This window comes from Carassius carassius, chromosome 20 (assembly GCF_963082965.1).
Source record: "Carassius carassius chromosome 20, fCarCar2.1, whole genome shotgun sequence".
Lineage (NCBI taxonomy): Eukaryota > Metazoa > Chordata > Actinopteri > Cypriniformes > Cyprinidae > Carassius > Carassius carassius.
In genome coordinates this window covers 1,653,685-1,725,773 of record NC_081774.1, presented here as the reverse complement: position 1 = coordinate 1,725,773, position 72,089 = coordinate 1,653,685, and the positions used below count along the sequence as shown (strand labels likewise).

General features: G+C 35.5%; 5 protein-coding genes and 1 long non-coding RNA gene across 7 annotated transcripts; 4 read left to right on the top strand and 2 right to left on the bottom strand.

Moving 5' to 3' along the window:
• The first annotated feature begins 8,729 nt into the window (after positions 1–8,729).
• Positions 8,730–12,856, top strand: LOC132095996 (C-C motif chemokine 20-like). Of its 2 annotated transcripts, none has more exons than XM_059501103.1 (5): positions 8,730–8,851; positions 9,413–9,494; positions 10,309–10,426; positions 10,728–10,839; positions 11,370–12,856. In XM_059501103.1, the coding sequence occupies exons 2-5, from the start codon at positions 9,431–9,433 to the stop codon at positions 11,382–11,384; spliced, it is 309 nt and encodes a 102-aa protein (XP_059357086.1). In that variant the 5' UTR covers positions 8,730–8,851; positions 9,413–9,430; the 3' UTR covers positions 11,385–12,856. The 2 variants fall into 2 exon arrangements, with proteins under 2 accessions (XP_059357086.1, XP_059357087.1); XM_059501104.1 differs by having other exon boundaries at positions 8,778–8,851; positions 9,416–9,494.
• Positions 12,857–38,248: 25,392 nt separating this feature from the next.
• On the top strand, positions 38,249–44,211 carry LOC132095708 (uncharacterized). Its single transcript, XM_059500818.1, has 7 exons — positions 38,249–38,629; positions 39,604–39,699; positions 39,868–40,007; positions 40,549–40,822; positions 41,008–41,189; positions 42,332–42,390; positions 43,818–44,211. The coding sequence occupies exons 1-7, from the start codon at positions 38,575–38,577 to the stop codon at positions 43,966–43,968; spliced, it is 957 nt and encodes a 318-aa protein (XP_059356801.1). The 5' UTR covers positions 38,249–38,574; the 3' UTR covers positions 43,969–44,211.
• A 1,246-nt stretch (positions 44,212–45,457) lies between these two features.
• On the top strand, positions 45,458–49,465 carry LOC132095992 (bone morphogenetic protein 2-like). Its single transcript, XM_059501100.1, has 5 exons — positions 45,458–46,286; positions 47,490–47,626; positions 47,714–47,836; positions 48,021–48,216; positions 48,883–49,465. The coding sequence occupies exons 1-5, from the start codon at positions 46,007–46,009 to the stop codon at positions 49,308–49,310; spliced, it is 1,164 nt and encodes a 387-aa protein (XP_059357083.1). The 5' UTR covers positions 45,458–46,006; the 3' UTR covers positions 49,311–49,465.
• On the bottom strand, positions 48,079–52,132 carry LOC132095995 (uncharacterized). The gene is made up of 3 exons (XR_009422530.1): positions 51,946–52,132; positions 48,815–49,338; positions 48,079–48,210 (listed from the first exon to the last, which is right to left on the bottom strand). It is a non-coding gene; the product is annotated as an uncharacterized LOC132095995 (long non-coding RNA).
• Positions 50,843–56,860, top strand: cib3 (calcium and integrin binding family member 3). Its single transcript, XM_059501101.1, has 6 exons — positions 50,843–51,088; positions 51,806–51,840; positions 52,002–52,113; positions 53,811–53,958; positions 55,609–55,804; positions 56,678–56,860. Exons 1-6 carry the CDS (start codon positions 50,942–50,944, stop codon positions 56,697–56,699), a joined length of 660 nt encoding a protein of 219 aa, XP_059357084.1. The 5' UTR covers positions 50,843–50,941; the 3' UTR covers positions 56,700–56,860.
• Positions 56,861–57,009: 149 nt separating this feature from the next.
• LOC132095994 (ras-related protein Rab-8A) lies at positions 57,010–65,647 on the bottom strand. Its single transcript, XM_059501102.1, has 8 exons — positions 65,463–65,647; positions 64,502–64,562; positions 63,665–63,725; positions 63,144–63,221; positions 61,508–61,597; positions 61,190–61,255; positions 61,023–61,073; positions 57,010–60,064 (listed from the first exon to the last, which is right to left on the bottom strand). Exons 1-8 carry the CDS (start codon positions 65,584–65,586, stop codon positions 59,972–59,974), a joined length of 624 nt encoding a protein of 207 aa, XP_059357085.1. The 5' UTR covers positions 65,587–65,647; the 3' UTR covers positions 57,010–59,971.
• Positions 65,648–72,089: the final 6,442 nt, after the last annotated feature.

Here is a 72,089-nt window from a genome sequence, read left to right as displayed (position 1 = left end):
AATATATAATGTTTTAACTAATATTATAAAGTAAATAAGTGCAAATAATGTTAATATCATCACTCTAAACTCTTTTACTAACAATATTATTTACCATTATAAAAACGATTAACATATTAAGTTGCGTATAAATTAGGCTATTATAATATAGTTATTATATAGTTTTAATGTAATGGGTATCACAATTACTTTATTATTTGTAAATAATTTTCCTGTCTTGTTGCTTCTATTGACAACATCAGTTAAATAACGATAATAATAATCTATTGTCTAATTTGAATTAAGCTTAATGATTACTTATTATGTTAGTAATATATTTCTAGCCTCTATTATTTCTGTTTTATTATATTACATAACTATTTTGTTGTGTAAATAATTTTCATTCCTTTATATATATATATTTTTTTTTTCTTCTACTAATTTTGTTAATTGAATATTTTATTTTATGTACGTATGTATGTTTAAATAATAAATAATTTATATATTACTGGAAACTATTATTTTCTGTATTATTTTATTCCGATTTTTTTGTAGTAATGAAATGTAACCACTAGATGGCTATATTTTGTCAAGTTTCTTATGACTTGATGTTCAGCCTGAACTTCACGTTGATCTTCTACATTTTATTTAAGTAGGTCTATCTGTTTAATTTTAATTTTAAAATTAAGTATTTTATATTTTATTCGATTATTATAGTAACTGATTATTTTAAAGCATTCGGTGTGTTTTCGTTTATATATGTAATAAACTGTTGGAGGTCCTGAGAAGAAGAGAAAACTGTTCTGATTTACAACAATTGTACTCAATCAACTTCTGTTCTATACAGAAATACATTTCCCTCATGTTGCACATGAACCCTGAACCCCATCAGCTTTGGATAAAGTCTATTAAATGACAAGCAACTGTGCTTAAAATATAATAAACGAGAAGAAAATGTTCTAGAGTGGGATCTTCTTTCACGATGGTTTACAGAGCCCTTCGGCAAAACCCATGTAACCACATGCAACAAGGCAGCAAACAGAGACCTCCTGACAGACATGAAGATGAAGACAAATATCAGTGATTATATAGCATAAAAAAACCATGAGGTCATAATCTCTTGAGTGAAAGATTTAGATTCTTCTCTTAATGACAAAACAGGTACATTAAAGGGCATCATATGTATAAACAGGTGTTATTCTCATTGTATCCCAACTGTTTAGTATGTAAAAGGAGGGATTTGTTTCTGTGTTTATTTGACCATTAAATCCCATTCTGTGAAATCGCACGAGTTATGATGTATAGATGAAAAATATCAATTTCTCACATGCAGGCTCATTCAGGCGTCAGTTTAAATGAGAGTTGAAGCAATCATCTGACACATTTCAACTTTTATTTGGAGCATGAAGGAGTTTAAGAACAATACCAGACTTGAGATATTGAGATATTATTGAGATATTCAGGATGTGCTGTTATTAAGATCATAAACAATACGATCACAGATCATTCCAAATTAGATTTGGCGTCTTGGATCACATAAAATGATGTTTAGCTGGCTAATAAACACATTGTCAATAGTGTAACACTTTTATCTTCATGGATAGCATGTGTGAAATGAGACGGGGGGAATCCAGACTCCATAAAAAAAAGAACAAAAACACTGCATTATTTCTTTCCTTTTTACATGATATTCCAAGCTTCTTCCAAGAATGTTGGTACCATGGTAGCCATTCCTTCCTCTCTTCTGCAACCTCACTTCAGGCCAGATATTAAACAGAAAGCCTCATTGTTTTATCACACTGATGACTGATTACATCTATCCTGTGAGATACTTGTTCCTGTCTTTCAGGATTCGGTTCTCAGTGCTTATGTAACAAGAAAGTACAATTTAAGTGAGAAATGCATTTATGTAATCGTTAGACTATAAGGCACACATCTGGTTCTCTGCCAGATATTTGACACATATATCAGCTCAGATGCATCCATTAATAGACACATTTAGATTAAATTTCCCACGTGCCGATGTTATGTAACTGATGCCAGTATAGATTAAGACTCATTTTGTACAAGACACTGATAACTTTACTACCTATGCATGGTATTTATTGATCATCAATGAACTTCGGAAGAATAGGTTTCAATTCATTTTTGCAATTTGAAGTGAACTGAAATGTATAAAACTGATGCTTTATTTTATTTTAATTGCTTTATTGCAGTGCTCTTTCATAGCAGGAGACTCTCTACTGTATTTCAGAAACACTCTTAAACATCAAGATCCTTTTTCAATGCAATCATTCCAACATCAATGGAATCTTTTTGTAACGTGGCGGTACAAAAGCAAAGGAGGTCGTAAGGGTGTTTTCCCACACTCTTAACACAAAATATGCATATGTATGACAATGTATGGTCGACTACGCCACCCCAGACCACTGGGGAAATAACAGCCCTAAGGGCACACAGGTTCGTCTTGAATGAGTGGGTGAGGAGACATGAATAATATAAAAAAAGTTTATTATGTTTGTCAATATTGACCAATAAATAGCTAAAAACTTCCAAGTGAAAACTCTACATTGGCCATATAATAAACAGGAAGGCACACCATCAATCTGCATCTACACACACACAATAAATCAATTCCCATTAAAGAAAACCAAATGGCCAACAGGAGCGGTAGCTGGGGGTCCGGGTCGGCTGCCAAATTGTAGAACGAACCCCCCCCCCACAATAGTCCACTACAAATACCCAAATGCACACGTGAAAGTTAGATGGCAGCAGGCACACAGCACTATAACGTGAACACACCACACAAATGGCAGCCTCGCCTTCACCCCCCAGAGACCCAGCTCCTATAACAGAAAAAAAAAAGAAGAAAACACAAACTGATAACTACAATCTGACAGAAACTCAAAGAAATAAATAAAACAAAAATAACAAACGTTTATAAAGTACAATACCCCCAAATAAGTAAAACAAAAAAAACAATGTCACAAAATAAATCAAATAATTCAAGAAATTAAACCACTTAGCACAAACAAAATAGCACAATGTAACAAAAACAGGTTAACAGTTTGAAATAAACCAAGTTCACTCCGGTTTACAGTGCTCAGAGATGAGGCACGGACTGAACGTAAACCAAGGAAAACCAAATAATCAAACAACCACACGGTAGACACGAGATGCTGATTCCAAGTTAGACCAAGGGAATTCCATATGCGGCGGCCCGGGGAGACGTTCAGCCTGCCCTCGAAACCATGCACTACACCCCGATAGCAACGTGAATCAACCGCTGGGTTGCTATCGTGATAAAGGTCGAGGCAAAACAGCGACGCAGTCGCGATCACGGTTCAGTGTTGATGCTCACTTCCCACTAATTAGCCCAAAAAGACTCAGTTATGCAGGAGAGCCCACGGGATGATCCTGCACGCAAACCGCTTCGTAGTTGCACACCATATTCAATATAGCGGCTCAGTCAGACCATATGAGTGACGTGCTATCAATGCCACGGTAAAGAGTGGGCAGCCAGCACAAAGCAGCGGGAAGGAACAAAAAAAGAGCAGCTTACAATCCAAGCCTGTGGCGACCACGGATGACGTCACGAGGGAAATACAAGGACGCATCCCAAGTGGCCATAACATGTCCTTTATATATCTCAAACCAAATAAGGAGGAGGGGTTACTAAACTAAGCACAGGTGGATGACATTCCCTACAGTGGATTCAACCACCCTGCTACATTTTCATTCCAAAGGTTCCGATGGAATCTTGAGATGTTTAAATATTCTTCAAATCAAAGAAGAAGAAGAGGTTATTTTAAATGTTCACTGACGGGTTCTTTGGGGAACCCGAAACGCTTTTTTCATGGCATCGCTGCAAAAACTGGAATCAGTATTTTTTATGAGGAGCATCTACTTTTCTCAGATGCTGTTCTTAAAAAACAAATGAACCAATAGAGATCTAGAAAATGAACGTGAAGCAACACACTTGGGCAAACTGGAGTCTTGAAAAAAAACATCTAAGCACAAGTCTCAATAATTTCTCTGTTATTTGTCAACAGCGTGAACAGCGTTAGTTGGGATGTAATTATTATGACTCATTTGGCAATTTGAAATTATTTGTAATGTAAAGAAAAAAATTCAAATGATGATTTATTTTGGGTTTAATTAAAAAGGTTATTTTGTGGAAAACATTAAAGAAACACATAATTATTTTAAGAACTGTTCAATGAAAGGTTCTTTGGGAAACAAAAATGGTTCTTCCATGGCATCACTGCAAAAATCGGAACCTTGAGGAACATCAACTACACTGTCAAAAAAAAAGTACTAATAATATCTATAGCAGTATCTACCATTGGGGTATTACTATGAAACCTTTAAGAATAAAAAGCTGCTGAGAAAAATCTTTTTTAGTGAATTTTTAACTGTACTAAATCAAGCTAAATTCTTCTGCAAAACGGTTTTCCAGCTGAAACTGAAGTTGTTTCATAATTAATTAATTAATTAATTAAACATAATGTATTTATTTTTTCCTTACTGTGAAGCTGCTTTGAAACAGCTTGTATTGTACAGTATAAATCACTAATGTGACTTGACTTGAATTTGAGGGTTCTGCTCCAATGACAAGCTGTTTGTTCCCCAAAGCTACATTTTTTGTACTTTTATCTGAGAGCACAGAAAGGGTTCGGAGAGTAGAGGTCTCATTTGTGATGTTTCTCTGATAAGCAATATGAATATCTTCGTTACATCTCTCTGTCTCCAAGAGACGCTGTATGAATTCAGTGTTTATGACAGATTGAAGATTATGACTGATTTTGAACAGTGATGATGGAAGCCCTTTGAATTCTCTAGATGCTCAAGGCAAATCTGATCCACTCATGATTAATGACATCTATAGTTTCTCCAAAAACCTCACCGAAAATGACCTCAGCACTGTAAAGTGGGAAAATTCCTATGGTGTGAGAAGAACAATGCACATATTTGTTTTTTCAGCACAGAAAAACATCATAACAAGTACACTTGGCAGCAGACCATCATTTTCTGGAGGTGTTTTCTTGTTAAAATATATTTTTGCAATTATTAGACATCAGTGCCATTAATCCATCAAGATGATGCTCTGACGATCTCTAACGGGAAAAGAAAGATCCAGACGCCAACACAGTTTTGTTCTTGTTTTTTTATGCCAGATAAACATCAGTGTTTAAACAAATGAGAATTTTCTTAATTATAATTTAGAGCTGGTTTTCTTTTAGACTTCGAGAAACATAAATAAAATAAGAACATGAGCCACTAACAAACAATTGTTTTTTTGTTTTTGTTTTGTTTTTTGGGATGGGGGGGGGGGGTAGTAAATAATACCAAATAAACTAAAATAAAACATGATTTACAGTACATATGCAAATGTACACCTATTAAGGCTGCATTTGTTTGACAAAAACACAGTAAAAAAAGTAATATCTTGAAGTATTATTGCAATTTAAAATAATATATATACAGTTCAGACCAAAAGTTTGGACACGCCTTCTCATTGAAAGAGTTTTCTTTATTTTCATGACTGAAGGCATCAAGGGCTATTTGACCAAGAAGGAGAGTGATGGGGTGCCTCCACAGTCACCGGACCTGAACCCAATCGAGATGGTTTAGGGGTGAGCTGGACCACAGACAGAAGGCAAAAGGGCCAACAAGTGCTAAGCATCTCTCGGGGAACTCCTTCAAGACTGTTGGAAGACCATTTCAGGTGACTACCTCTTGAAGCTCATCAAGAGAAAGCCAAGAGTGTGCAAAGCAGTAATCAAAGCCAAAGGTGGCTACTTTGAAGAACCTACAATATGACATATTTTCAGTTGTTTCACACTTTTTTGTTATGTATATAATTCCATATATAATTCCACATGTGTTCATTCATAGTTTTGATGCCTTCAGTGTGAATCTACAATTTTCATAGTCATGAAAATAAAGAAAACTCTTTGAATGAGAAGGTGTGTCCAAACTTTTGGTCTGTACTGTATATATATATATATATAAGAGTTGTTGGTCTTGTAATTAAAACCAAAAAAGCCCATGAACACCACTTAAAAACGAAAGAAAAAAACATTGCATCTCGTGAGAAACAAACAAAAGAATCCAGATTCAGCTTTTGCTATGGATCAGAAGAAAAATGAGACAGCATAAACAGTGACCCACGCTATCACATGGCCACTAACAGATCCCACATTCCCACATCAAGCTCTGGCATCTCAAGACACCTCTGAAATGGAAACAAGGGGCCAAAGGGGCAACACATTTAGAAAACATGATTTAATGTTCTGGTGACAGAAGAGTTTGAAATATGATTCAAAACACTGTTAGAACATGATATAACCTGAGATAGAGAACAGCTTGGGAAATAAACGCTCCAATTCATCTTTTCACTTTTTAATCCTATGGACTGGCTCCCTGATGTTTTGCTGCATTCAAGTTATTTTTGATACTATGCAGGTCACATGCCTTCATATATGAATCTTAAGATTAACAACATTCAGTGTAGGCCTATTTATGGTTCGTAGTGTGGGTGGTTTGTATTTTATATTTAATACCAGGCAAAAACTGAATCATCATCGTAAAACATGAATTAGAAACACTCATGTTCCAGTATTTAAACTGTGTGAACATGCTTTTATATGTAGCCTTTTAGGTACAGATTTGGAGAAAAGTAGCATTTCTTGCTCTCCAGTGAATTGGATGGGTGCCGTCAGAAAGATAATCCAAAAAGCTGCTAAAAACATCACAAGTCATCCACACCACTTCATTCCATCAATTAAAATACTGCGAAGAGAAAAGTTTGATGATGTGACCTGTGTAGATCAATTCACGAACAAATGAATCTCTTATGAATTGATTCTGTTGATGAATCCTTCAAAACACTCAGAAACTCAGGAGTTAAATCAATCTAAAGAATCTTTCTGACGAACCGTTTAACAAATGAACTTGCATCCGAGCAGTAAAAAGAATCAACATATAACTCAAATACATATAAAAGATTCAATTGCAGATTCAGTGTCAAAAGCAATACTTCAAAATCCACTAGGATTAGCTTCTCTTATTTGCACTGCTACAAAAAGCAATCATATTCTTACAGTCTTGTTTTTGTTCTCATTCTTTATGATAAGTTTTACGGCTTATCATAAGGCTTAAGGTTATGCAATGAAATCTGAAAAAAAAGTTGAAGGAATAAATGTGTTTCACTAAAGCTACTTATAATAAAATATATATTATTTCAGGTGATTCTATGTCTAAAGCTACTCTTGATTCATTTTGATTGCATTGTAATAGCAAATCAAGTAACTTATATAGAATTTACACATGCTTTGAATTCCCACGAAACTCTATTCCCTATTCAAACTGAAATCAACGCTTAGAAAAACAGAAGAAGCTTACATAACAGCAACCTGAAAATCAGAAAATGAAATGTCGCTGACTGAGATGCCACGCCAAAAGGTTCTTAAGGAAGGAAACATGATATGCTGTAACATCTGTGCTTTTAAGCTGAAGCGTGTTTGTTTCTTTGGAGGTCGAAATCTGATGCACATTCTCCTGTCACTCGTTTTTTTTTTTTTTTTTGTATAATTGCAAAATGCTAGAAGTCTCATTCAACTCGAGTCAAGTTTAAACAGCCCTGAGTTTGGCTTACGTTTCTTAAAATGCTGCAAGGCCCGAATTTGTGCCATAATTGTGTTTCAGAATTTTTTCTTTATATAATATCTGGCAAGAACTAAATGATCATCATCAAATTAGGCACTTTGTTGCATTATGCAAGCTAAACAAAAAATATCAGGCTTAAACAGGAAAAGTAAGACTTTTTTAAGCTGTGCTTATGTGATAAAACCCAAAACAGCTTCTCAGTATTTTTGCATTCACTTTCTTATGATTAATACTGTGTGCAATTTATACATATTTTAATGCATTATTACTGTAACAGATTTAATTGGATTAAATGATCTGATCCTTAAACAAAGCTATAATATGACTTCTGAAGACTCAGAATATCATACATGAACTACAGTTGTTCATTTCAGCTGTACTTTTCATTCTTTTTAGAAACAAAATATGGCCTTGACAATCACTACACTGTAAAAATAATAATTATTTGAGGTTGTAAATCAAACAAAGAATCATGGAACAGGTTTTACTACAAAGAAATTACTTCAAAATGTAATGCTTTATACAGTGTGTTACTTTTGTGTATTTGTGATAACTCTTATTAATTATTGAATGACATTTTTGCAGCATTTATTTTCCATGCATGACAGTTTACATTTTCCATTTTCAAAACAATAAAAAGTTTAATTTCTATTAAAACAACTGTTTTAACTGTTATTCAACAGTAAACTGAATAATGCAATGCAGCTTTCCGCCTCACAAGACGTTATTTGAGAGTTGTGGATAACTTTTGGATTATTGTGATGTTTTTATCAGCTGATTGGACTCTCATTCTGACGGCACCCATTCACTGCAGAGCATCCATTGATAAGCAAGTGATGCAATGCTACATTTCTCCAAATCTGTTCCAGTGAAGAAAAAAACTCATTTACATCTTGGATGGCCTGAGGGTGAGTAAATTCTAAGACAATTTTTACTTGAAAATGAACTACTCCTTTAAACTGATATGTTGGTTAGCCACATCAGGATAAAAGGGAATAAAAAATCCTGATAGACAAATCGGTTACTGTGGTTTTCATTTAACCAACAATGAAAGTTGATCTCATATTGTCATTTCCTCATGAGGGATGTGGCTTCACTTGGCTCTGGTATCAGGGCTGGGTCCGTTATAAATCAATGCAGCTGGGAAACCCGCACAGAATCCTGGTACTGGGAAGAAACTACACTTTTCTAGACAAAGAAGGTGAGCAGTCTTATATTAAAACAACATAGTTTTTACAGCATCTAATATTTATCGACAATCTAAACTACTCAATGATGCAAAACTTTTACAACCTTCACCTGTTGGGTTTCTTTGTATATTTGATGTATTGATTACTGCATTTTTACTGCATGCGTTTGAGTGACCGGAAAAAAAAATCTAACACCAGTCAATATTCATTAATGATTTACTTGAGATCAATTAAGGTTAATGTGTTCAGGAACAAAGCTTGCATGCAGTTTTGTCTTTATAGTTTTCTTCTCATAAATTGTGTAAGTTTGTCTTTCTGTTGCCAGTTTTGTTCAGAGATGATGAAATTATATTTTTACAGCATCTCTCATAATTTTAACAGCTTTTTGACAACACAAAGAGCTTTCTTAATATGTTACTGATGTCAAGGGTCAAGGCTGGAGAAATGAGGATAAGTGTTTTGGAGACCGTGTCTTTCCGTGTTGATAAGGTTATAAGAGCATCTATTGTGTGGGCACGTGTTAGTGAGTGTATCTGGTGAAGAAGTGCATGAATTCTGTCTCATTTTGGCAGTAGAGACACTGGGTAATCATGCGGTTCAGCGTCCTCTTCTTCATCGTCCTTCTGGGATTCCTCTACCTCACAGTGGCACAAGGTAAAAAAAACAAGTTATGATTGTATTTTTGCAACGGTGAAGTTTAGGAAAACATACCGGAACACATTGCACAATAGCTGATTTTTACATAACACCATTTACTTCGCACATGTGAGATTCAGAAAAACAACAAATGAATGTCAAGGGTGTACTTTGCCTATTCAAATTAATTCATAAGAGACAAATGAATTTAAAATGAATTCCAGTTAATTTATTTAATGGTGCAGCAATTCACTTTGCATTGTATTATTTTAAATGTTGAATAAAATCACTCTTGCAATGTAAAGTTTGGTAAACATTTTATTAAGCTTATTATTTCAATGTTATTTAATTATCTTGTGTGTATATTATTAAAGTATATTTTTACAGCATCTTTCATAATTTTGCATAATGCACATAAGATAGTGTGTCTTTTTGGAAACGGCAATTAACAAAAGGAAATGATTATATTACTCCCATTTATCCTCTTAAATATTGAAAAATAACGCAAATAATTAATTGAGAAAATATAAGAGAAATAATAAAAAGGATAGAAGTACTGAAGACAGTGTGTCATGTTCCTCTAATTAAGTTCTAGAAAGAAGTCACTAAACATTTTGTGTTTTCTCTGCAGTATATGTGTATACTTTGACTAGTTATTTAATTCAGTTTCACTTCAGTTCTCATATAATAAACACCTGTGTTGTCTTTCCACCCCTTCCTTCAATCCACAAAATCATCCATCTGTAATTGCCTGTAAAAAAAAAAGGTTACGTTATAATTAATTAATGCATGTTTTTTTATGCCGCTGATGTGTACTTATGTCTGTCTGTAGTCACGTATGAGGACTGCTGTCTGCAGTATGTCAAGAAAATGAAACAGTCCATTAAGAACAGAGTGATCGGCTACAGAAAACAAGAGATGGACGGAGGCTGCAACATCTCAGCTGTTGTGTAAGAAACATATATATGTCACTTAGTAAATATGAAGGCTATGAAAATAAATTAATCTGCATCGAAAGAAAATACAGTATTCACTTTTTAAAGCCTTGTTTGCTTTTATATACTCTATACTGTATACAGGTCTTAGTGAAAGTGATGTGAGTGCATGAATTGTTTAGACATGTGACGTGACACACAGTGAAGCAATAAAATGCATTGCACTGCAGTGAACTGCAGGAGAGAGATCTGTCTTTGTGATTGCCTATTTTAAATCTCATAATTAACATGGTGTAATGCAATTGTCTCCCCACAGCTTCACACTGAAACGTGGCCGTATGGTCTGCACTGACCCCAGAGAGAAATGGGTCCATGAACTCATGCGGAGGGTGGACATACAGACCAAAAGCTCATTAACGAAGAGGAAGGTGTGTATATTTTGAAATTTTACGGTTTCACTATCGACTATTTTAATTTTAAGCATTTTTTATCACCTATTGACTTGCATATTTCCATCAGTCAGGGTTATTGCAATTAATTAAAACCATAAATAATCTCAAAATGTAAAAATAAAAAAATAAACATGAATTGAAATAGATTTAAATAGGTAAACAATTGAATCTATCTTTATTTCAGATAGCCACAATTTATATTTTTAATAAGTTCAAGTTCTACTAAAATTAAACTAAAACAAAATAATGATTGATGAATAGTTTTATTTAAAAAATACTAAAACTACAATTAAAAGTACAGATGCAAATAAAATCTAATTTAAAATACTAGTGTATCAGATCATGCCGGCAGTGTGACAAATTAATTTTATTTTAATGTTTTCCTTAATATCGATTAATAATTGGCTAGACCATAAACATAGCATATGTGATAATTATAAAATAATGAGATGCTATTTTAAACGTGAATCTGTTATTAACCCACTTTTTATTGTTTTGACGTACAGAATTCACAGAGTTAAGCAAACCAGTGGCAGCCGAGAGAGGACCAGAGGGAAACCAGCTCAAGAGTCTCGGCCAATCACGTTCTTTCTTTGAGTTCTGGCTCTCTGAGCGCACATTTCAGCATGGATAGATAGACTGATGTTTTCAGTGCTTCCGGTGTTTCGTCCTGTGCTCTATCAGGTATCAGGTGGCATTTCCTGTTTCCAGACTTTTGTCGCTTCACTGACGGACTGCTGGTTTAATGCTCAGGATGGGAGATGGCCATTATCGTCCCCCTCCACGTGCTGCTGTTGTCATCACTTCCAAGCTCTGTGTAAAACCTTGTGAGCTGCCTGCTTAGAAAGCCCATAAGTATACTTCGGTTTAGTGCATGCGCACAGCTGAACACAGATCAGATAACGTGCACAAACGAATGCGCTTGACGCATGCGCACTACAACGATTTATCCTTGTCCAGTTTCTAAACTTTTCTCTCTAAAGTTATGAGCGATACAAATGTCTTAGTACTCGTTTAAGATATAATCTCATGTGTATTCTAGCCTCCTCACAAGAGCACTCACCTTCAACAGTCAATCTCCTCCGTTTCTGTGAAGCAAAGGGCCAGTTCAGTGTTGCCACCTTGTGGACAAACTGATTACTGCAAAAACTGTGCTGATGACGAAATTACCCAAAAAGCGTCTAAGTAAAAGGTGTCTCTGCATAGTTAAGAATCAGTGCTCAATTAGCTAGTGTTTCTCATGTGAACCGCATTTTAATTACAATACATTTAATTTGCTTTTACCGGTTATTTTCAGTATTTAATAAAATGCATATTTATATTTCTTCTGCTTTGTCCGCCATATTGCAATGCATGCAATGCTGCTTGAACATACAGACTACACAGGCAGTTCACTAGGCTTTGAACAGAGCTCATGTGAATAGTGTTACCTTGAGGGTCGTATTAAGCTACTGTATTATGAACTTTCACTTTGTACTCTTATATTTACCGCTTTTGCCCCACAGTATCAATAAAGAGTGATAAAAATATTCTATTAGTCGTAAATGTGGCTGGGAAGGTTTTGAAAGCAAAGCACATACTCCTATTTCCTTATGAGTTTATTATACTGCTGACCTACCGCCAAGTGATTTTTGAGTTGGTATGATATTATAATGCTTTGTAAATTATGATTCGTTATTTAGATTAATGCAGCGAGCTTAATGAGTGATAATTTTATAGTTATTGATAGAGTGTATACTCATAGATCTCTTTTCATAAATGCATATTATTTTCCATTTCATATGTTTGGTAGTTTTTATTTGTTGTTTAATTTAAGTGGAACTACTGTTTTGTACTTTAATGTTCACACTTGATCCAGTGAGAATGTATCTTAATAGAGGAAGTGATGCAAGTTATATTGTTCGGCTGTTTTGAAACCGGATCATAAGCTCTTTGGGTTCTTTACACTGCAGATATTTTCTTGTGTATCAGAAATAAAACGTTTGGAAAATAACTGGATTCGTTCTTTTTAAGAGATGCATGCATGTTGTGAGATATAACATTTATTTGCTTTGTTTATTAACTATCAGATGTTTCTGCTACAATTAGACGATTAGACAGAAATAAGACAATAATTGTCTATCTGAATGTATAAAGCTATAACAATGAATGTAGGTCAGCTGATTTTAGAAGAATTTGATTTGACTTTTTTGAGTTCATACAAAGATCTTTGATTGCAGATTTTAGTATCATGCAGTTACATGTTTTAAGACAAATGACAAACAAATCTGACAGTCATAATCCATTTCAAACTATAATTAATATAGTTTTTGCTGCGTTGTAACCTACTTCCACTTTCCTGAGGAACAGAAGAGCTGTTGCGCAATAAAACAGGTCAATAAAAAGCCGTAGAATTATAGCCTATGGCTCTTGTGAAACAGACTCTTAAATTTACCTTCTAAAGGGAAACTTTTATATGAAAGTACTGCAGTGGCGTGCACAGACCTCTGATAAAAATAAACTGTGTTTTATTTTCATGTACAATAGTATTTATAGCAGGAGCATTCAAAAAACGGAATGAACAAATAAAAATAAAGCACTATACACATATATACTTTGATTCCTATTAAAGCAACTGTATTAAAGTTTTCAGTCAAAAGTATTTTTCTCTTTGTGTTTGGTGTTTCATTTCGGATAGGGGCTCCAGACCCTGTGCACGCCACTGTGTGGGCTGGTACCAATGAGGGTATCAGATAGTACTTTGATAGTACTCAGAGTACCAGTCACAAATAAGCTTTACTATAAGATGCTCTAGAAAAAAAGAAAGAAGTCTTTTTGATGTAAACATCGAAAGTGCCACTGTATTGTACCCAAAGGATCTATGGCAAATCTCCAAAAACATAGTGCCATGTGATTGTTTTCTTAGTGAAGGATGTGCCAAACTCTCTAATGCAAGCATCACTATCTTGACATGGCTAATGGTGAACGCTTTAGACACACTGTCTGAATATATGCTTCTTCTGCGGGTTCCAGCATGCTGCTGTCCTCCTGGAGTTTTCATTTCACGTGTAACGTGTGAAGTCTCATTTCTGCACCTTTATGCCATTTTTCCTTTCTCTTCTTCGCTGGTAGTGCAGGAGGCAGAGGCATGTGTGCTCAGATAGCATCTCAGCTTCAGAAATTGGCTTCCTGCCTGATAAATTGTTTTTCAGTTGTTCCAGTTCATTCTGTCTTTGAGGCAAAAAAAAATATCCTGCAGCAAGGTTGGAGAAATGTGGAAGCCGTAAAAATGTAATGTACCCTGGTAATGATGTGACTGAGTGAGGAAAACAGCTCTTTTTATCTTTTCCTGCGTGAGAAGCACAAAGCCTGAGGACTGAAGCATTACACACAAGTCATTCTTTACTTTTTAGTTGTTTTAGTACTTTTCTAGTTCAGTTCACAAACAAATGACTCTCATGAGCCATTTCTTTTTAGTGAGCCATTCAGAAAAATGTCTCTGATAAATTGGTTTATTTTAGTGTATGAACAACATGGGCACTTTGCGACTAATGTAGTTAAACACACAAACAAATGACTCCTCTAATCTGTTTTTTTAGAGAGAGAAAATAATTCAGTGCAACCTGTGCAGTGCAGTTCATGACTTTTTTTTTGGTCAATCAGCAACACACGAAGGCTACCACGTGACTAGTATCTAAAATTATGAACAAACGCATAAATTAAAAATGAGTAAAAACATTCAGCACAACCTTTCTTTTTAGCAAATTAACAACACAGAATGCAACTAGTTAAAGAACAAATTAGACTCCTCTACACCTGGGTCCGTATTCATAAAGATTCTAAGAATCCTCTCAGAAAACTCTTAATTTAGCTTTAAAACTTTTACGTAGGAGTCTTAGCTTAAGAGCGATTCGGGACCGATCTGAGAGCAACTCTGAGTAAGGAAAAGACAAAAATTTCATCTAAGTTAGGAGGCGGGTTGACCCCGTTGCTATGTATGACACAATCTTTTGAAGACTGTGATTGGTTGGTTGTCCAAGAAGGAAAAAAAAGAGTGATTTTAAGTATAGGGTCTATTCTAATTCTCACTTTGAATTTACATGCGTAATTTTTTCTATTTGACCGCTCTCTCTCTCTCTCTCTCACACACACACACACACACACACACACACACACACACACACACACACATTATATGTGTGTATATAAATCCTTTTTATTTACCATGCTTTTAATTTCCTGTAAGGTATTTGATTGGCTTAGAATGATAAAAATTGTTCCACTCTTTCCAATTACAGTGATTGCTGTCCTATTTAAGTGGCGGTTTGAATGTTGGTTTTAATGTATCAAACATGGAATCAAAACCAAGAAGGGCGAGAAAGCCCAACTGGACAGAGGAACAGAGTTTACTGTTAGCCCAGTTAGTGGATGAACACAAGGCCATTCTTAAAGGAAGATTCGGGCCGGGTGTCACAGAAAGGGACAAGAAGCAGACATGGGAGCATATAGCACAAACTATTAACGGTTCATTCCCCCTGCTTCTGCGCACCTATAAGCCTGCTTTATTCATAAATGCAGTTTTTTGAGCCTGCAAGGTGGGAATGTCCAGTGGAAACGAAATGAACTGCGACACAATAAGATGTTCTGAAAGTGCTGTAATTGTTTGTGTGATCACTCTGCTTACAGAAGGTTGAGACAGACCCAAATCATCACTACTGCATTTTCCCAGTTGCCAAATGTAGTAATGTAATGTAGTGATTACTTTAATTTCTGGCGCTATGGCATTTCTGCGCAGTGTCGGAGATGTTAGCACGTCTCTAATAAGATCAGTCACAAACATGATCCCTGCACGATCTCATCTATAGCGTCTTATTAACTCACTGTCATCCATTGTCTGCAACACATTTCTTCTGCCTCTTCGTCTTTCTGACATTTTCTCCTCTGCTAAAGAAACTCTTAAGCCTCTTAAAAGTCCTCGTCTGTGCTCCTAACAAGTTTGACCTTAAGACCTCTTTTAAGGGTTAAGATGCTTTCTGAATTCCTTTTTTCTATACTAGGATTTTTTCTTTAATTTTAAGAGTAAACGCCCACATTTCTAAGAATTTTCTTAGAATTTAGTCACTAGGAGCTAATTTTTGCATTAAAATTCTTTATGAATAATATATTTGTTACTTACTGAATCATCGGCTGATTCACTTAAAAAACTGCAATTCATCTTAACTTTCACTGATGTCTGTTCTGAAAGTGAGAACTTTTCATCTCTAAACAATTTCATTATCTTCTGAACACAAAAAGTTCTGTCCTATTTAGGTGTAAACTGACCACTTTTTCAAAAGTCTGCTGGGCTTGTTACAAAAAAATATGCAATAACAATGTAATATGATATCTAAAATGTGTGCATCTGAATAATGAAAACCTGAACCTTTTCAAAAACTAACCACAGTAAAATTCATATAACCTTTTTTTTTGGCAGATTGATTAAACTTTAGTTAGTGTAGCAAAACCATGGTTAATCTGTGGTTACAATGGTTTACAATATATGTTGGTATCATTTGTAGTAAAACCATGGTTAATTTCCATGAGTATAGGACACAGTATTATTCTACTATCCTCCTTTAAGTATCCTGCATAACTCTGCAGGTGATCGGGCCCTCGGGGGAATGTTTTCATCAGAGATTAATGCATAAAAACTGACTCAGGTGCACAATAAGTGAGTCCTTTCAGAGCTAGTAATGCAAAATATTAGGAAAGCATGCAGCGTCCAAATATTTGGGTCAGGTATATTGAGGCCACAAATGTAAAAACAACATTCAATGCACATTTTGCCTAAGGAACCACAATACTTCTCCATTGTTACTTTAATCCCAAACAGTGTTGATTATCGTTGCTATTGGTGTTTTCAGAAACGCTTGCGTATAGCGGGATTAGATTTCCTTTTCAAAGAGGTTTTATTTAAGGTGACTCAGTCCTGAACATGTTGTAACTCAGATTTAACACAAGCACACTTTACCTCATCCTCTGAGGTTGGTGAAACATTTTTGGATGAAAGGGTCCCATAAACAGACACACAAACAATTTTCCCTGAATCCTCCTTAGCCCGAATTTTACTTTAGTTAACGATGCTTAACGAAAGTTATTTTCAAGTCTTACAAGAAACTTTTATTTACATGAATGCATTTGGAAGATGCTTTTATTCAAAGTATTTTATATTGCACACATAATTGCAATGCATAGTTAATACAGGTGATAGGAAATGCTAAACTTCAATGTAGTATAAGATGCTTTGAATAAATTGCATTAACAGTTCAAGCACCATTATTCAAGCTCATTATTTTTAACTTTGCAATTGTAAAATACTTTACTCTATACACAATAAATACATAAATGCATCAAATAATAGATTTATTCATTAAATACTATTTCAGTTAAATACTTGTCAGTTATTGTATTAAAAATAAAGTTGCTTTACAATGCCATAGAAGAACCTTTTTTTCTAAATGGTTCCATAAAGAACCTTTCTGTTTCACAAAAACTTATTTGTGGTGAAAGAAGGTTCTTCAGATAATATAAAGGTAAGAAAGAGACTTAATGACTGAATGCTTCTTTGTGGAATCAAAAGTGGTTCTTCTGTGGCATCGCTGTGAAGAACCGTTTAAGCGCCGTTAAAGATTGCATTTAGTGATATTACTGTGTTTTGAAATCAGTAAATATGACTGGATTTTCGTTTTCAATGAAAAGGAAACTCAGAGCATCATATGCAAACAGAAAGAAGTAAGATGCAAGCCATGACTATTTGAACATTAAATATATAGACTTTTAAACACAATATATTACCAATTTTCACATAATAAAAAAAGGCATTGCTTAATTTTTTATAGCTATAATATACATATTTGCTGCTTTGTATCTGGGGAACTCCAAGATCTGTGGTTGCAATCTCACTGCCAAAAATGTGCTGTGGTTAAAACTTGATAAAAGCAGCTGCTTTGGGGAACAGTTTACTAAGCTTATGAAAAGATGTATAATCATCTGATAATAATGAAAATCCTTTAATTTCATACCTGTTTGCAGGTCATAATGAACCGATTTTGAAGCAGAAATATAATAATTGACTCCATAATAATTACAAATGATTTTTAAAACCCATTTGACAGCATCTCTAGGGTTCATGAAGCAGGTTTCAGCATGTACCATATCGAATGCAATGATCTTATTTTGTTCTGAATACACTCTTAAGGCGCTTAAAAGGGTTCTTCACAGCAATGCCATAGAAGAACCATTTTGGGTTCCCCAAAGAGCCATTCAGTCAAAGGTTCTTTACAGAACCATGTCTTTCTAACCTTTTTTATTATCTGAGGAGCCTTCTTTTGCTTCAAAAAACCATTCTTATGGAACCTTTTAGACAAAAGGGTTAATGTCATCTTGAAGCAACTTTATTTTTAAGAGTGTATGTTGCAAAATTGTATTTATTTCTGTGATGCACAGCTGTATTTTCAGCATCATTCCTCCAGTCTTCAGTGTCACATGATCTTCAGAAATCATTCTAATGATTCAAGAAACATTTGTGATTATTATCAATGCTGAAAACAGTTGCACTGTTTACTTTCAGGATTCTTCGGGATGAATAGACAGTTCAAAAGAACAGCACTTATTTGAAAATAGAATCTTTTGTAACATTATAAATGCTTTTACTGTCACTTTCGATCACTTTAATGTGTCCTTGCTGAATAAAAGTATTATTTCCTTCCCAAACTTGCTGATAAAGAAATTGCACAGAGCTTTTGGCGTGTTTAAACACAGGCCAAGGAACGTGCTGTTTCGGTGGAAGATCTGCGCGTCTGGATCTGGATCTTTAGCTGCTCAATAAATTGTATAAATGTCAAGCTGCAGATCAGATCTGGATGTGTTTCTTTATAGTATCACTGCAGGGCTCCGCTGATTAAACAGTAGAGAGAGTGAGCGTGACTCATGTGTTTTCATACTTCTCTGTGCCTTGTATTTTCCATCAAATTACAGTGAATCAAAATGAAAAGAATTTGGCACAGAGTTGAGTTGTATTATGATTAATCTAAGCGGGTGTGAAAGTCTTGATAGGATGACATTAACTGCTTCATCACAGCTTTTCATGTTAATGACAGCAATCACACTGAATCTGTTTTGTCAACACGGGAACTATTAAAACCCATAAATTATGCCTGACGGGTCATTCAGGTGCCACTCATGTTTCCCTGAAATACCTGGGTGCGAAATGAGTTCAAGAATGAATTACTATTGCCAGTTCATGCTTATTATAGAAATCACATTCACTTTCTTGGTAAACATTTCACCTTCTGTATACATGTGACCTGTATACTTTTCTGCATAAAATACACATTTTGATGAACACTAAATTAATAAACATTTGACTCTGTTTTTATCTTATGTTTGATGTTTGTAAATAGGGAGCATCTTAAAACATCCACCTGTTATAGTTTTGTGTAGAAAAAAAACCCGAAGATATATTTTAAAAAAACAATCATTGGATTCTAATAAACACCTCAAGTGTCTTGGCATTGAATATGAGGCTTTTAATGTCATGTTAAACTAAAAAAGAAAAGAAAAAAGCACTTCTGTTACTTTTTTGAAGACAAAAAAGATTTTTCTTTTTGTCTCATGAAATACATTTATGGATAAACTCAGGCTATAATAGTATTTCATATTTTGATTATGGTATTTATATTTATTACTAAAATGTTCTGTCCAATGTCTAAAATAGAGATAAATGATTGCACATGTACACGTTATTTCAGCTCTCCTTCACTACATTAACATCAGTTCAGAGTCTCTGGCGCCCTCTGCTGCTCATCAGTGGAGAAACACTGTGTGCCGATTAGAGAAACGAAGCTTTTCGAAGCTCCGACTCAATTGAACCGATTCGTAAAATGATTCACTTGCTGGTCAAAACGCTGTAAATGGCTTTTTGACTTTAAACACGGTATAACTAGCCTATTAAGATTAGTTAATAAAAAAATTAACCAACATTATAAAACATATAACAGTTAAAACTATTAGATGCTCATTCATGAGTCCAACAAAACAATTTCGCCGTACAAGACGACATCATTAGACTAGGCAAGTAGGCCTACCTTTAGTAATAAAAAGAAACATTTTACTTTGTACAGTTTGATTTACCAATTTCTGCAGGTTGTTTAGACAGCTTTTATTATTAAACTGAAAGAGAGATTATTTTATTTTCATTGATGAGATGGAATATCTAGACCTCATGTATATTCATTAATATTTAGTTTCATAAAGATTTTTGACATGGCTACTATAAGTTGTTTACCGGTCTTTTCAAGAAACTTAAGCACACGATTGCAGTTATCTCTTGAGTTTCTGGCTTAATCCTGATTATTTATCATATTTATGACATAATGCCCTACTATTTTTGGAACTAGCAATTGCAATATGGTTAGTAACCCAGTAGATGCAGGCAATAATTATGATGCATCCTGATAACATGCATCAGGTGCTGGAAAGCGTTTCAGTTGATTTAATTAGTGATATGATTATTTGTTATTTGGAAGTATCAAGAAGCTTACCTCCTTCAGTTAATTTCTCTGCATGATTATATGTTCTGAAGCTTAGCTTAAGCTTCGTTCAGATCACTTGTCATGGGAAATGGACTAGTTTTATCATGCTTTTTTATTTTGTGTGTGTGTGTGCTTTTGGAGATATTCTTGACAGTTTTAATGACTGCGTGACTTGGTCAACAAAACTGTGAAATCTGAAAGAATGTGTGCACTTCATGTTTTTGTTTGAAGCCAAAACATTTTATTTTTATTTATTTATTTTTTTCAATTTTGAAAGTTGTTTAATAGTGTTTGAATGTTATGGTTCCCAGGGTTTATGGTGATTATGATGAGTTAAGATGGATAATTAGTCCATATGGTTAGCCAAAGCAACAAATGCTAAATCACAGATAGACAAATCAACACATTTTGGTTTGTCTCATAATGTCCAGTTATTTCCTTGAGGGATGTGACTTCACCTGGCTCAGGTGGGTCAGACCCCTTATAAATAAATGTGGAAACATGCACAGAATCCTGATACTGTGAATAAACTACTTTACTCTTTTTCTTTACAAAGAAGGTGAGTAGTCTAATATGTTATGTTATTTCTCTCTCTCTCTCTCTCTCTCTCTCTCTCTCTCCTTACCGTCAAATAAATTTAGTAACCTGTGCACTGTTTTGCTTGCTTGATTTTGACATATCCGACCGAACTACAGACTTTCCAGTGATGTCTGTGTAAGATATTCACTCAATCCACTCAGCGCGCTCTGCTGATCAGCTCGTGCACATCCGCTATACAAGCATGAATATTCAATGTTTAACATTATATTTATTACTCACATGTACTTCATAGACATCCTTAATCTCTCATAACTTCATTCTACTGTCTGTTGTTCTGTTGTCAGTGTTTCTTTTTCTGGACACAACTCTGTTTACACACTGTAATATCGGCTTTTGTTATCGGGGCATTTTTACGAGTACAGTAGTATCGGTGCATCCCTTAATTGACTCACTATTAGCTTTTTATTCAACCCAGTAAAGCTCCTTTGTGAACCCCAGTTTGGAAAACCTGGACATAATGTTTAATGCACTTCATTATATGTTATACTTCTACATTTTCTTTATCTTGGTATTTTTATATCAATATGGTACAAGATTTAAAACAATGTGATAAATGAGTTAGATCAAAATAATCTAAAAGTAATCCCCAAAAAAGTCACTTATTTTGTTAAACCAGCTTGGCAACACTGTTGAAACCTGTGAAGGTTTGCAGTGTATATGTGCAATTGCTCAAACACTCAAAGTGTGACACCATTAATATCTGATGTTTACAACATGTACTTTTGGACACAAGGAGTTTCTGTGTGATTTTGGGAAACAAGACGTATCATATATATATTTTCTATATACAGTAAGTGTGTGTGTGTGTGTGCCCAGTATATGACTAGCGTGCATGAAATCATTTTTGCTGTAATGAAGATTACATGGTTGAACCTTGTGTTAAAAAAGTGTCAAAATATCTTTAAGTTCAGCTGTTCAGGGCGATATTTTCTGAAATGTGACAACATGCAAAGTTGTCTTTAGTGAAAATAAGTTATTTGAATATCAAAATTACTAATACCTTGCCATCACATATATTAGCAAATGATTTTATTTAGTTTGTCATGGCTGTGGACAAAAGCATCTAATGCTAGTGTTCTTTAGGTAAAAAATACACATTTTAGACTTGAGCTTTTAGAGAAAATAGCATTATGGTGCAGACTGAACCTCCTTATCTCATTTCATGTGCTCCTTCTGAAGTTTAAATGTTATTAGGAATGTTATTTAGTGAGGGGGAAATCAATTAAATTATGTGGATTTAAATGTGGTGAAAAGAATTCATTGGTGTATGCGAGGGACAGGATTTGTTAGACTAATTTGCTAAATATCTGGTCCACAATGCATCTTATTCTGTTCTGGCCAAGAACTTGTGTGTTTATTGGGCGTGTTTATTGGAAATGAGCCGAAGAGAGTGAGGAGTGTTTAAATATTGCATGATTCCTGACATCGTTTAACCAATTAGAAACTAGATTAAGGGTTGAAATCACTGCTTTTAGGTGACAGTAGCAGTTGGAAGTCTCCTAAGGTAAGCAATTAAAATATCACATCTAGCCATAATTTGACACGTTCATGGACAGTCAGTCATTTGATTTGATGGAGAAAAACCTTACTTGTTTGATGATTTCTTTCTAAAATCCAGCAGAGAGGATCTGTGTGAGCAGTCATGGACGGGAGTCTGTTTGTGCTGCTTCAGTTGTCAGGCTGGTGTTGTCATCTGTAATCTGTATTTATAATGATGTGTTCAATTAATGATGGTTTAACATCTTAATGTTAACAGGGCTCTTCTGGAGCAGTTCTGCTCTTTCTCGTCAGTATATATATACTATATAAAAGCAAGTATGTCATGGCCAGAGGCTCAGAGTTACTGCAGAGAGAGATTCACTGATCTGGTTACAGTAGACAGCATGGATGATGTGAACAGGCTGGTAAATACAGTGAAGGCTGGATACAATGGATCGGTGTGGTGCAAAAATGAACCAAAGAGTCCAAACGAATGTGCTTTGGCTGGAGTTGATATTTGGATGAGTTATACATGCTCCTATACCAGTTTCTTTTCGTGTTACAATGGTGAGTGAAATAATATTGTTTAGCTAAAAAAACTAAAGTTGGGATTCTGATCTGACTGTATTTTTTTTTTCCACTTCTTGATAGAAAGCACTGGATACATCAGGGTAAAGTTGGGGAAGAACTGGACTGAAGCTCAGAGATATTGCAGAATGTATCACAAAGATGTGCCCACCATCCGCAGCCATGAGGAAGTGACTCATTTGAGTAAAATTATTGTATATCCGGAGGTCCTCTTGTTCGGTCTGTTCCTGGACTCTTGGGAATGGTCTGACAACTGTAACCGCTTCTTCAGATTCTGGGCTTTAGGTCAACCATCCAAGAGTTTAGGATCTGGTGACTGTGTTGGCATATCGAGAAACAACTCTGGGAAATGGGCTCAATACAGCTGTGATTTACAGCAGCCTTTTTTCTGCTACGGAGGTGAGTCTCCCCAGTTCACGGAAACAAACCATTCAAATAAAAGATTTGACTCTTGAAACAAATAACTGTGATATATGTTCATGTGTTTTACATGCTGAGGATGACTTTAGCTCTGTATTTCTCTAGAAAACAGATTGTCAGACTGAAGTTGTCCTGTAATGAAACATGTGCATTGAATGATCTTTCACTACAGACAGCCGTTCTGAATACGGTTTGTATCTGCCTTTAACACTGTGTGTAGTGTCATAGCCACGTTCTGGTGCAACAACCCAGTTTGCAAACTATTAACCAGTTTTAGGAAAACACGAATGTGTTTAAATACATTGCATTACAGCTAACCAACACTGCTCATATCATCAATATAGTTACTGTTGTTGTAATTTGAGATTAATGTTGATATGTAGCCTGTAAGAATACATGATTTTTCTTTGCTGTTCTTCCAGATAAGTGAAGAACTGACGAGCATGGTGCTGCAAAATGACAGCACAATAAACTGGAGAAAGGGGGAAGGTGAAGAGGTGTTTCATAAAGAGATCAACTCTACAGCCAATTCTAATAATAAATATAGAGGACCGTAATCTTCAGCGTAAATCTTTTAAAGTAAACTTTAAACTAGACTTAAAGAATATAAGGTTAGGTTTGAACTTTATTGTTTAGAGGAAATGGGAAATAGTAGTAGAATTAGTCATAATTTAAAATCATGAAGGATCATATTATGTAAATTCTAGTAATTACTGTACATTAATGAATCTAACTTAACTTTAACTACAAACAGTTGCATTCTTATAATATTGAACATTTCTTCTACTAAATTTATCATTTAATGCTTTAGTTTTATGTGTGTGTGTGTGTGTGTATATATATTTATATATGTGTGTGTATGAACTTGGATCACAGAACCAGTCATAAGTCTCTGGGGTATATTTATAACAGTAGCCAAAAATACATTGTATGGGTCAAAATTATAAATTTTTCTTTTATGACTAAAATCATTAGGATATTAAGTAAAGATCATGTTCCATGAAGATATTTAGTAAATTCTCTACAGTAAATATATAAAAACAAATTTTTTGATTAGTAATAAGCATTGCTAAGAATTCATTTGAACAACTTTAAAGATGATTTTCTTTTGGGGGGGGGGGGGGGGGGTAAAATCATTAAAAGTGTATGCTTGGGTTTAACAGGACCTTTGAGATATCTAATCCAGTGATTATCTGTATTTGATATGTATTGTATATATACAACCACATTCTAATAAATACATTTAGAAGGGAATTTGCATATTGTTCCCATTTTCATGATTGCTAGATATAATACAGTGATGTGTATGCAGTACATTTTATGGTTTTGATTATACCCAAAAGAGTTTGAGGGAAATCAAATTTGCATTGTAAAATCAGAACTAAAGGATCAGCAATGGTTGCATTATGAAAGTAGTACTTTTCACATTTAAACTAACTATATGCAATAATAGCAAATGTATGGAAGAAAGGGTTTATTCTAATTGTGCCCAATTTATTACTGGCATGGAGCATGAAATTATTTTAGATTTACTGAAGGTTAGATTATCCAGTGTCAAAATATCTTCAATATCAAGATGAGCCCTTTAGGACAAGATGTTCGGCCCAGTGACAACATGCAAAAATGTCTTCAATGAAAATGAGTTCTTTGAATATAAAAATGAATCACGCCTTGTCATTTAAAAATCAGCATATCAGCATATCATTTTATTATGTTATACCTACAAGTGGGCAAAAGCTTTAAATGCAACAATGTTCTTTTGGTAAACAAATCAACATTTATTTGGCTCTGTTTCATCGGGAGAGCAAACATTCGGTGAGCTCAAATAGTAAATGCAATAAACAGAAATCTATGTTCCTCTTTAAAGTCAACTTTTCAAAACAACTTAACCTGAATGATCCTAACTTAAACTAAAAAAGAGATGCATTCCTAAGCCAAATGTATGTGTACTCTATTCGTACAGTGCGCATTATTCAGAAAGTAAGAAAGTAAACTGCAATTTGAGCTAATGTGTGCAAAAGGTAAAGTATATGATCTTATTATTCTAATAATAGATTACATTCAAATTTAAGCTTAAATCGTACTGTGCATTTAAAAAAAGTGATGCCTAGACATGTCAAAATGTGAATTTTGGTGTAGTGTATGACTTAAATGTGATTTAACAACAGTATGACTTAAATATAATATTTTCTGCATACCTATTGCATTTGAGGGACCAGCCGACTCGCCACATTATATATATATGTGTATGTAGCAGGTAAAATAAGTGTTGGTGAACACTTCACCATTTTTCTTAGTAAATAAATTTCTAAAGGTGCCGTTGACATGAAATTTTCACCAGATATTGGTAACAAGCCAAGTAATCCATACATACAAAGAAAACAAAATAAATAAGTTCAAAAACTAAGTTATTTGTAATAAAATGGAAAAAGAAAATAGTTGCACACATTGTTCAGGTGTGATTCTTCCGCACAAATCTTGGAATCTTGAAGGTTCTGTGGGCCTTGTCTATGAACTCTGATCTGTAGTTCTTATTTTCTATTGGATTTAAGTCAGGTGATTGGCTGGGCAATTCTGGCAGCTTTATTTTCTTTTTCTGAAACTAGCTGAGTGTTACCTGGTTGAGTTTGGGATCATTGTCTTGCTGAAATGTCCACCTTAGTTTTGTCTTCATGATCATCCTGGCACGGGTGTTAGAACAGAACCAGCTAATATTCATTTCCACTGACAAGGGGCAGGATTACTTTGTAATTTCTTGGCTTTCCATGCCTTTTTGTACATTCCTTTCTTCACGTGTTCGATACTTTTTCCCTGTGTCTTTTCATTTTATTACACATAACTTAATTTCTGAACTTATTTGTTTTGTTTGAACTTGACCACCAATTAGACCCCTGAGCCGAGCATCAGTATAAAATCACATTTTTCAGCTAAAATTCAAATACATTTCTTCATTTTTTATGAACCCCCTGAAATGTTAATTTAATATCAAATTAAGTTAGCCATGCAGTCAATTCTGTTAACTACTTCTGAGGTAGTATTAGTGATAGTTACAGTACAGTATTAAGATGGCACAAGGCAAATTAGAAATACTGCTGTCTATGTTTTCAAATGTAGGCCTACTTTAAAAATCACTTTATCAAATGTTTGATAAAACATGTTTATAGCACAACATTTTTTTGTTAACACTATAACAATAACCTAATTATGGCATGTAGTCAGGATCAAATTAGAGCATTAAAGTGTTTCATCAAAAATGTACTAATCATGTTGACTTGTTGAATTGATCTTCATAGTTCAAAAGGGTATGTTTGATATAGATCTTAATTTTTTTTTTTAATTCATTAACTCCTGAGGAGCATACAAGTTGATCACCTGGAAGTTATTTACAGATTTAAATTAACATGCTACCAAAAAAATTTTCAAACTTATATATGAGAGGTAGACTTTTCACATGAGGGAACCTTAGGAGCTTAAAATATAAAATAAGCCAGGCTTTCAGACAACCTCGGAAGTTAGGAAAGATTTTTTTAAGTAATAAAAAAGCGATTAATGCATGGAAATTCTTCCCTATATCTTCTTTAAAGCCGGTCAATTCTATATCACAGCACCACTCTCAGGCTGAATAACACCAGGACAAAAGTGAGTCTGCATGTGTTCAGTGATTAGAATATAAAACTAACAAAATGTTTATCATGAACTACTGTTATGACGATTTCAAGCAAGTAATTCTAGATGTTAAATAATGTGCTGTTTTTACCCTTCTGCAAGACCTGCTCTTTTGTGAGAAGTTTTTCCATGACCTTGACGAGGTATTTCAACATCACTGATTTCAACATAATCTTTTTTTTTTTTAAACGTTAAGTAGGAATTGGGTAAAATGTAGAAGAATATTAATTGGAAAAGATGGCATCATCAGTTTTCATCTTCTGTAAATCACTTTCATAACACATTTTTCAAGACCCTTCACATTTCATTCCATATTATTCTTTTAGTTAAACATTTTCCATCACAAGGTGAATAAATGTAAATATTGTGTGGTATTGATATGGTGCTACTTGCATTTCAAAAAACACACTGCATTGCCATCTTACAGTATATCTCCAAAAATCCCATGATAGTTTCATGCTGTTGTTTTGTTATTGTCACGGTTGGTAAACCGTGATCTCTGGGTTTTGCACTTTGTGGGTGAAGTCTGTGTGTTACGCGTCAGCACTGATTAGTTTGTGGGCGTCTCCATTAATTGTCATCAGCAATAGCTGTCACTCATTACTCATCCCTATATATTGGCTTGTCTAGCGTCTTGTGTTCGTGAGAGCGTTGTTTCATGTTTGTAACCTATGCCTTGCTTTCTTGTGTGTTTCTGCGTTGGATGTCCGTGTCTCCCCGGAACCCCATCCACTCTACGCAACCCACCACCAAGCAACACCACTTACCTGTCACCCTCTCCTGCTGCCAACTCACCTCCACCTTCCGGATTCATCATTCCTCACCACCATCTTGGACTGTGCATTCCTCCCAGCGTTATTTGTGTCTCAGTTTTGTATTGTCTCATTGTCTTCATTAAATCTCATTAATCTCGCACTTGCTTCCTGCCACTCCTTCACCCAGTCGTTACAGAACGCTCTCACCAACCATGGAAGCAGCGAGCACCACTTCACTGTCTGAATTCATTCACCACAGCATCAACCACATGGATCAGCAGCAGGAGAGCATCGTGAACACAGGACGCGCGATCCAAGCGCTGGTGACACAGGTGTCTGAGCTCACCCAGCAGATACATCAACTCACCTCTCCCACTGCGCCCACCTGAGACCTCCCAGGAGCACATCCGGCCAGAGCCACGACTTCCGACGCCAGAGAGTTACTCCAGTGAGCCAAACTTTTGCAAGACTTTCCTTAACAAATGTTCCATGCATTTTGCATTGCAGCCCCGAACCTTCGCGACAAAGGAGTCCAAGGTTGCGTTTGCTCTTACCCTACTCTCTGGCAGGGCCACCTTATGGGGGACAGCGGTGTGGGAGAATCAACATCCATGTTGCCCCTCGTTCCACTCCCTCTAGGAAGAGATGAAACGGCTCTTCGATCGAGCCGCGGCTGGCAGGGAGGCCGCTCACCAGCTCTCAGACCTGAAACAAGGAAAATCATCAGTGGCGGACTATTCCATTCAGTTCTGCACACTGGCGGCCGCGTGCCAGTGGAATGAGGCGGCGCAGTGGGATCGATTCCTGCATGGGCTGGCCGACCGTGTTCAGAAGGAGATCTACGGTTAAAGTTAGTTCATGCATTAGTTGACATTAACTAACAATGCACACTGCATCTGTTCAGCATGACTTAATTTTAATGAATCATTAATTAATAATTTATTTCACATAAACAACTTAATTAGTTAATGCTGGTTATTGCTAAAAAAATAAAAAAGATTAAGTAATGCTGAACAGATATGGTGCATTAACTAACGTTAGCAAATACAAACTTATTGTAAAATTTTAACAAACTTACAGAAAAGTTCAAAAATAGGCTTATGTTTTAACACTGTAGCATGGCTACAGTTCTCATTTTAATTAAGTTTAACTTTATGTACTAATTAACCAAAACTGAAACTAAATTAAATTTAATAAAATCTATTTAGATACATTTTACAAAAGAAACATAGTAATAATAAAAAGACAAAATTCTAATTTTATAATATTTATATAAAACAGACATGTAAAAATACAATTAATTCAAAATATGAATACTGTCTCAGTGATACTAAATAACACTTGATTTGAGGTCATTGCATGTTAATATCTTTAATGTCTGTCTATTAGGTGAGCACTGCTGCTTGCCCACCCAATTTAAAACTTTATTTGAAAATGCTGCGCATGTTAGTTTATAACATTATCACGTTACTATGTCATTATTGTTACGTTATTGCATTATTTTAATGTTTATGCAAACAAAAAAAATCATAGTGCTGCTAATTTTATTTGTTATTTATTGTTTTTTATATATATGTAATTTGGTGAAGTGATTTTTGGTTAACTTTTTCAGTGCATTTTAATAATACTGTGATAATATGGGATAATTTTGCTCACTGCAATGCACACATTAAAGAAAACAGATGCAGCCAGATAATTTCCATAATGATCAGCGCAATCTACCAATAGCAGCACTAACTACCTCCTGCTTTAAGACATGTTTTTTGGGCATTTTAATACAGTTTTTCACCGGATTGCCAATTACCACACTAATGAAAGAATTGGATAAACACATCTACCAGGTGTGGAAGCACACGTGCTAATTTGAAAACGCAGCACTCAGGTTTGCTATAAAAGGCAGCAGGTGAGTTCACCTGTCTTCAACAAAAATGGAAGGAGTTAGAAGAAAAAGAAGAGTGAGAATGAGAGGGGGAGCTCAAAGAGGAGATGAAGGCGGTAGAGGAAGAGGAGAAGGAGGTAGAGGAAGAGGCATAGGTAGAGGAGAAGAAGGTAGAGGAAGAGGAGAAGGAGGTAGAGGAAGAGGCATAGGTAGAGGAGAAGAAGGTAGAGGAAGAGGAGAAGGAGGTAGAGGAAGAGGCATAGGTAGAGGAGAAGAAGGTAGAGGAAGAGGAGAAGGAGGTAGAGGAAGAGGCATAGGTAGAGGAGAAGTGTTGTGTTTCAGAGAGTCTTGCAAATGGATGCTGATGAAATTCAACATGAATTTATATATGTGGATGAGGCTGGATTTAACCTTGCAAAAACAAGAAGAAGAAATGTAATTGGGCACAGGGCAACCACCAATGTGCCAGGGCAGCGAGGGGGTAACATCACCCTTTGCGCTGCTATCACACAAAATGGGGTCCTCCACCACCATGCAAATCTGGGACCCTATAATGCAAATCTGATATTGCATTTCTTGACCGACTGCATGAGATTGTCACAGCATTACACCAAGTGGACCAGATGCGGTACATTGTCGTTTGGGACAATGTCTCATTTCATCGGGCTGCTCTGGTCCAGAACTGGTTCCATGATCACCCTGATTTTGAAGTTTTATACCTTCCCCCATACTCCCCCTTCCTGAATCCTATAGAATAATGTTTTTCAGCGTGGCGGTGGAAGGTATATGACCTGCGGCCTTATGACCGTTTGCCCCTCATTCAGGCCATGGAACAGGCATGTGATCTTACTGAAGCAGCTTCAGTGCAGGGGTGGATTCGTCACACAAGGCGATTCTTCCAACGGTGCCTTGCCAATGAAGACATAGCCTGTGATGTGGATAAAATCTTATGGCCTGATCCAGCCAGACGGAGAGACGGATAGTTACAGTATTCTTGTTGCTTTTACAGTAGTTTTCTTTCATTTCTGTTTACTTAACTTTACTTCTTCAGAGTCAAAGTGTATGTACTTTAATTCATGCAGTAATTTTTATTTGTCTATAGATTTTATTTGTTTACAGTAATTGATATCATTGTTGGTATCATCAATAAATACTTGAAATAATCAGTCTTCAGCATCAAGTGTTGTGCAGTGCTTGGTAAGGTTATAGTAGGCCTACAGTATTTGTCTACATTCTCCTTATATCTCAAAACAAATCATGAATAATGTTGTGAGTTTCTCACTATTTTTTGTCACCTAAATTATCTCTTACATACAGTAAAAATGTCTGGCCAAAAATTTATATTTATTTTTTTTTTACAAATGTGTTTTTTATTTATCACAGCAGTGTGAAACTGGCTGCAATAGTGTATGATCATTGATGACTGTGTTGGTTAAATGAAAACAAATAGCATTTTCACAAATATGTGTATATGTTTTGGCTGAAGTGTGTCATTTTGCAAACAATCTAGGAATTTTGCTAATTGATTGTGGTGTTTGGATAATTGTGATTATATTTTGACAAAAAGAACTCTGTTTTCAAAATTGCGTGTAAACAATTGAAAAAAACTGTAATAAAACCTTCATATTCGCACATACGTCGCTCATTTCCCAATCACTCCACCGGCCTCGCTCGTTCCCACATCCCTCGGCCCCGCCCCACTCGTCACAGACACATTTCTCAATACTTAGGTCACTTTTTCTAAACTCTTCACACAGTTCTCCTAACCAACTTTCAGCTTGGCAAAGCAGTTCATTTCACATTCAAAATGCACTACAGCTACCAAAACACTTTCTTCAGGTCTCAAATCAACTCATTCTTCCAGAACACTAGCAAAGGTTGACAGTCAACAAACACAGTTTGTCATCCACAAAAAAATGACCTAAAAACACTAACAACATGCAGCATTATACAATGATTTCTTGTGTAAAACAAGGACACGTCTCTGTTTATAATTCACTGCACTATATGTTACTGGAATGAATCGGACATGATGCAGAATTCGTCAATATTTTATGTTGTTTATTTATTTTTATGAGTAATTCCAAAATAGAAGAATTTGTATCCACACCATCCACTGATACAGATACAATAGTAATGCTAATCTACTCAGTCTTCTTCATTTGGCCACAGGTTCTCATCCACATCACATCTTATCACATCTACATCCCTGGCAATCTTCTGCTGATATGTCCAGGCATCCAGCATTCATTGTGTCCAAGAGGGAGATTTGATCATGTGGATGGTCATATTTATAATTGTTTTTATAGCATTTTATTTTAAGATTTAAAATATATTTCATTCAAATATTACTGTAGAAATGTAGCAAATTTCTGTCTTATTCAATTTTGTATTATGTTATTGTTTTGAACATAAGTTTAACAGTTTTGAAAACAGTATGTAAGCATGTGCAAATTGGCCTGTACGTACAAAGAGTTTTGGCAGTTGTTGTGTCTGAGTGAGAAAATAATTCATGAAATTTGAGAGATGTAGTCATTGAATGCATTTTGTGCTAAAGCAATGATAATTGATCCTCAGTTTGGCCCACATAGACTTCTGTTGTGCTCACTGTGTGAAGAGTTTTGCAAAAGTGACCTAAGTATTGAGAAATGTGTCCTAGCGTCTGTAAAAAACTGTAGTAGATTAGCATTACTATTGTATCTGTATCAGTGGATGGTGTGGATACAAATTCTTGTATATTGGAATTACTCAGTGCAAAAAAATAAAATAAAATAAACAATCATGTCTGATTCATTCCAGTAACATATATTGCAGTGATTTATAAACAGATATGTGTCCTTGTTTTACACAAGAAATCATTGTATAATGCTGCATGTTGTTAGTGTTTTTAGGTCATTGTTTTGTGGATGACAAACTGTGTTTGTTGACTGTCAACCTTTGCTAGTGTTCTGGAAGAATGAGTTGATTTGAGACCTGAAGAAAGTGTTTTGGTAGTTGTATTGCATTTTGAATGTGAAATGAACTGCTTTGCCAAGCTGAAAGTTGGTTAGGAGAACCAGGCACGTGCACACATAGACATGAAAGGGGGCTTGAGCACCTGCCCTTTTTATTCCTGGAGAGAAAGTGCCCTTTTTTCTGGGATGCTTTTTTTTATTTTTGAAAAATAATATATATTTCTGTTTGCACACAGCTTCCCTGTCAAACAAATATATTTATTGAAATATAGTATCTAAATATCAGGTCAGGAGTTCTGAAGCGCTCCCTCTCCCTCTCCCCGATTGTATTGCTTCCGCTAAAGAAAATAGTCCGCTCCGTCTCTACGGTTAGAATCCTGTGAGTCCATAGCAACGCTCTGTTTTTCATGGCAACGGTCTGTTATACTCCGCACAGCGGTCTGTTGGTTATAACAGACCGTATTCTACATTGGAATTCAACCAAGCCATGTAATAAAATAAGTTAATAAAATAAGCATATATCACCACCAGGTGATATGCTTTAGTTATTTTGTTTATCCTATTTACCTGCATTTCCCTTTCAATTAGATGCAAATGTGCGCATTTTAACTAGTTGACGCCTAATTTCCATACAGAACGTCCCCAGTTATTGACTTACATCAAGAGTCTTTCCCCCTGAAATTTAGAAATCTAAATTGGTGAATTTAGAAGAAATCTACAGATGCAAACAGATGGAGGATACACTCTAAAAAATGTAGTAAATCTGACTGCATCTGGTACATTAATAAATAAAACTGAGTAGATATAAGTTAACATTAAACTTTAAAAATAACAATATTCATAAATTAACTATTTAAGTAATTTAACTTTTTTTATTTTCTCGAAACCTTTATAAAATAGTATTCCATACCACCACAAATACATACATGACATTGGCTTTTATTGAATTTTTACGCAATTATTTTGGTAAGTTTAATTTTAAAGTGTTATGTATTCTGATAACACCAAAATAATTAAAACGATGTAGTGCCTGTAGTGCAAAAATAAACAAATTATTAGTAAAACACGCCCCTCTGTTATTTAGGTTATTCTAAATATGAAGAGTTCAGATGAAAAATCCTCTAAGTGCCATCTGAAATTTCCTTCAATAATGATCATTTTTATCAAGCTTGTATGTTTATGTTCACTTATTTCACATTACTGGCCATAAAAATTACCTATTAATTGTCATTTAAGTTAAATTACTGAACTTAAATACGAGCTTGAAAAATGAAAATGAAACAATTGCGTGAGTTTGAGGAAGATAAAATTAATTAACTTTTTAAATTATTTTTTTTAAAGGAAGTCAGAGTTGCGTTATATACTTTTTTGTTTAAAAAATTTTTTTTTTTTTTTAAAAACCTAATTATGAGAAGTGCCCTTTATTTCACTTGAGCCACTGCCCCTCAAAATGTCTGTGCACGTCCCTGAGGAGAACTGTGTGAAGAGTTTTGCAAAAGTGACCTAAGTATTGAGAAATGTGTCCTAGCGTCTGTAAAAAACTGTAATGTATAAAAATTACATTTTTGATTAGTGATATGCATGACTAAGAACTGTTTAAATGGGTCACACAGTATAAATCATTATAATCCGTAATTATGTTCCCACTAGATGCAACAAATGGCTCGTTTGTAATGGGTTTATTATTTTTTTCTTGTAGCGCTGTAACTACCGCTGTAGTGTTCTGACCAGGACACGGCATCACAGTATGGCAACAGGCATAACATTTCCGTAACAAAACTCCATCAGTGACAGAATGGAGAAAAAACCTTGGGAGAAACCAGGCCCAGTTGGGGGGCCAGTTCTCCTCTGACCAGACGAAACCAACAGTTCAAATACAGGCTGCAGCAAAGTCAGATTGTGTAGAAGAATCATCTGTTTCCTGTGGTCTTGTCCTGGTGCTCCTCTGAGACAAGGTCTTTACAGGGGATCTGTATCTGGGGCTCTAGTTGTCCTGGTCTCCGCTGTCTTTCAGGGTTGTAGAGGTCCTTTCTAGGTGCTGATCCAGCATCTGGTCTGGATACGTACTGGATCCGGGTGACTGCAGTGACCCTCTGATCTGGACACAGACTGGATCTGGTGGCTACTTTGACCTCGGAACAAGAGAGAAACAGCCAAATATTAGCGTAGATGCCATTCTTCTAATGATGTAGCAAGTACATCGGGTGTTATGGGAAGTGTTCCCGGTTCCGGTTTACCTTATTAATGCAGGATTTGGATTTGGATATTAGAATCATATTAGTGTGTTACAGTTTTTCTCAGTCACTTTGGTGCATTTCTCGTATCAGAAATGAAATTCTCAAAACTACTTGTACAACCTCCACATCATCTAGTCATTTATACACATCATAAAACCAGTTTCTCATTCTTTTGAACAAGTTGCGATTGCTTTTGTACATTCATGCAATTGATTATGCACATTTATCAGCGGATTCCTACATTATCAGTTGCTAATGTCATGTTGCTCAAAATGTATTATATAGTTTTCTGTGCAACAGTCTTACCCCTCAAAACATCTAGGCATTAGTTCATCGTATAGGTCATTAAATGCAAAATGGTTAATCTAGTTGTCATAAGATGCCAAGCACATTTCTTTTTTTTCTTTTTCTACACATTATTACAGTTTTTCTCAGTCACTTTGGTACATTTCTCAGATCAGAATTGAAATTCTCAAAACTATTTGTTCAATTCTCACATCATTGTCACTTGTGCACATCAAAAAAGCAGTTTCTCATTTCTTTGAACAAGTTGCAAATGCTTTGGTACATCCATGCAAATGATTATGTACAATTCTCTGTTGTGTCCTACATTATCAGTTGCTTATGTCATGTTGATCAAAATGTATTATATTGGGTCTCTGTTGAATAGTCTCACCCCCCACAACATTTAGGCACAAGCTCATAGCATAAGTCTTTACATGCAAAATGGTTGAACAAGTTATCATAATATGTCAAGCATATTTCTATACTTTCTATATTTCCATTAGACTTTTTTCTAAATCTGTCCTGAATTGGTAAATTGCTCCCAGGTGAATCTTGACTTTCTCTAACGAAGGTGCTTCTCGTGAAGCATCAACTAGCAGGTATATATATATAGCTGAATATAACAGAATGTTACAATGTTTGACAATGGAAGGACAAGGAATTGGACGGGGTCAACAGCCAGAGAGAAGACGAAGAAGAGGAGTGAGGCTGCGTGGTGGAGGAGTTGGAAGGCAAAACCGAGGAAGAGGCAGAAGATGCAGAAGAGGCCGAGGACATATGCGCGTTCCTGATGAGATTAGAGTTACACTCGTAGACCACGTTCTCAATCATGGGCTTACCATGGCCGAGGCTGGTCGAAGGGTGCAGCCAAATGTTGGAAGAACAACTGTGTTCTCGATTATTCAGACTTTTCGTCGACAGAATAGGTATGTAATCTAACAATAGGCATTGTACACTGTACATTCATTACTATTTTTTTTTCCCACATAGGACTGCAAGACAAATTCACAGGGGTGGCAGAGGGCCCCTTTTCACACGTGAACAGGAGGAGGCCATTTGCACCATGGTAATAGAAAACAATGCAATAAGACTAAGGGAGACACAAAGTGCCATTATAGAGGACAACAACATCTTTTAAAACATCCAAACAGTCAGCATCTCAACCATTGATAAGGTGCTGAAAAGTCACCAAATGATAATGAAGCAGCTCTACACTGTTCCGTTTGAAAGAAATGGTGAAAGAGTAAAGGAGCTGCGTTACCAATATGTACAGGTAAAACATGTATGAGCATGTAGCAACTGTACCTCAGAGTAAACCGTACAACATTGTATAGTGATATACAGTACAGTAAGTGTGAACTTGACACATTGCATCTTTTCTACAGCCATAGCAAATATGTGCTGTATACATTTGATGTAACTGTATCTTGGCCAAAATGAAAATGCATGTAATTCATAAAACTCATTTGGTGTCTTCTGGATATAGCGTATAATGGAACTGGAAGCAAGTGAACTACCGCACAGCTTCCTCTACATGGATGAAGCTGGCTTCAACCTAGCAAAACATAGAAGGCATGGTCGAAATATCATCGGCTACAGAGCTACAGTTGATGTGCCAGGCCAACGGGGCGGAAACATAACCATGGGTTGTGCAATCTCTGAGAATGGTGTGCTAATGCATATATTCCCATTTTTGGGCCATAGAATACAGAGCGTCTTGTCACCTTTTTAGACACTCTCTACAGGGATCTCATCCCTGAACAAGAGAGGGGTCAGATTGGAGATGACCTGCCAAAGTATGTGATCGTTTGGGACAATGTCAGTTTCCATCATTCCAACATCATCAGGCAATGGTTTGCTGCCCATGACAGGATGCTGATGGAGTTCCTCCCACCCTACTATCCATTCCTTAACCCCATTGAGGAATTTTTCTCAGCATGGAGATGGAAAGTATATGATCGTCAGCCACATACACAAATGACCCTTCTGGCTGCCATGGATGCAGCATGTGACGACATCACAGCAGATGCCTGCAGAGGCTGGATAAGACACTCAAAAAGATTCTTTCCATGCTGCATTGCAAGAGAAGATGTTTTTTTTGTGAAGTGAATGAGAATTTGTGGCCCAACAGACAGGATCGTCAAGAGGTGTAGGAAGATTGTAATTCCTTAATGTAATTTCTACAGCACCGCATGTTTTTCCCATGTTCACATTTCTTTAGGTTTTTTTTTTTTGTGTGTGCTATTCAGTGTTGTCTTTTCATTTCTGTATCTCGATGACATGTTCTGTCAATAAAATGCAGTACAATTAGTAAGAGTGTAAATTTGAATCTTTTCCATTCTCTTGCAATTACACTCACACATACACTAAGATGTAACTTACAATTGACAATAATTGTCATCAAAACTTTAGCCATAGTTTCCATCAGAACATCCCTCCAGAGTAAACCGTTATATTGAGAACATGACTAAACAATTTGACTGTCTTATCCGTAAACTATGACACAAGGACTTGTCATTCTGATGGCACTGACATGTTCATTGACACAGATATTTATTTTTAAGAGACGAACTAAAGATTTTGAGAAAGAGATTGGCTTTTGCAGGTAATCCATGGTGTTTTGCTATTTGTACGAGTTGTTTTGAGAAATGCACTTACAGTTTTGCAATTGTCTGTACCAAAGCGACTGTAAACTGTAAAGGACAATGGGATCAGAATATGATTTTAAAGTGAACAAAACATGCTTTTGTTTTTTAGTAAATCATAAACCACAGCAGTGATGACAGCTGTAAAGATAGATAGATAGATAGATAGATAGATAGATAGATAGATAGATAGATTCAGACGAGATTTAGTGAGAGAGACTCACACGCACCATTTGTCCTGATGTAGAATAAACACAAAGGCCCCGCTGCTCTCGACAGGGGGCATGGACCCTTTTACTTGCTTTGAGCCCGTCTTGTTTTAAGTGGAGGTGCTAAACACCTTCCCCCTGAGATAAAAGATGATTAATACCTTTGAATGAGGGCCGCTTAGTGGCTCAGAGTCTCTTAAGTACTTAATTAGTGAAAGGATGGGTCTGACAGCACACGTGAGCTGGAGGTGTGGAGGAGATGCTCTTTGATCTGCTGGCCTCCTAACAGCAGGCATAAGAGTCATGGAAATTTGATAAGTTCTCTCCCACTGACCTCACACGCTCAGCAGCAGTTAACCCGATGCAGGTATAAATATCCCAGAAGAGCAGGGCTGAAGACACAGACCTGACGTGGTGTGTGTGTTTGTGTGAGGAACATTACTATGGATTTACTGCCACTGCTGGTGTTTCTTCTGCTCTGCGCCATCCATCAGACCCGTGAGTGGTTTTATCTTTTTATTACATGTATTATCATACAAGATCGTCCTAATTCAATGGAGCATGTGACTACAATATAATCTGTTTGTGAATGTAATATATGTGAATGTAGTCTGTCTTGTCATTTTTACAATATAATGCTTTTGAAATACAAATACAGTTAAAATGACACTTTTGGTGCATGTCTGGACCAGGTTTTTGGACATTTGTAGAACCATTTTAAATATAAATATATACATAATTCACCATCATGGTATGTTTCCTGTACCATGGTATAACAACACGGTACCATCCATCACAAAAGTAATTTATGACAGATGAGGTACCAAGTTCTTTATGTACTGCATTTTCATTTTCAATTTTATTTTTGTATAGTTTTATAAGTATTTTGAATTCGTATTATTTTTTTGTATATTTTTATATACAATATGTGTTAGTAGTTGTGCTGTATTCTCATAATTTTTTAATGTTTGGAATATGTCTGTAGTTTTTATTCATTTTAATTTCAGTGTACAGCTTAAATGAAATTAAAATGATATTTTGAAATGGTATTCATATTTTTTATTTTACCTTAAGATGTAGTAATTTTGTCATTTTCATTATGTTTTGTGCATATGGATTTTTTTTTCATTTTATTAATTTCAGTTTTAGTTATTGCTTATACTGTGCCTTAAATGCATATTATTTTATTATTGCATGTAGTTTGTAGTTATATGTTGCCCTGATAACTAGCTGAAGTAAAATAAGTATAAAACAATAATCAGTTTGTATATATAATTTCATTTAACTATTTTATTTTTAAAAATTACATTTTTATGGTTTTATTTGAGGTAATTATAACTTTGGTCACATGCAGTCTTGTTATTGACTAGAATATTTGTATTCTTTGCAATCAATTGCTGTCTCTCAGTGTATAACAGGTACCAGGAGAATATTTAACTAATATAACTCATTTGTGTATTTGTGTCATTTAGTCACAGCAGTTTTAGGTAAAAACACAGAATCCAGAAACCTGTTCACAGCGAGAGCCTGCTGCAGACGCCAGAGGCACATCATCTACATTGGCAAAGGTTTCATTTAGTTATTTGATTCAAATAAAAATAGAAACACTTTAAATGCTGAATGAAATGCAATATAAATAGTCTTTGCGATTATGTTGTAAAATCCTGATGTTTGAGTAGTTGATTCTATGACTGGTTCTGTCTCTTAATTTCTTACCTTTTTTTATTTTGTAACAGATATCTCTGGCAGTCCTGTGAATGTTGATGTGGGCGTGTGCAGAGCGCATTGTGACCAATCAGTGCGTTCTGCGTCTCTGGAGGCGGGGCTAAGAGCCTCCAAATATTCATCAATGCTCGAATTCCTGAGACACAAAAAGGTAAAGCAATTCTACAACTGACCACAAGACGGCGACATTTCTTAAAATGAATACAAGCATGCAAAATATGAAAAGCATTATAGTTTTAAATACAAATACATAACATTTTTATAAATATACACATTCACATACATTCTTTTCATTTTTTTGAGTGTAGAGAGAAAGTGACTACGTTTTAAGAGTGAAGCGATTTAACATTAATAAATTATTATTTAATTAAATAAATCATATTAATAATGATGTTATACATTAGTTGTCAATATATAAAATACACATAAAATATTTATATAAATCATATATTTATAATTATTTTTTTAATTATTTTATTCTATATTTTTACTGAATATATTTTAAATAAAAACTAATTATTAAGAAAAAATACATACTTTAAATATTTAGATATTCACATATAAATTACACATGATATATTTATACAAAAAAAAAACTTTTTATGTCAAATCAGTATTTTTATTTTACTTTAGGTATATACAAAAAAAGGGTTTTTCATACATCTTAATTTTTTTGTCCATAACCATTACAGATGAAGCGCTTGGATCCGTCCTCAGGAGCTGCAGACTCCATCAGCGGTTCTCCATCCTGTGGACCGAGCTCCACCTGCGAGCCGGCCGGGGTGCGTGTGGACCGCGTGATGCTGTATGAAGGTCTGCGTGAGGTCGAGATCATTGAGGACTGTCAATGCGAAGCCAAAATGAGCCGGTGTGTCCGAGCACCATCACTGAAAACATACTACTCTGAGACTCCGTACGAGACCGTCATAGACGCAGGCAAATGTCTCGGATCCAAAGGGGCCCCAGGTAAAAGAAAACAAAAGAAAAGTCCCTCTATAATCAGTGTGCATTAGAGTATACCCCTAACAGTCGAAGGAAAGAAGAGTAGTGGCTTAAGTACCAAATAACACTAATATATATAAAAACAAATGCACTAATAAATGCATCAAAAATATTCTAATGATGACACTAATCATCTGTTTTACTTACAGAGGGATTTTCATGTATGCCGACTAAGTTTGATTCCACCCTCATTGAAACTCCAAACAAAGTGGAGTTGATCCAAACAGTGGCCCAGTGCAAACTAATGGAGGGATGTTACCGAATCCCGTATGTAGAGCATCACTACGAGATCATGTACAATGATGACGGAGTCAAAGTAGAAAGTCTGAGGGTGAGCAAACAATTGCATAAATTGACTTTCAACTGTGGGTATAACAAAATTCATTTGTTGTTTAGTGTTTTTTTGGCACACACAATTTCTCATGCAATTATTTTTCTAATGGTAGGTAATTTATTATAAACTTTATTCTTAACAATGCATTTCATCTCTGTCTGATTTGGTTGTTTCAGACATCAAACGTAAATCTCTCTCACTGGTTACATTTAAAAAGTAGCATAATGTCATAATGGTTGTTGATGTAATAAATGAAAGTAGCCTTTTAGACATTCGATATAAATGAAATGTATGATATAATTATAGTGGTCAGCGGGTTAGTTAAAAGCTTAGATTGGAGGTTCAGAAAGGGAAATAAGGCCAAACCAATACTGAAATGAAATTCAATCATCTGATGCTGAAGCAAAGGATCTCATGCCAGGAAATTCTGCTGGTCAGAAAGGAAATGAGTCATGTTTTCTCCATTTGTTGGCCTTAAAGATCAGCATCCTGATCCATTTCCCCCCTCCAGACATTTCCAATTCACATTTCCATGACCGGACAGCACTAACTCACATGTGAATATGCATGGAGATGTTGCACACTAAACAACTACTTAGTGCTTGAAAAACTCTTAGCACAGTTAACTGCATGCATACAGTGCATCTCCTAAAATTGTCCAGATTGCAGCATTAATTCTGAGATAAAATAGCATGAAAAAGTGACGAAATGTTCCAAATATTTAAAATGCATGAATTCTTTATATTTTATGTTCTATATTCATGTGATATTTTCCATTATATATTAGATTCTAGGCTCATTAAGTGTAGTGCGGCTTTAAAGTATTTGACATGGACGTCTTAGTAGTGATAAAAATGCCACTGAAAATCAGTTCCAAATTCATATTAAGTATAAATTAATTCTTAAAACAGATCCTAAGGCATTTAATTGTGTAAAAGTTTTAACACCGGTCTTGTGCTTATTGAACACATCCGTGTCAGATGTTCTCTGTCTGACGCCGCAATCCCAAAAGGTGCGAGGAGGCCACAAATGGTCCCCACAGGTGCCAAATCAAAGCACTTAGCATCTTAAAAGCCGTCCCGCATTAACAGCAGGTGGTGAACTGATGGCTCTCTCTTGTGTTGCTAATGTTCTTACAGGAAATAGATGTTGGCAGATGTTTGGGAAGCTGCACCTCAGGGAGCCGCTGTCTTCTCAGGTACACGCCACACATCTGACTTTACCTACACAGCTGAGCAAACACATGATCACACACACACACACACACACACACACACACACTCTTTATAGTGTGTACTGAAACACAACTCTGTTTGTTTTGGCACTTCGGTCAGACTTTAATCCAAGGCAGAAATACAACAGCTTTGTTTTAGTTAATATGTTATTTGATTTCTAAGGTAGCATCAACATCTTGACACGTTTTTTTTTTTTTTCATTTAATTTTTTTTTTTCTTTCTCTCTCTTTTGAAATTCATTTGATGGAAAAAAAAAAAATCACAAAATCATTGCAATTAAAAAACTAAAATTTATGTGAATATATTGTAAAATGTAATTTATTCCTATGAGCCAAAGCTGAATTTTCAGTATCATTACTTGCTGCTCTTTAAATATTGGTGCTCAATTATTAATAATAGTTCTCATTACTATCAATGTGTTGTTGCTTAATATTTTCTGGAAACTGTGAATCAAAAATAGAATGAAATTGAGTTTTTTTTCAGCATTAGAAATGTCTTTACTGTCACTTTCCATCAATTTAATTTGTTCTTGCTGAACAAAAGCTGAACAGAGATTTTTTTGTTGTTTTTTTTACATCTTAGTTATTGGTATCAAATAACGGTTTCCACAAGGAGCAGCACAACTGTTTTCAACATTAATATAATTCATACATGTTTCTTGAGCAGTAATTCGGCATATTATAATGATTTCTGAAGATCATGTGACACTGAAGACTGGAGGAATGATGCTGAAAATACAGCTGTGCATCACAGGAATAAATTACATTTTTAAATATATTCACAGAGAAAACACATTTTAAATCATAATAATTTTTTTAGTATTATTACTGGTTTTTTTAATGAAATAAAAGCAGGCTATAGGTGAGCATCTTGATTATTTCTATAAACTTTGACCGGTAATGTATATAAATGTATGAACGTAGATAGGATTTATATTTGTCAAGATTTGAAGTGGATCAAACACCGTTCTTGTCTTAGGACAACTTTTATGAATTGTTTTGATCCACTTCAAATGTTGACTACTGTATTTAGCTTGTAGATTTTTATGTTGTAGTTGTTTCTCTCCTAAATAAAAGTTTAACTCAAACTCACTGTATTGAGGTTTTATATTTACACGAACAAGTGTAAGCAGCTTTTGTACATGTTAATGAATGAATGTAAAAATAGGCAGACAAAAGATGGCTTAGCGAGAAATAAGGCTCCAGCTCATTGTAATGTGTGATATTCATAAATACTTGGATGTACATTCAGTTCAGTCTGATACATTTTGACCACAAATGAAAATTTTAACAGATCTAAAGAGTTGAAAAGTTATTTAGTACACCTTTCCCATTGATGATTTAAGTGCATTTTATTGGATGTTAACTAACACACTCGTGTGTTTCTGCAGGAGCGCATCTGATCTCGGTGAATGTCTGCTGTGGGCTGAAGGACAGGGCAACGCTTGTGTTCCTCAAGACTACGAAAGCCACACTTTCCTCAGTCAACAAGGCCAGATCCGCACTGTTCTGGCCATTACTTCCTGTCTGTGCCAGTCTTAAATATGGCGTCCTCTACTGGAAGACTGAAGCATCTACAGTGGGAACTGTTTGAAGTTCTCCTCATAGATCATTTGCATGGCTGTAATGTCAGGTTTGGGGATGCACATTAATGGACAGAAGTGTAAAGGCATGATGTAAAGATGCTGTTATGTAATATATGTAAATTATGTAAAAAAAAAAGTATTTTGGAAATAAAATTTATGTCAGAAAGTGGAAAAACAGACTTTCAATCCACCAGTTTTGCATTACATGACAATCTGCAGAGAGCAACTGAAGAAAGGTACATATGCAAATGTCTCAGTTTTAAATCACACTACAAATCAACCAATAATTAAAGCGTTAGCAAGAAATGCTAATGACAAAGAGGTGTCACACATGCAAAATAGCCTACGAAATACTGGAATCCCAAATAAGTTATTATAGAGAGACATTTTAAAGTTATTCCAAACTGCATTAAAAAAAGCAACCCAATTCTGCAAAAGTGGGCTAAACAATTTCTGGCCTTATTTGGAAATTATAACTATGAAACATCAAATTCACAATTTATACACAAAATTATAAACAACGGGGACAGCCCATAAACAAAACGTGTTTTATATATATATATATATATATATATATATATATATATATATATATATATATATATATATACACACACACACACATACATACATTAGACAAACGTGTGCATTAACATTTGCAATGGATTTAAAGAGATAATATAACAATAGTCTAAAACATTTTTCCATAAATTAAATGTACAATTCACATTATATAAAATGATAAACCAATATATAAGAAGCATCCTGCAAAACTTGTAATCCCAAATAAACCATTTTTAGAATAAATATATAAACAGATAGATAGATAGATAGATAGATAGATAGATAGATAGATAGATAGATAGATAGATAGATAGATAGATAGATAGATAAACTATAATGTTTAGTCCCTACATGGTCCAAATGCAGTTCAAACGCTTTGTTGCAATTGTTTGTGATTTGTGACATATAAGTGAGTAAACTGCAACATCCAAAACACAGACAGTATTTGCACCTAATGGTCTTTGAAGGTATACAATTTAATAGTGGATCAAATTTGGGCCACCTACTTTGATTTTAAAGTTTGGAATATGTCCTCTAAATCAGTCAACAACTCTGAAACTTAAATTGCAAAGATGCCATCCAACATCAGTCTCCTTCTGCATTAATACTATGACAAAAACCCATGCCATCTATTAAACTTATGCAATCTAAGAAATCTCCGGATCACTGTAATGAGCTCCTAATGAAAACAATCAATTACAGATGAGAAATTACAGCGGTCTAAACCACCCAACGAAGTCACTTGCACTTACATTAACTATCTATTGATGCACACTCAAGCCTATTTTTTTTTCAAATTCATGTTCTCTTTAACATAAGAGCCGCGCGAAATTGTAAATCTAGCATGACGCAATAAACGGAGGTGATTTCAATTCGCTTGGACTCAAATCTCTGTTTGAGCAGGTGTGTTTGTCATTAACATGAAAACACAGGGCACATGCTGGAACCTTCTCACAGTGTTTGTCGAAATAATTATTTTTCCCGTATCACATTATCCTCCTTTGTCTTAATTAATGGATCCATTTTGAGGGAAGTTAACCGCCCGCGGTGAGCAAACTTCGCGCCAAATCTACTTCGCGCCGCCTAAACAGACTAAATGTAATACAATTAAAAAAATTAACTATAATTTAACTTTTATTTCTTGAATCGATATATTTAGAGTGTATTTACAGCGTAGCACGGTAGATAAACACTAATTTCCTCTCAGGGTCTCTCAACAAGACCACCAGTCCAGTTCGCACCTTGTTAACACCGCCATTAGATTTGCTTTACATTCGCTGATTGCTGATTTACATTTGCGACTAAATAGCAGCTCTTTAGGGCTGTTGACCGAAGACTTTTCCAACATCATATAAAGCCCTGCCAATCTGGGGTTTCTTCATTCAGTCCAGCTCCAGCAAACAAAGAACATCTCTTGAGGACCAGTCAACATGTTGACCGCAGTGATCTGGATCTCCGTGATGGGACTCTCCATCTGCAGACCGTCTGAGAATCAGCTGAACACCGAGTCTGAAGAAGTGCGCTCGGAGGCCATCAAGAGGCTTTTGGAGGTGTTTGGGATGGAGGATCCTCCTGCTGCTCTGGTTCGGGGACACAAACAGCCTCCTCAGTACATGCTGGACCTGTATAACACCATCGCAGATGTGAACGGAGTCACCAAAGACCCGACGCTCCTGGAAGGAAACACCGTCCGCAGTTTCTTCAATAAACGTAAGATTCTGACTCATTTATTGACTCGAGGTGGCACAGTGGACATAAAACAAATAGTCTATGTTTTTGCCTATATGGAATGGAACAATGTTTGCGGGCATATGTGCTCTTTTCGTAATAAATGTAATTATTAAAACATCAAAGATGGATTTTAGCCATTAATTTTTACTTTGTTTTAAATATCTGATATGGTCTAGTCAATAATAAAGATACCAAGATTATATTTTCACAGAGTGTTCTTTACCTTGTGAAAAATGATTTTATGTAGAAACAAGTAAATCACCCAAAAATGACTTTAGCTGGGTTTTCACAGTGATTGTCACAATTTTTCTTTTCTCCGTTATTTTTTAAAGAAATTATTAGTTAAAGCTTCAGTACTTTTTATTTACTTTTTTTGTTTGTCCTTTTTATGATTTCAGTGTTAGCACTAGTTATTTTTGTATATACTTTTAAACATGAAAACGAGAAATTATGGTTTGGAAACTATAGCTAAAACAAGGTAAGATTGGTTTTTATATTATATTTCAAGTAAGATTTATTAACCTGTTTTATAGCTTTAGTTTTTTTCAGTTAGGCTGACTATAAACCTGCTTCATAAAGTGCATCCTGTGCCGCTTTTTAATCTGTTTTGAAACGTTCACATTGCTTTTGATATGTTTCCTTTATTAACATCATAAGTTTAAAAATAATTTTAAGTAAAATAATATTTTTTAATGTTTGCAGTTTCATCAAGATTTAATAGGTGTAATCAGAACCTATTTAGACTATCCTTTAGACTATCCCTTTTTTAAATCCTGAGAAAGTAGATACTCAACACTTTGATATTTTATTTTAATGAAATTAAAATATATGAATAAAAAATAAGAATGGAACTAAACCAATATGGAATTGCATATAGTTTATACTTAAAATTGTATGCTTAGTTGTATGTCTTAGTGTTCAGGATACCAGCTATTTAAACAGAAGTTATCATGATCAACATTTAGATTTTGTTATAAAATAAGGAATTGTTAGAACATAAGAGTTAAGTTTAGTGACGCGTGGACTTAAATATTCAAGACTGTATGACTCAATGTGAGGTTTTGTGAATGGCTCAAATTTTAATCAGCTGCTAATCTGAATATTGAGGTGGGGGATGGTGAGAAATATGCATAAAGTATGTGTGATTGTGTGTCAATTCTTACATCTGATTTCTGTCTTTAGTGCACAGTGAACAAATCGAGTTTCTCTTCAACATGTCCATGGTCGCTAAGAGTGAGAAGATCCTCACGGCCGAGCTTCATCTGTTCAAGCTCAGACCTCAAGCATCGCTCACGTTCAACAGACATCACTTCTGTCAGGTACAGTATTTACAGTCTGAAAAGAAAACGGTACGCTTCTAAAGGAAGGTTGTTCAGGTTAATCATTGCAGAGGTGTTCCTATGCAGGTCAGTGTCTATCAGGTTCTCGATAGCAGCAAGAAGAACGTCTCACAAGGGAAGAAACTGCTTTCGTCCAGACTGGTGCCCATCCACTCCAGCGGCTGGGAGGTGTTTACCATCACTCAAGCTGTAAGTATGAATAAAAATCACATTTTCTGAGAGGTTTTCTATGACTATGATGAGTCTTCCTACCTTTAAGTTATATTCTAGTTAAAATGCTGCCTTAGAAAGGAGCTGACTAGGATTTAGAACAGACCCAGAGAGTTGCTTGTGCAAATTCTCCTCGATAATAAATATGTTTAATATCTCAAAGGTGCGCTCCTGGATGTCGGATGAAGGCAGTAATCTGGGGCTCCTAGTCTCAGTCAGGACTTTAGCAGGTCTTCAGATGGACCCGAAAACTGTGCGTTTCGCATCAGGCCATAACCACCATCATAGCAAACAGCCCATGCTGGTCCTCTTCACCGACGATGGCAGACGGGCCGCTTCTCTGGAGCTCACGCCTAAAGGTAAGGCATTTATATGTCTAAAATTAAAACTAAAACGATAAAAACATTTTTGATGCTTGAAATATTTTAAAATATAAAAAGTGGAAAGGTTTAAAAAAATAAATAATAAATAATGTTATAGTAAATCGTAAAATACAGTGTTATAGTAAATAAAAATACACTAATCAAATAAACAAAGTGCTTGAATTAAACACATCTATAACTTATCTATATAAAAACAATTTAGCAATGCAATAGAAACACACACAAAAATGCAAAAAATATTTAAAGTAAAATCTAAAATAAAAAAAAACGAAATAAAACTAACAAAAAAAATTTAAAATAATAAAGTCTAAAAAAAACTAAAAAACATTTAACTAAAATTTAAATATGGAAAGAAAATATAAAAAGGAATTTAAAATGTTAATAAAAAATATATTAGTATTTCATTGATACTTAAGTAACACTAAAATATATATATATATATATATATATATATATATATTTATATTATTTTTTTTATAATATTTTGCACATTTTTAAATGTATGATTGTTATTATTAAATTAAATATAGATTTTTTTTCACAGTAAAATTTTTAAAATATATAGCTGACTTACATTTTAAGTAGAGCATCACTTGAACAAGGATAGTCCATGGCATCTAAAAGTTTCCTCTGTGTCTTCAGGTTCAGATGATTCTCCTGCTGGACCCAGGCTCCCGTTTCCCAGCCTCCCTCTCTCAGCTGCGGCTCGTCGCAGCGCTCGCTCCTTAGACTATGATGAGAGCGGGGAGAAGATGCCGTGTCAGCGTCTGCCGCTCTATGTGGACTTCGAGGAGATTGGCTGGTCCGGCTGGATCGTGTCTCCGCGCGGATACAACGCTTACCACTGCAAAGGCTCCTGTCCGTTTCCTCTGGGTCAGAACATGAGGCCCACCAACCACGCCACGGTCCAGTCCATCATCAACGCCCTCAAACTGACCAAAGGCATCGAGACGCCCTGCTGCGTGCCGGACAAGCTCTTCAGCATTAACCTGCTGTACTTTGACGACGATGAGAACGTGGTTCTGAAGCAGTATGATGACATGGTGGCTGGCAGCTGCGGCTGTCACTGACCAACCTCATTCACCAATCTGGACTGGACTGTAAAATATGTAAATAGAGATCAAATTTTAATATATGGGGGAGCTTGAGTTGGTTGCTTGTAAATTTGTATATTGCATGTTGTGAACTATTATATTATAAACTAAATAAATTCTTACACAAAAATAATGGATAGAGTTGGTTTTTTTTTTCTGTGTTTGTTGCCAGATAATTTATACATATATAAGAAAACAGATTCCCCCCCTTATTTCTCTATCTTACACAAAAATGATGAAGAGTTATGTTTTTTCCTGTGGTTGTTGTCAGGTAATTTGTATGGCAAAAAAACAACTTTTCTATTTCCCCCGTTTTACCAACTCTTTTTTTTCTATCTCTTTTTTCTTTTCAGCTTTCTATTTTTAAGCCCCCTCCACTTTTTTGTATCTTACACAAAAATTATGTACAGATCTTTTTTTCTGTGTTTTTTGAAAGATAATTTATATATATTGCAAGAAACAAACCTTTTCCCCTTTTTTGTTTTCTTTTTCCCCATTCTTTTCTTCCACTGTTTATTTCCTTCACTTTTGACCTTTTTCTTCCCCGTTCTCTTTTCCCCCTTTATCTTTTACATTTTTCTTTTCTTCTTTCCCTTTTTCTTTCCTTTTTATAAATTTGGTTTAAATTTCCGCTTTTTCCTTTTCCATTTTATTATTTTTTTTATCCTCCTTTCCTTCTCTATTGCTTTCCCCCTCTCTTTTTTCCCTTTTTCTCTTACCATTTTCTTTTCCTTTTTCATTCAACTTTACACCTTTTTCTTTTTTCTTCTTCTTTGTACCACTTTCTTTTCACATTTCCTTTTCTTTTCTCATTTCCATGTTTTTACATGAGGGTTAACAGAGGGTTTTTGAAGTATTTCAGTGACCTGCATCTGTTCATTTATCTCACATTAATCAACCAATTAGTTATCTACAGATCCAAACATCACCAGAAGATGGTGACAGAAAAAAAAGGAAAATAGTCCAAAACAAAAGAAATACAAACATAAAATATAACCGTAAACTTAAGGCTGATCTGAAGCCGTCCAGACGAGTTTTCCCATATGATCATATGAAAAAAGTGGCAAGAAAAGCAACAGCTGACAGGTAGAGATATGAGCCGTTATCCGGAGAGAAAGTAAAAGAACAGCAGGTGAACAGCTGCAAGATCAACTGATACCATTCAGCCTCTGTGCCAACCAACTCAACTCACAATAGTGCGCTGATGCACCAGTGCTTGCATATTTAATGCCATAATTGAGATGCATTTGCAATTATAAACACAATACACCAAGCTGCTTTTCAGGATATCTCTAGTCTTTAAAGCACTTTAAAATGACTGATGAGAATTTAAAATGAGAATTTAGGGGGGGGGGTACATAAGAACTAAAATCTAAAAGTGAAAATTATTTTCTTTTTCTTAAAAATATATGACTATTATTTCACCCTATCAGCATACTTCCAGTACTCCCAGTGAAAGGGGTCAGTAATCTGACGCTCAGATGTCTCCCCTGACCGACAGGACACATTCACATCCAAGAGAGACCGCCATTGATGGCAGCTAAATGATGAAATGCTGCCATTATCAGAGAACTAAAGGTCTCGGAGCGGCTGACACCTGATCTGCCATGTCTCTTTGTGGCCCTTTGTGCCAGTATTTCATATCTGAAATATCTGCTTCATTCAGCTGCAGTCCACAGCCAGTTTGCAATGGAGCTGCAAGAATGGGGAACAAACAGACCATCTTTACATCCCAGCAACTGGACGCATATCAGGTCAGTCATCATTTTTGATATCCCGCTACACTGTTTGGTGCTCACTGAGGCTGCATTTATTTAATACTAATAATAATAAAAACTGATATATTTTGAAATATTTTTACTAAATAACTTATTTATAGTGTAAAATATTGTGAAATGTAATTTATTTATCAACGGTGAATTTTCAGCATCATTACTCCAGTCTTCATGATCTTCAGAAATCAATCTAATATGCTCAAGATGCATTTCTGAATATTTTCAGAATAAGTTGAAAACTGCTTCGTATTTTTTTTAGAGACTGACACATTCTTTTTTTTAAGCATTCTTTGATGAATAGGAAGTTTAAAAGAAAAGTATTTATTTGAAGCAGAAATCTTATGTAACTTTATAAATGTCTTCACAGTCACTTTTGATCAATATAATTTATTCTCGCAGAATAAAAGTATTAATTTGTTTTAAAACATCTTACTAACACCAAATTTTTCTAACAAAAGTGTCACACCTGCATGAGTACATTTACATTTATGCAAAAATGACACTGATGCACTTCTGGAAAGTTTAAATAATAAAGAGAATACTGAGAATTGATATTCAAATATTCATGTTAGCTATGAATATGCATGAATGCTTTGCATCTCATTATTTTCTTAACACAATTATAAATCATTTGCATGAAGGTACTTTGAGCAAAAAATAAATAATTGCATGTTTTTGCTTCTCGTATTTTTGTAGGACTGCACTTATTTCACCAGAAAAGAAATTCTGAGGTGAGGTGCTTATTAAAATAAGCTACTTGCTGGTTTTATGTGGCTGAAATGTCCCAGTTATCACTCATATAAACAGTAGGAAGATGTCTAATATCACAAACTTACGTGATAGAAGAATAGTTGAGAAGAGCTGTCAATGAATGTTTGTCGTCTTTGCTCAGACTGTTTCATCGATACCGTGATTTAGCTCCGCAGCTCGTGCCACTGGACTACAAAAACCAACCGGAAGTGCGTTTGCCCTACGAGCTGATTGGCAGCATGCCGGAGCTGAAGGTACGGCGCATCTCACTCCTGTTCCTCATCAATAATGAACCTCTTACTAATTGATCGCAGTCTTGGTGAGGTTAAGCGTTATCAGATCCTCTTAACTTGAGAACCAGCAGCTTAGTTTAATTTAATGAAGTGTTTGTATTAGTAAAGAAAAAAAAAATGCAAGACACTTGATCTTACGAAATGATATTCTAAATGAGTGGTTTATTAATAATATGACGATGGAGGTAACCATATGCCAAAATGAGTTCAGAACTAGAGATGCCAGATTTGCCAAGTCCGCTTTTTTTTTTTTACCGCGAAATCGGCCTATTTTAACCCTTGTGCAACCTTTTTGACATTTATGTCCTTTTCGGGTGTTTTTATTTTACTTTTTATAATTTTGCCTACGTTATTGAGAACTGCATACATTTTTTCAGAGGTGTGTATTTTTATTGGAATTTTACTATTTTACCCACATTTCCTTTAATAAATCTATTTTACACAAAATAGTTCCTGTCAGGACCTTTTGGACAAAAATGTCCCCACTGAAACCAATTCAAACTGCTATGCCATTTAACTGTATAATTATTCTATTTTTGTTAATAGGCTTTCTTTTTGTTGGCAAGGTTTCAAAAAATTTTAGCAGATGGTGGCATTTTTTCAGGTTTGATCTATAAAAGAAAAACTCGCTTTATTCCTGTTTTCTGCTTCTGCTTCTTATAGAGCCAATTGGATAAACAATGCAGCTATTGTGTGGGTGTGTTGGTATGGATGTAAGAGTGTGGTTTGTACCCGTCATAAAAACAATTGTGTGTGTGTGTGTGCTTTTAATATTTGAGAGAGAAAACTCTACTGCAAAACACAAATCCAACCACTGAGTGCACCAGCGGAGGTTTGCTGGCATGTAAGGGGGGGGAGGGGGATTTGATACTGTGCCCATACAAAATCTTACTGATAGCAAATTTTTTTGAGATGTCAACCTCAAATTTGGAACATAACTTGTTTAGATTTATGGCTTTGATTTTCTAGCAGGTTTAGAGCTCAACATGTTTCATAAAATATATATTTTATATTAAATATTGTTCATAACTCATTTTCATTCACAGCATTGTTCAACTTTTTAAACTTTTCTTTACTTCAACAATAATCTGCCATGGGTCTTCTTTCAAATGAGACTAAACTTAAGTCTGTGCCCCCAAGCTTCAAATTTTTTGACATGGACCTATGCGTAACATTTTTCAATTGATGCACAAAGGTTAAAGTCAGTTCACCCCAAAATGTACATTCTACACATAATGTATTCTACAGGGGGGGGCGCTGTTTGAGGGGAATATTTATCTAAAATCAGTGTAAGAAACAAAACTTTCAAATGTCTTCAGTCGTTTTCAACAAGAAGCAGTTATTGCATGTGCAGCTTGTGGGTAAACATGATAACGATTTATTTGCAATACTATCAAGAAGAGTATTAAAATGGTTTACAAGATGGCAATTATCGTATGAATTTGTACGACGCCAATCGAAAACGTACGTTTAAAAAAATAAAATAAAATCACAAACCACGCCCCAAAAATAACCGTCACTGAGGCGTTTGCGCGGGTCATACGGAAATGTACAAAGAACGAAGATTTAACGAAATCTAACCAGTTAGAACCAATAGTTCGTGGTCTAGATTATTTTGGAGGATTTTATTTAAGATGAAAATGTTGTGTTTTATGCAGGACAACCCGTTCAGACAGAGGATCGCTGAGGTTTTTTCAGAGGATGGCGAAGGAAACATGACCCTGGATGACTTTCTGGACATGTTTTCAGTGCTGAGTGAAATGGCTCCACGGGACCTGAAGGCATTTTACGCTTTTAAAATCTACGGTCAGTTTTAAACAAACATTGTACGTGCTTCTACGTAAAAACGATCAACCATTTGTGAGGTTAGCTAAACTGGTCAGTAGTTAATCGATTTGGAATTAATTATTAACCCTTTGTTCAACACTGAATAATAACCCATATTTAAGTAACGTTATTCAAAATGTGTATTGGTCAGTCTCGGGTAACTTACTTTATGTACTAAGCGAAAGATGGATGCATGTCATGTTACCAAAACTCACGAATCTATTAAAAATATAAACTAATGTCAACTACTTCATTAACAAAGTATATCTTTTTTTTTAAAGATTCTCCTTTTTAATAAAAAAAATCCAAACATCCAGTTCATTTTTCTTTCTTTGATCATGTTAATTTATTAAGAAATTGGTTAAAATATCAAAACAGAAGAATGTTTTGGATGTAAGAGCATAATACATAATCACATAAACTGATGTTATATTTAAAAAGGACCATTGTTAAGCAGTATTATTTATATATTATCTAGTATAGTTTGTATTAATTAGTTTGTCTTTTTTGTAGTTTTATTTATTTTTTCACTATTATGCCTATTTTTAAATTAGTTTTAGTTTTTATTTCCACTACATTTAGTGCATTTCCAATTTTTGTTTCGTTTTTTTATCTTATGTATTAATTTTAAATTAGTTTCAACTGGAAAATTATTTTCAATAGTTTTAGTTAACAATAATAACCCTGATAACTACATGAGGTTATGAATCCGTTTATTCTGGAAGCGTATACGAAACCATTTGAAACTATGACGTGACCTCAGTCTTTGTTCCTATTCATGTAGAGATGAACCTGCAGAAGCTTAACTGACACATGAATATCCATAATTCACACGTTCATTAAAGAGGAAACCGCCTATGAAAAGCATGCAGCTGTCTAATTAAACAACAGAATAAAAGATCTCAGAGAATCTGATCTGATCAGAAAAAAAAACTCATGCAACATTAACACGGGGTAAATGATAACGCTCTCAAACAATAGAGAACAATGATTTCAACAAGAGACTATGCTGAAATTATGCATCACTGTTGAGAGAATTAAAAAACAATGTGTAGTGAACTATCATGGTTGCCCCATTTAAAATAAATAAAATATACTAAAATATACTGTGGCTCAGTGGTGGAGCATTGCAATAGCAGCACAAAAGGTTGTGGGTTCGATTCTTAGGGAACACGTTAGGTAAAAAAGGTCAGCCTGAATGCACTGTAAAGCATCTGCTAAATGCATAAATTTAATTTAAATGTAAGAAAAAAAAATAAAGATAAAAAAAAAAAATTAATATACAAATAATAAAAAAATATATATATTTTTTAAATTGTTTCATTTATGATTAAAATATTAAAAAAAATAAATAGGTCAATAAATTAATGTAAAATATTTTTTATTATTTTAATTAATTTGTCTACGCATTGTGAAATGGCTTAGGATCGGTGAATGTGCCAATTTTTAGTGATAAATACATTATTTACCTCAAATGCCTTTCTACATGACTACTGCTTTTTAAAAGCTACATTAAAAAGCTTTATTAATTTATTTTATTGGCAGCTTAAACTAAACACAAATTAAATCATTTTAACAGCACCAACAGAAGTGTTTTCTGACACAGCTTACCCTCGTTCTTCCCTCTAGACTTTAACAACGACGACTTCATCTGTAAATCAGATCTGGAGAAAACCTTAAATAAACTGACGCGTAACGAGCTGACCGAGGATGAGGTGAGGATGGTGTGTGAGAAGGTGATCGATGAAGCTGATCTGGACAATGACGGCCGTCTGTCTCTTGAGGATTTCCAGAACATGATCGTGAGAGCACCTGACTTCCTCAGGTAACAGCCACACACTGGGAATGATGCTTAACATTTCCTAGGGCTTGGAATGAAAACAGTAAGAGAACCATGCTTTGGATTTAATTGAATAAATAATCGCTTAATCAGATGTTAGGTTTGGAACATGGTTATTACAGTAATCTAAAACAATCAATTTCAAAACTGAAATTGAATAAAAAAGTATTTTATTTTAGCTAGTTGACAAGGCAACATTTCTCAATATACAATATAACTAAATCCAAAATTAAAATAAAATACTATGTAAGATTACAAACTATATATATTGGTCACCATAAAATGAAAACTGAAAATATAAAAGCTAAATCAAAATATAAAAATTAATAATAAAAAATTATAATAGTGTCTTGGTGATAAAATATTGATCTTTCCAGTCAGCATTATTTGAGTATTTATATACGGGACGCCTACATTTACTTCACTATATTACAATTAAATCTAATCTAATCTTGACAAACTACATATCGTTGGAAAGGTCTAAGTCTCCCAAATATATATTTTACTAATGTTTTTTGTAAAAAATTATGTAGGAAAAGTAATAGATTAATTTATTACAAAATCAACATTATAACAGGAGTTCTGACCTTTCATGTTACAAAATGTTTTCATTCATGAATTGTAAAAATTTAAGTTTGAATCGTGCATTATAAAGTCTGTGTTCAAAAATGTGATTTTTTTTTTCTACTGTTTTAAATTTATGTTACTATCAATGTTTAATTTATTTGTATGTTTCAGTTTAAGTGAAGTTTTGATTAAAAAAAAAAAGTAAACTAATCAACAGCATACAGATGATTTTGATGGAGCTGGCTGTTAATGTTTTCAATCCTAATAATGTCTTGATCTTCTCCCATCTAGCACCTTCCACATCCGGATATGAAAATCATCTGGACACTGAACCACAGGAAAATTATTTTTTAATTATCAAGTTGCTGTAAGATCTTTCGCTGCAGATGAAGTCAGGTACAGATGTTGGCTTACATTACCAATTCAAAAAACAGGAATAAAGAAAACACCTGTACAAATATAAGAAGAATCCAATATTAATGTTTAAAAATATATACTTGAATGAATATAAGGATTCTTAAAACACAATAATGTACTTTTTTTTTCTTTTTGGATGGCCGACATCAAATCCAACACCTGAAAATAATGCATCCGTCAGTATTAAACAAACACACATCCGTCTCTTAAAAGAATCTTATTTTAATAAATCAAAAGTACAGATATCTACAAAAACCGTAGATCAGTTTTTCAACGTTTTAGAAAGTACAGTACAATTTAAGCAGATCTCCTTTTAGAGTTATTTACAATTATTTCTTTTTTTTTTTTTTATACCAAAATGTAATTTACCGATCTCCCCAGATACCTCACAATCGACAAAAGTAAACCTGGTCATATAAAAAGAATCTGTAAATGATATGGATGAGTCGTTTCAAATCAAGAAATATGAGCAAGACAAACTAAACAGCAATAACTGAGATCGACAGACGTACATATCACTGCTCGATAAACACGACATGACTGCAAAGCCGTTTGTTAAGACAGAAAGCGGTACCTGTTTGCTAATGTTCTTTTCCACTAATTAAATACAAATTTTTTGCCAGCTGTCTTGTTATATTGTTTTTGCATTTTATTCCATCACTTTAAAACACCCTAAGGCCAGATTAAATTTGGTCTGAGGTCTGTTTACATGTTTTAAACTGCAGACTGTTTTCTAAAGCTCAGAACAGACAACCAGAAGAAGGCTTCAATGTACAGAACGTCTACAGAAAATAATAAACACAGACGCACAGTCGCACACACAGACAAAACACACAGGAGGTCAACAGTATAACCTTCATGATGCATAGATCCAAAATGAAAGATCAAGTATTAGTTATTAAGACAAACGGCAAGACACTGTTGGACAGGGAGTGAAGAGAGATGCTGTGTGTACAGATGAAGACGGGCCAACCTCCGTTACACCGACATACGGCTTCTAACGCAAATACGAACCCAAAACACCATCTCCTCGAGGTGGAAAGAGAACAAGGTGCAAACAGGAAGTCATTTCAAGTTGATCAACAATTAAGCTTGGGAAAAGAAAAGGAAAGTGGCCATTTTTAGCATGTGCCATGTTGCAGAAAGAAGAGAATTTAATGCACTTCTGTCTCAAAAACAGTCAAACACTGTTCTTCTTAGCCTTTTAATCTTTTAAAAACACTTTTAGGTCACATTTCACCCCAAATCAAATGGATGATGTATAAATATAGAACTTTTTTTTTGTGACAGTTTCATAATTAACTTCTTGAATTCTCATTATGTAAAAGATAAAATAACAATCTATTTCTGTGATTTTTATTTTAAGCTGGTACAACCCACAATGTCTAATATGCAAGCAGTTTTATTTTATGTAGATACTTAATTTTTGCTAATGCTAAATAAACAGTTTTTTGAGGTGAAATCTGACCTGAATGTGTTCTTGTCAGGTTTTGATTTGGATTTTCATAATTGACTTTTTTCTTTTCTCCCTCAAATCTAACGGGTGCTGAAGCTACTGGTAAAGTTTCCTGATCTATTGCTGGTGAACACAACTGCACCAACTGACATGTTTCATTTCATAATGACTACAAAATGCACATTTGCGTATACTGCGGTGCAAAGGAAAAACTACACAATTTCTCTGAATAAAGGTCTTTTGTGACTCAGTTTGAAAACTCTTATCCGACTGCAGTTTGCTTTTGAACTCTCTAGCATTGCATTTCTTGCATGTGCTTATGATAACACACTATTCAAAACTCAGGAATGCTGGATTACTGTATTCTGGGTAGTTAATCCTAGTCACACAAACCAAATCTGTTTGCTTTTACTCTGTGCAACCCAAACTAATGAAGACTGACATGTTGAAGGATTGTAGTTCAGATGCTACATGTACAGTCCATTCAGAATACAAGAATATGATAAAAATTAACAAAACAACAGACAGAAGAACTGCAGCCAATGCATAAAACCAGCTTTGGCTTACTATCAGGATAAGTGTTAGGACTAACTCAAGAAAATGTTTGGGGGAATCTCAAAACGAACATGAACATGATGCAAAACTATCACTTGGCACAAACTACACACAACACAAAAGATACTGATAAAGTGCTTGAACTTCTGTATACGCGAGGTGCTTTCTCAAGTATAGCTCTACTTTTCAGGTTACACAGTCGCCCTTTCTCATTGCTTTTGGTTACGCATATTTATTAATACTACAAACACAGGATTTCCTATCACTTCTTATCAAGGGCTAGGTGTCAGTTTCATTTGATTACACCAGTCAAGTGTTTTTAATTACAGAATGCTTTCATGTTGGGCCATTTTCAGGTCATAATAAAGACCTGAGTTTTGGATTTATTCAAAGAAACGAAAGCTAGCGCTACTGCATAAAAAAACTGATCTATTTGGAAACCGCTTTGTGTGCATGTTAAAAAAGAGGTTAGTTTTAACGAAGCAGCAAACGTGTCTTAATGAATAAAAAGTAGGATCTTTCTTTGTTTAATATACCAAGTTTGTGTAACAGGTCTGAAAAATAAAACCAGGGCCAAAAAAATTTTTTAGAATGAAAGAAAGGAAAAAGCATCTAAGAGGTGGGTTATAATATTCCTCTAGTTACAATAAGGTCATGTGATTGTCAAAGAATGCATGGAAATGGAATGATAAAGAAAGTCCCACGTAACTCTCAAACTGGCTCAATATCAGGCCACGCTCTGTGGCCCGACCCAGACTGCTTCCAGGTCGCCACGAAGGAATGGATCAATTTTGGCAGTTGTGCGCTCAAAACAAGCGATTGAAACAAAGATGTGGGATCTTCTTTAGGTGCACGTTTGCTGCTGGAACGATTTGCGACGATGCATCAGCACCCAGTTCTTCACCTTGACTTGCAGAACCTATGCTTTCCCACCACTGTTTCATCGGGGAAGGGTCATAAGCGAGAGGAAGCGGCATCGCTATTCAGTCAATGGAAGAAGATAAGAGGAGCCGGGAACTCCGACTGCTCTAGGGCTGGAAGAAGAGCGCGACAGAGAAGGAGAGATGGGATAAAGAGGAAGGAGGAGGAGTGCTAAGAGTGAGAAGGTAGTCCAGTCGTGTTCAGCCCAAGGTTGGCGGACAGTAAGGCCTTGGTCTTCACAGTAGCACACAGCGAAAGAAGCCGCTCTTTTTCTGCTGTTCAGTGGTTATTTTCACTCCCTGGTTGCTGCTCTGAGGATTGTTCCCCTCCTGCATGAGCAAAGAAAAAAAATAAACCATCAAACTCAAGATCCTCACTTTATTATCTCAAGCTAGCCAGAAATTGTACGAATACTGAGCATGGGATATTGGATTCATTCATCCAAATGGCAACATTTTACTTCAAGCCTTTACATATAATTAATTATATAATAAGGAAGTATTAATTATTATTTTAATGCATTAATTATGCCTCATAATGCACTGCATGATCTTATTAATAATTAGTCAGTTATAAAACTTATCTATGCATTGTTGCACCTTGAGAAAATATAATGTATAATTATATTATAATGCATATAAAAAAACTCCTTTTTTATACTTTTATAACAATTTATGAAAATATATAATGCATTTACAACACGGCAAACAACCAATTGTAGATGTAGCAAGGAATCTGCAAATATCGTAATGCATTTTAACTTTTATACAATTATTTATAATGTATATAGACGTGCATTAAAAATGCTATAATTGTTATCAGAATTTTCATTAATTACAATTTAATTTATTTAATTAGACATCCAAAAGTTGACAACGCAAAATCTACTTTTTTCCAAGATGATAAATGCATAGAAATCGATTAATCATGTAATAGAGCTCATGCGACATGCATATTACGGTTTACAATGTTTGTCTCATCCTGTTTTAACACTGATGCATTAACTAATGAACTTACAAAGAACAGACATTTTTACAGCAATTATTAAACTTTGTTAATGTCAGTTAATACAAATGTTTGTGTTATTCACAGTGCATAAACTAATCCACAAACTGATCTTAAATATGCATTAGTATACACTGAGACGACTAAATAATGTAGTAATATTGTTCTGTTAGTTCATGTTAACCAATGATAACAAAAGAAATCTTATAGTAAAGTGTTACCCAATTTAAAATCTAAATTCATTTTTACACAAAGCTAAACCACAAAAAGGGAAAGTCTCACCAATTTCGTGTCCATCTTTGATTTAATGTCTCTGGCGAGCGTTAAGAATGACTGCGAGTAGAGCAGAAACATCATTATGTCACGACTAGACCTTTAAACATTCAATCTGCTGCAGATATGATAACAGCATGAAACCAGGATTAATCATAAAAGCCATTTACACTTACGTTCTCAACGTTGATATTAGCCTTCGCACTCGTCTCCATGAACTTGATGCCGTACTCTAACGCCAGCTAAACGAGTACAGACAGGTTTCATTATATAAGATACAAGTATGATGATTTCACTGGATGATTACAGACTGTTTAGCAGTTCTAGCCATTCGTGGTGATGCAGGTAGAACTAAACGCAATCTTGTGGAAGGTGGCATCATTGCTGTAGAGTCTTATACAATGAACATTAAATAATATTACACAAGCAAACTGTTTTTGGGAAAGAAAAAGGGTGTAAGAGAACATCAAATTTTGTAAACATGGTCTACTCACCTTCTCGCCTCTGTCTTTAGACACCTGCCTCTTCTCATTAATGTCACATTTGTTCCCCAAAATCATTTTTTCTACATCCGCTGATGCATGCTGAGTTGAGAACATACAAGAACATAAATATGCAACCATTATTGGTAAGGATGTGCAATACTACACATTTTCAAAAATGGACTTGTCTGAATGACTAGTACTTAGGATACTGGTAGTTTAGACAACAATAAAAAGTGTTCAAATAACACATGCTTTTGTATTCAAAAGGTATTATTTAATGGACATGTCAATTTCAATATTTATTTTTTATAACATTATTTTTCAAATATAGTACATTATTGCAAGTCCTCTATGCCCCGCCTCTCTCAAAAGTGTCATTTTCTACAAAGTCCCTTCATCCGACAAGTGCAGTCGGCTCTGATTGGCCAACTGACCCAGTGCATTGTGATTGGCCGAACAACGCAAGCACTTGTTGGAAATGTAACACCTCTTTCCATAATTGCAAACTTCAGCTTTCAAAATAACTGTAAAGACAGTTAATAATGTCCTTAGTTTTACCATCAGTTCAAGCCCGAAAGAGAAACAGAGTCATGTGACAGACACAGTGATGAAGCTCATATGTGTTTGCAGTACACAAGACATGGACGGTTAAGACAGCCGAAGCCACTGTGATGTGAATGACCCGGCCTCCCTCCCTCCCTCCCTCCCACCCACCCACCCACTCACCCACTCACCCACCCACTCACCCACTCACCCACTCACTCACTCACCCACCCACTCACTCACTCACTCACTCACTCACTCACTCCAACTTTGCATTTGAACAGTCAATAGCAAATACTTAAAATAATAACATACTTCCAGTAGCGGATGCAGAAGCGCCAGGTTTTCGTAGAAAAGTCAGAGTTAGCTCCTCTCCTAGCTTCACGAAATGTTCGTCCATTAAAAACATTTCTGTTTTGTTGTAAGTAATCTTAAAGATTCCTAAATGCATCTACTTTCAGAAGAACAAATAAAGTGCTTTTGCTTTCTCTTAGATACACACAGCATCTCCCTGACATGACTGCTTCAACACTAACTGTGTTACTTAAACCACGCCTTCTTTCTTTGTGTGAACATTTGGGTGGCATTAACCAAATATTTCCACGTAGTGATGTAGACATGTGGGGGTGTGTTTAAACAAGGTGTTTTAGGGGGGCGTGGCAGAATCTTAACCTTGATAAAGAATATTTCTTTGGTTTTGAGACTTTAGTCTTTGCAACTTCAGGGATCTTATCTATGTACAATCAGCTTGTAACACTCCAAAGAGAAAGGAATACTTGAATTCGCCTCATATGACCCCTTTAAAGATAAAGTCAGAATATTTACATTAATGCTTTTTTTAGACACTTATACAAAGCAAAATGCAATGCATTTAAACTTTACATTTGATCAGTTCATGCATTTCCATGAGAACTGAACCCATGCTTCACTGTTGGTACTACAGTAACCTTATGTAATTATTTAGATTATAACTTTTTATTACATAAAAAAATGCAGATAAGAGCTGATGATTATGTATATAAAGCAAGTGCTTGCACACAGCAGGAGCCTTGACATCAGAAGAGTATTGTTAAGGAAGATAAATTGGTACTGAAACACTCACCTCCTCTATGTTTCGGATCCAGTTTTTGATGTTGTCAAATGATTTCTCATTAGTAATATCATAAACCAGCATGATACCCTGAGATCAGAGAACAAGATAAATCGCAAGTGTGCACAAAACAGCAATTATAAAGACAACAGCAGAGGAAGTGTTATCACTGAGTTAACCCTGTGCTTATCTAATTCAAAAATGTTCAGCCTTTTAAAGACTGCCTGTAAAACTCTCATTATCACAAAAATGCAATATTTGGTAATGACATAGGATAATGATACATTTATAATTCTTTTTGATCAGGAACACCACGTGTAATGAGGTGGGAGGGGGGAGCAAATGTTTTTGGGAAGTAATTATACCAGTAGGTTTTGGTCTAATGCAAGAACATTGACTGCTTTGTTCTGGAAAAAGAAAATCCTCTCCAGGTCACAATGAACAGAACACAACATGGGGGGCAACCAACGAGACAAACCTGAAGCTCATCATACAATGCACAGTAATTTATATACTTCAGCATCATCTCTTACCATTGCACCTCTGTAATACGCCGTTGTGATCGTTCGGAATCGCTCCTGTCCTGCCGTGTCCCTGTAAATATCAAACAATATCAGTGTTGTAACTGCAGCCATGCTGAAATGCATTTAAAGTGGAAGATGATCCCCTCCTTACTAGGGGTGTCAAAATTAACCGTTTCTACAATGCATCATGATGCAGATTAGGACAATTCAGTATCGGTTCAGTAATAGACCATTAAAATATAATATGCAAAAATAAAACCCAAAGCAAATAAAATATGCAGGGGGTAATAGAACTAACTTGAGAAAACAGAAAACATACCTGACTGCTTGTATTTATTGACAAAACTGTATACATATGAAGTAAAATTGAAACCTGAGGATTCAGTGCATCATCAATGAATAGGGCTGTGTATTGCAAGAATCTGGCGATACGATACGTATCATGATACGATATGTTGGAATACTAGAAAAATGACTAAAGTCAACCACTAAAGGGCTTTTCACATTGAAAGCAAAAGTTCGGCGCGATGATGCTTTTGAATTAGAATAACAGTTACCTATAGGGCTATTCTATAATAACCCAACGTTATTTGTTCTAATGCTGTATATTGAGCAGCGGACGATGTTAAATCCATTTACGATACACATATCTGAGGAAAAATGCAGATATGCATTTTTCTGCTATGTAAAGGAGCAATTAAAACTGGTCATGGTTTCAGTATTCAAACAGCGGCTCCTTCAGAAAACTCTCAAGAAAAGGAAGTCACCCATGCCATTCCAGCCATCTGCAAATGTTCAACTAGCGCTGAGAGTTACACTAGAAGGAAAAGACGACTAGAAACTCACCATATCTGTAACTTTATCTTCTTGCCATCTAGTTCTATTGTCCTGATCTTGAAATCAATACCTGGAGGAGAAAATACGTAACTGAACAACTGTCACCGGCTGAAAAACACGCCCACGTCTCTTTCAAATGTGTCCACTTACAACACCACCAAACTATTTTTATACATAAAAGGCAAACAGATGTCCATATTATACTTATGAAGACATGCTATAGTGTGTGTGTGTGTGTGTGTGTGTGTGTGTGTACTGTGTATGTGTATATATTTATATCATAAAACCAAGCATCATCCAAGACAGACATTTATAACCCTTTCTTATTACAAAATTAGAAAAACATACGCATGAACAGTAAGGATATTATTTAAAAATGACAGATTACTGATTGATCATAAAGCTATAACTGATCTTAACTGAGCAATTAAAATGTTTACATCAATAACTTGAAAAAAAATGTATTACCATGTTTTTGCACATATAACAATGAAAGTGTCACACACCACGGTCTTGAAAGTTAAATTCTATAAATATGGTAAAACTTTAAAGCAATCATTAAGAAACATGGTATCTATCAATTAAATAACAGTGGCATTACCAACTGATATTAGCATAACTGTACCACCGTAACCTTTTTAAGTAAGTTAAAACTATTTAAATGAAAATAAACAGGCATGTTAGTAACTAAGTTATATCAGTACAATTTTAAGCCTTAAGCGTTCTGTCAGAACAGCTAGATGCTAACCTGTAGAAACATTAATCAAATAGACACCTAATCACCGCACAAAATAATTCATTTAAAGACAGAACACCAGCAAAACTGTTAAAAGTTACGAAACAAGGCAAACCACATAAACTCTAGAAGAGCTAACAGACTAATACTAGTCCATTAGCATAGCCGTTAGCACAGCCTGACGTTTTATAAACAATCCGAGCATAAAACCTTTTAAAACAGAGACGTAAATACCTATCGTCGAGATAAACGTAGAGTTAAAGGCATCCTCCGAGAATCTGAACAGCACACAGGTCTTCCCGACGCCGGAATCCCCGATTAAAAGCAGTTTAAACAAGTAATCGTAGGTCTTCGCCATACTGAATGTATTGCGGAAATCCCGCCCGGTTCTTCAGCAGACAGCGCAGAATCCGCGAAGCAGCGAGAAACTGACCAATCATACTATGGCGAAGGCTGCTTAAATGAATATTCATGAGGTCAAACTGACGTAGTCCCTAACCTTTCTGGAACGTGCGGGCACATACCTTCATTAATATTCATGAGATAATCCTTCGTCATGGTAGGATACGTTCAATTATGGAAGGCCGTATTAATAAATATGTCTTTACACGTAACGTGTATATGGAAGGCCAAGAGGGTCAAATACACGTGAATTTTAACGCGTCAACAACACGTTAAATACGTGTATTTCACGCGTAAACAACACGTATTTAACGCGTTAAATACGTGTAGTTTACGCGTGAAAAATCAGCGCGTATTTAACGTGTATTTCACGTGTTAAATACACGTGAAATACACGTGAAGTACACCTTAAAAATCAGTTTAACGGGTCAGTGTCATTGGCTGCTGAGGACTTGGGTCAAACCACTTCTGTGATCTTAGAGGGGTGTACCATTCATAGACAGGCAACCACCATTTAACATGCTATAGATCAGCTTATTCAGCCTTATTATTTTGTCTTTTTTGTATAGCCTATAGAAAAAATATATTTAAATTGCAGTTTTATGAAATATTTATTTTTTTACCACTCATGCCTTTTTGTAAATAAACATATTAGCGGACATTCTAGCTTTAAAAGTGGTTTAACTTAAAGGCTTAGTAATTAAGCAACAAATCTTTTTTATGGATGGTAACTGTAAAATTATTACTGAAATATTATTAGTAATTAGTTAGTTACTGCAAAATAAATATCATTAAAATAACTAAATTACTAGTTACTGCTCAACTTTCAGTGAAAAAAAAATTGTTTGAACATTCTCCTGCTGAGAAATAACTGATAAAAATGTAAGAAAATTTTGAGTGCTCAAGAGACATTTTTCATATCCATCTAATTTGACATTTAATATCTCAGGACATAGATAAGGTAAGTTAAGATGTACATGTTTAAAATTTTGTGGTGATAGTATAAAGTTTATAAAAGTTACAGTATTTTGTAATGAAACAGGACTTTTTGTTTAGCTCTTGACTCGCCCAGGTATACTATTTAAATACTGTTGCTTTCTGAGTGCCATACACAAAAATACCAACTCATTACTCCACGAATATAGCAAGGAGAGTCAAAAGTTATAGTCTGATTCTACTGTGACGATCCAAGGGGCTGCAGTATTTTATTTTGTCCAGCAGGTGTCTCGGGGTAACACTTTTTGTCTCTTTAGGTTAAAGGTCCCATGACATGGATTATTTCCTTTTCTTTAAATGCTTTTTAATGTTTCCTTAGGTGTACTTATATTGTTAGTATGATTTTTACATTTATAATTTAGAAATAAAAAGCATTTTTATATCCAGATATTAGCCCTCTGGCTTGAATGCTCTGTTTGAAGGGGCGTGTCTGCTGTGAGACTCCGAGTAAACGACAACTGTTGTGATTGGCTGACATCTTTGCATTTAAAATGTGTATTACATGTGGAACCCCTCTCAAATATATATATGTATATATTAGGGGTGTAACGTTTCACAAAATTCACGGTTCGGTTCGATACAATACACTGGTGTCACGGTTCGGTACGGTACAGTTCGGTACGTTTTAGATACAGCAAAAAGAACAAATTGGCAGATAAATTTCCTTGATTTTTAAAAAATGTTTTATCTATTAAAACTAACAAAGTATGTTTTTTTTTTTACATTGAACAATGATGGAGCTATTCTTTACCCATCTTCTATGGTGTTTTCTTAGCAGCATACTGTATAAAACAAAAACGGCTCCTTATAAAAAAAATGAAAATGTTATATTAGTTATGAACAAATACAAAGATGTAACTTTTTATATGGAACTCTATAACTCTTTATATTGAGTGTGTTTTTACTCAATTGGTTCTATATAGGGCTTATGTTTTTTGGAACAAAGCACGAATTACGGTCGGTCTGAAATGGGCTCGTGAAGGAATATTGTAACGGGGCTCAATTACATTAAGCATGTTCTTAAAACCTACGTTTTCCACTACAGAGTAAGGTGCTCGCTCACTCAGTACGTGCTGAAGGCTCGTTGCAAAATGGCTAATGCGTTTAACAGACCAGAAATAGAAGATCCTCCAATAACCAACAGGTCTGGTGTTTGGGTGCACTTTGGATTCCCTGTAAGCTATAATGGTGATGATAGAATCAATGGTAAATAGTAAGGTCTCATATCCGCGGCTATAACGTAAATGTAGCCTACCAATCGCCGTGGTGATGTCTTTTGCCCTGTTTGAATCCGTTGGAAATGTCTGTCTAAATGCTGCGGGGATAGTTTTGTTGCGCGTATGTTTCTCCTTTTTTCCGTCTTTTCCCAGATACTGACACACTAAGGTGATGTCGGCGTAAATGAGTTGACATGTTTCAAGTATTCCCACTGGTGTTTTTTTTTTTTTTTGTATTCCCGCTGGTGTCCCCTTGATGTGACATATCGTTGTTGTTTTTATCCACCACTCTCTTGCCATCACCATTATAGCTTACAGGGAATCCAAAGTGCACCCAAACACCAGACCTGTTGGTTATTGGAGGATCTTCTATTTCTGGTCTGTTAAACGCATTGGCCATTTTGCAACGAGCCTTCAGTGTGTATTACTGAGTGAGCGAGCGCCTGACTGAGTAGCCTAACATAAACATATAAGTTGGTGTTTTTTTCTTCTTCGGGGGTGTCAGGGGCGTTGCCTGTTACGTCGTTTGGGTTATTGGGCTACCTTGTTGAACGCATATCATTATTTTGCACAATTCTTTTTATTTTCCAAATATAATTAATTAGTCCAACGAACCGTTCGGTCCATAATGCGTACCGCGTACCGAACCGAAAGCCTCGTACCGAACGGTTCAATACGAATACGGATATTCTCCGAAAAAAAGGGAGCGTTCTTTGATCGCTCTCTGTGGTTAAATCACAGTTTAAATAACAGATTTGTTTCATGCTACTAAGAGAAACAACGTGAAGTTGATCGTCTAGTAACTGGCTTGATTCACTGATGCATAAACATAAGCCTGAGCTGTGTCTGACCACCTGAACGCAGTCTTGGCGGAGGTCAAGGCGGTCAGAGGTGCGGCTAGTTGGCTGAAGTTGCGAATAAAACGCCGGTAGAAGTTAGCGAACCCCAGAAACCTCTGTAGGGCCTTACGGGAATCTGGGCTTGGCCATTCTACCACAGCCTTAACCTTCTCGGGATCCATGCGTATTCCCTCAGTCGACACGATATACCCCAAAAATGGAATTGACTGTGCATGAAATTCGCATTTCTCCGCCTTGACAAAAAGCCCATTCTCTAGCAACCTCTGAAGCACTCGTTGGACGTGCTGCACATGTTCCTGGAGAGAAGAAGAAAAAATCAATATGTCGTCCAGGTAGACATAAATGAACTGATCGATCATATCTCGCAGCACGTCGTTGACAAGTGCCTGGAAGACCGCTGGGGAGTTGGAGAGCCCAAAGGGCATAACCAAGTATTCAAAGTGCCCTCTGGGGGTGTTAAAAGCGGTCTTCCATTCATCCCCCTCCCTGATCCGAACCAAATGATACGCATTGCGTAAGTCCAGTTTTGTGAAAATTGACCCTCCCTGCAACCTCTCGAAGGCCGAAGACATCAACGGCAAAGGATAAGTATTCTTTACCGTGATGTTGTTCAGTCCCCGGTAATCAATACAAGGTCGCAGAGATCCGTCCTTCTTTCCCACAAAAAAGAACCCCGCCCTCGCAGGAGAAGAGGAAGGGCGGATGAATTTGGAAGCTAGAGAATCAGAAATATATTTCTCCATAGCCTCCCTCTCTGGAATAGAAAGTGAATAGAGTTTGCCCTTAGGCGGAGACTTACCTGATAGTAAATCTATGGCACAGTCGTAAGGACGATGTGGAGGGAGAGAAGCAGCCCGAGACTTACTGAACACTTCCTTCAGATGGAGGTACTCAGCGGGCACGTTAGACAAATCCACCGCCTCCTCCTGCAACACAGACACAGACACAGACGGACAGGCAGACACTAGACAAGACTCATGACACCTTTTACACCAAGACAAAACGGAGTTAGAGAGCCAGTCAATGCTAGGGTTGTGGAGGAGGAGCCAAGGGTGTCCACAACGGTTAAGGAAAGCTCTACAATAGTCGGGTTCACCTGAGTACGCTTCCGGAATCGGGAGGCGTGGTTCCAGCTGGGAGGGGGCCTCCGATGGTGCTGGTGGAACAGGCGGTGTGAGTGGCGCAGTGGGAGCTCGTAATAGCTGGAACTGTTGGGTGAGCTCGGACACCTGCGTCACTAAAGCCTGAACCGCGCGACCAGTGTCGTTAAGAGTCCGCTCCTGGGAGTCCATCCTCCGAACACTGGCGCTGAGGAAAGCTTCGAGGGAGGAGGGTTGATTACTCGCTGCCTCCATGTTGGTCAGATCGTTCTGTGATGCTAACAATGGAGGACAGGAGGCAGATGCAAGTAAGGGTAGTTTATTGACAGGAGTAGTGATGGATGAATGCTGGTGAGTGACGCAGGAACCACGATGGCAGCACAGACAGGTGGGTAGGTGATTTGAGTGCGTTGGTAGCAATGGCGGTGATGGTAGATCGGTGATCGGCGGTGATAATCCGTGAATGACTGTGAATATCCAATGAAGACTGAAGCAGGACACTGAGCAAAGACAGGAACACAGGAGCACGTACAGACATCGACACGAGGACCTCAAACAACGATCTGACAAACAGGAGACGAAAGACAGGGCGTTAAATAGGCGGTTGGAATGAGATGCACCTGCCGCTGATCAGGCGATCAGTGGCAACACCCACATGAACCAATCAACATGACATAACATGACTACAGCTGGAGACGGTGCATTCACGAACCGTGATGGTACCTTAATGTAGTTATGTCTGTTTTCGGATTAAAATACATATTTGTGCAAATTTGATTATGTTGTATGGACTCTCCATTCATGTTGCTACTCCTTGAGCCAAGGAGTAGCCAACTACATTCTGTCAAATGTTTAACAGAGCTCTCCAACTGATTCATGGGTTTAGGTATTATTTACATTTGAAAGATCGTAATGGATTGTTTTGATTTTGGACTCATTTCAATCTTGAGAATCTGTTGTAAATAATGATATGCCATTTTTCACAATCAGAGCATGTTTCATGAAGTTATAAAGGTAAAACCATGAGAATATTGCAGCATGTGCGCATTTGGATTTTTTTTTTGTTGTTGTTGTTATAATTCGATGACAAATATCTTCAAATCTAAATGGCTGATTATTGTATACTTGGGCTCATTTTAATCAAGAGAATTTTCAATTTTCCATGAGCTATGCATGCTTCATGAAGTTATGAAAGGAAATGTAACCTATGTTTTTTTCTCAATTGAATGGTTTCATGTGTGTGATAATATCGTAAGTAATATATTTAGATCAAGTGAACAAATTACGATGAATTTGAGCTCCTTTTAATCTGGAGAATTTTCTGAAAAAAAATGACGTATGAATTTGCATGATATATGAATGTTTCATGAAGTTATTAATAAAAGCGCAAAGTGAAACTAAAGTTATTTGTCGTGCTGTGCCTGTTGGGTTTTATGTGTTATAGCAATATGAGTAATATATTTGGATCTCATCCATGGATTACAGTATCTCTGGGCTCATTTTAATTGGGATAATTTTCTGAAAATAATGATCTATGCATGATTCCTGAAGCTATTAATGAAAACGAAACATGAAGTATTGAGCTGTTTTTCTTTGCAGCCTCAGTGCGCCAGTCTGCTTTCATGTGTCACAGCTCTATGAACCAAATCTTTCGATCTGATCGAAGGATCTATGCATGTTTGGTGAAGTTAAGGGGTAAAGCAGCACGGGACTGAAACCTCAGATTTTTTTTTTTTTTTGCTAAGACACATTACCTAATTTTTTTCTGTGTTATAGCTTTATGAAATATATATTTATATCTAAATGATGTTTTATGGTGAGTTTCGACAGTTTTTAATCTGCAAATAGTGACGTGTCTTTTTTATGATATAGCCTATGCTTTTTTCATGAAGTTATGAGTGGAAAGCCTACATGACAGCTACCATAGATTTTTGGCTAAACTACATGCTCTCTGTGAAATTTTATGTTTGTTATAAATTTATGAGGAAAATCTTTAGATATAAATGACAGATTTGACAGATAGTTTTGGGCTCTTTAATCAGGAGAATCTACTCTAAATGATGGTGCATAATTTTACACTGAAATCTTGTTTTATGAAGTTACAAGTAAAACGGTGACATCAATAAGCCTATTATTATTATTATATGGGTCTGGGGTTGACTTCTTGTACAAAACTCGCTCCAGTTTATTCAAAGCCTCAAATAATTTCTCAATGGTGCTACTAAAAAACTCTGAGGTCGCAATGGTGCAACGAGCCATTCAAGGGGAAAAAAGTCTCTTCGACTC

Coding starts and splice junctions, on each gene's coding strand:
- LOC132095708 (XM_059500818.1), top strand. CDS start 38,575: ATGGATTTACTGCCACTGCTGGTGTTTCTTCTGCTCTGCGCCATCCAT. Junction 40,008..40,548: donor AATTCCTGAGACACAAAAAG/GTAAAGCAATTC, acceptor TAACCATTACAG/ATGAAGCGCTTGGATCCGTC. Junction 41,190..42,331: donor TCAAAGTAGAAAGTCTGAGG/GTGAGCAAACAA, acceptor ATGTTCTTACAG/GAAATAGATGTTGGCAGATG.
- LOC132095992 (XM_059501100.1), top strand. CDS start 46,007: ATGTTGACCGCAGTGATCTGGATCTCCGTGATGGGACTCTCCATCTGC. Junction 46,287..47,489: donor CCGCAGTTTCTTCAATAAAC/GTAAGATTCTGA, acceptor TTCTGTCTTTAG/TGCACAGTGAACAAATCGAG. Junction 47,837..48,020: donor TGTTTACCATCACTCAAGCT/GTAAGTATGAAT, acceptor AATATCTCAAAG/GTGCGCTCCTGGATGTCGGA.
- LOC132095994 (XM_059501102.1), bottom strand. CDS start 65,586: ATGGCGAAGACCTACGATTACTTGTTTAAACTGCTTTTAATCGGGGAT. Junction 61,598..63,143: donor GGATCCGAAACATAGAGGAG/GTGAGTGTTTCA, acceptor TTCTCAACTCAG/CATGCATCAGCGGATGTAGA. Junction 61,256..61,507: donor CTAAAGACAGAGGCGAGAAG/GTGAGTAGACCA, acceptor GTACTCGTTTAG/CTGGCGTTAGAGTACGGCAT.
- cib3 (XM_059501101.1), top strand. CDS start 50,942: ATGTCTCTTTGTGGCCCTTTGTGCCAGTATTTCATATCTGAAATATCT. Junction 51,841..52,001: donor ACCAGAAAAGAAATTCTGAG/GTGAGGTGCTTA, acceptor GTCTTTGCTCAG/ACTGTTTCATCGATACCGTG. Junction 53,959..55,608: donor TTACGCTTTTAAAATCTACG/GTCAGTTTTAAA, acceptor TCTTCCCTCTAG/ACTTTAACAACGACGACTTC.
- LOC132095996 (XM_059501103.1), top strand. CDS start 9,431: ATGCGGTTCAGCGTCCTCTTCTTCATCGTCCTTCTGGGATTCCTCTAC. Junction 9,495..10,308: donor CTACCTCACAGTGGCACAAG/GTAAAAAAAACA, acceptor GTCTGTCTGTAG/TCACGTATGAGGACTGCTGT. Junction 10,427..10,727: donor TGCAACATCTCAGCTGTTGT/GTAAGAAACATA, acceptor GTCTCCCCACAG/CTTCACACTGAAACGTGGCC.